Source organism: Miniopterus schreibersii (genome assembly GCF_964146895.1).
Source record: "Miniopterus schreibersii genome assembly, chromosome: 4".
Taxonomy (NCBI): domain Eukaryota; kingdom Metazoa; phylum Chordata; class Mammalia; order Chiroptera; family Miniopteridae; genus Miniopterus; species Miniopterus schreibersii.
Genome location: NC_138105.1, coordinates 1,093,708 through 1,162,950, shown reverse-complemented (window position 1 = coordinate 1,162,950; position 69,243 = coordinate 1,093,708).

The window sequence follows — 69,243 nt, the reverse complement described above, 5'->3', positions numbered from 1 at the left end:
GGCTAGGGTTAGAGAGACGGTTAGGGTAAGGATTGGACCTAAAGTTAAGGTTTTGTTGAGGGCTAGGGTTAGAGAGACGGTTAGGGCTAGGATTGGACCTAGGGTTAGGGTTCGGTTGAGGGCTAGGGTTAGACAGACGGTTAGGGTGAAGATTGGACCTAGGGTTAGGGTTATGTTGAGGGCTAGGGTTAGCGAGACGGTTAGGGTTAGGATTGGAATTAGGGTTAGGGTTATGTTGAGGGCTACGGTCAAAGAGACGGTTAGGGTTAGGATTGGACCTAGGGTTAGGGTTATGTTGAGGGCTAGGGTTAGAGAGACGGTTAGGATTAGGATTGGACCTAGGGTTATGGTTATGTTGAGGGCTAGGGTTAGAGAGACGGTTAGGATTAGGATTGGACCTAGGGTTAGAGTTCTGTTGAGGGCTAGGGTTAGAGAGACGGTTAGGATTAGGATTGGACCTAGGGTTAGGGTTATGTTGAGGGCTAGGGTTAGAGAGACGGTTAGGGTTAGGATTGGACCTAGGGTTAGGGTTATGTTGAGGGCTAGGGTTAAAGAGACGGTTAGGGTTAGGATTGGACCTAAGGTTAAGGTTATGTTCAGGGCTAGGGTTAGAGAGACGGTTAGGGTTAGGATTGGACCTAGGGTTAGGGTTATGTTGAGGGCTAGGGTTAGAGAGACGGTTAGGTTTAGGATTGGACCTAGGGTTAGGGTTATGTTGAGCGCTAGGGTTAGAGAGGCGGTTAGGGTTAGGATTGGACCTAGGGTTAGGGTTATGTTGAGGGGTAGGGTTAGAGAGACGGTTAGGGTTAGGATTGGACCTAGGGTTAGGGTTATGTTGAGGGCTAGGGTTAGAGAGACGGTTAGGGTTAGGATTGGACCTAAGGTTAAGGTTATGCTGAGGGCTAGGGTTAGAGAGACGGTTAGGGTTAGGATTGGACCTAGGGTTAGGGTTATGTTGAGGGCTAGGGTTAGACAGACGGTTAGGGTGAAGATTGGACCTATGGTTAGGGTTATGTTGAGGGCTAGGGTTAGAGAGGCGGTTAGGGTTAGGATTGGACCTATGGTTAGGGTTATGTTGAGGGCTAGGGTTAGCGAGACGGTTAGGGTTAGGATTGGAATTAGGGTTAGGGTTATGTTGAGGGCTACGGTCACAGAGACGGTTAGGGTTAGGATTGGACCTAGGGTTAGGGTTAGGTTGAGGGCTAGGGTTAGAGAGACGGTTAGGGTTAGGATTGGACCTAGGGTTAGGGTTATGTTGAGGCCTAGGGTTAGAGAGACGGTTAGGGTTAGTATTGGACCTAAGGTTAAGGCTATGTTGAGGGCTAGGGTTAGAGAGACGGTTAGGGTTAATATTGGACCTAGGGTTAGGGTTATGTTGAGGGCTAGGGTTAGAGAGACGGTTAGGGTTAGGATTGGACCTAGGGTTAGGGTTATGTTGAGGGCTAAGGTTAGAGAGGCGGTTAGGGTTAGGATTGGACCTAGGGTTAGGGTTATGTTGAGGGCTAGGGTTAGAGAGACGGTTAGGGTTAGGATTGGACCTAGGGTTAGGGTTATGTTGAGGGCTAGGGTTAGAGAGGCGGTTAGGGTTAGGATTGGACCTAGGGTTAGGGTTATGTTGAGGGCTAGGGTTAGAGAGGCGGTTAGGGTTAGGATTGGACCTAGGGTTAGGGTTATGTTGAGGGCTAGGGTTAGAGAGACGGTTAGGGTTAGGTTTGGAGCTAGGGTTAGGGTTATGTTGAGGGCTAGGGTTAGAGAGACGGTTAGGGTTAGGATTGGACCTAAGGTTAAGGTTATGTTGAGGGCTAGGGTTAGAGAGGCGGTTAGGGTGAGGATTGTACCTAGGGTTAGGGTTATGTTGAGGGCTAGGGTTAGAGAGACGGTTAGGGTTAGGATTGGACCTAGGGTTAGGGTTATGTTGAGGGCTAGGGTTAGAGAGACGGTTAGGGTTAGGATTGGACCTAAGGTTAAGGTTATGTTGAGGGCTAGGGTTAGAGAGACGTTTAGTGTTAGGATTGGACCTAGGGTTAGGGTTATGTTGAGGTCTAGGGTTAGAGAGACGGTTAGGGTGAGGTTTGGACCTAGGGTTAGGGTTATGTTGAGGGCTAGGGTTAGAGAGACGGTTAGGGTTAGGATTGGACCTAGGGTTAGGGTTATGTTGAGGGCTAGGGTCAGAGAGACGGTTAGGATTAGAATTGGACCTAGGGTTATTGTTATGTTGAGGGCTAGGGTGAGAGAGACGGTTAGGGTGAGGATTGGACCTACGGTTAGGGTTATATTGAGGACTAGGTTTAGAGAGACGGTTAGGGTTAGGATTGGACCTAGGGTTAGGGTTATGTTGAGGGCTAGGGTTAGAGAGACGGTTAGGGTAAGGATTGGACCTAAAGTTAAGGTTATGTTGAGGGCTAGGGTTAGACAGACGGTTAGGGTGAAGATTGGACCTAGGGTTAGGGTTATGTTGAGGGCTAGGGTTAGCGAGACGGTTAGGGTTAGGATTGGAATTAGGGTTAGGGTTATGTTGAGGGCTACGGTCACAGAGACGGTTAGGGTTAGGATTGGACCTAGGGTTAGGGTTATGTTGAGGGCTAGGGTTAGAGAGACGGTTAGGATTAGGATTGGACCTAGGGTTATGGTTATGTTGAGGGCTAGGGTTAGAGAGACGGTTAGGATTAGGATTGGACCTAGGGTTAGTGTTATGTTGAGGGCTAGGGTTAGAGAGACGGTTAGGATTAGGATTGGACCTAGGGTTAGGGTTATGTTGAGGGCTAGGGTTAGAGAGACGGTTAGGGTTAGGATTGGACCTAGGGTTAGGGTTATGTTCAGGGCTAGGGTTAGAGAGACGGTTAGGGTTAGGATTGGACCTAGGGTTAGGATTATGTTGAGGGCTAGGGTTAGAGAGACGGTTAGGGTTAGGATTGGACCTAGGGTTAGGGTTATGTTGAGGGCTAGGTTTAGAGAGACGGTAAGGGTGAGGATTGGACCTAGGGTTAGGGTTACGTTGAGGGCTAGGGTTAGAGAGACGGTTAGGGTTAGGATTGGACCTAGGGTTAGGGTTATGTTGAGAGCTACGGTTAGAGAGACGGTTAGGGTGAGGATTGGACCTAGGGTTAGCGTTATGTTGAGGGCTAGGCTTAGAGAGACCGTTAGGGTTAGGATTGAACCTAGGGTTAAGGTTATGTTAAGGGCTAGGGTTAGAGAGACGGTTAGGGCTAGGTTTGGACCTAGGGTTAGGGTTAGGTTGAGGGCTAGGGTTAGACAGACGGTTAGGGTGAAGATTGCACCTAGGGTTAGGGTTATGTTGAGGGCTAGGGTTAGCGAGACGGTTAGGGTTAGGATTGGAATTAGGGTTAGGGTTATGTTGAGGGCTACGGTCACAGAGACGGTTAGGGTTAGGATTGGACCTAGGGTTAGGGTTATGTTGAGGGCTAGGGTTAGAGAGACGGTTAGGATTAGGATTGGACCTAGGGTTATGGTTATGTTGAGGGCTAGGGTTAGAGAGACGGTTAGGATTAGGATTGGACCTAGGGTTAGGGTTATGTTGAGGGCTAGGGTTAGAGAGACGGTTAGGATTAGGATTGGACCTAGGGTTAGGGTTATGTTGAGGGCTAGGGTTAGAGAGACGGTTAGGGTTAGGATTGGACCTAGGGTTAGGGTTATGTTGAGGGCTAGGGTTAAAGAGACGGTTAGGGTTAGGATTGGACCTAAGGTTAAGGTTATGTTCAGGGCTAGGGTTAGAGAGACGGTTAGGGTTAGGATTGGACCTAGGGTTAGGGTTATGTTGAGGGCTAGGGTTAGAGAGGCGGTTAGGGTTAGGATTGGACCTAGGGTTAGGGTTATGTTGAGGGCTAGGGTTAGAGAGACGGTTAGGGTTAGGTTTGGACATAGGGTTAGGGTTATGTTGAGGGCTAGGGTTAGAGAGACGGTTAGGGTTAGGATTGGACCTAAGGTTAAGGTTATGTTGAGGGCTAGGGTTAGAGAGGCTGTTAGGGTGAGGATTGTACCTAGGGTTAGGGTTATGTTGAGGGCTAGGGTTACAGAGACGGTTAGGGTTAGGATTGGACCTAGGGTTAGGGTTATGTTGAGGGCTAGGGTTAGAGAGACGTTTAGTGTTAGGATTGGACCTAGGGTTAGGGTTATGTTGAGGGCTAGGGTTAGAGAGACGGTTAGGGTAAGGATTGGACCTAAAGTTAAGGTTTTGTTGAGGGCTAGGGTTAGAGAGACGGTTAGGGCTAGGATTGGACCTAGGGTTAGGGTTCGGTTGAGGGCTAGGGTTAGACAGACGGTTAGGGTGAAGATTGGACCTAGGGTTAGGGTTATGTTGAGGGCTAGGGTTAGCGAGACGGTTAGGGTTAGGATTGGAATTAGGGTTAGGGTTATGTTGAGGGCTAGGGTTAGAGAGACGGTTAGGATTAGGATTGGACCTAGGGTTATGGTTATGTTGAGGGCTAGGGTTAGAGAGACGGTTAGGATTAGGATTGGACCTAGGGTTAGAGTTCTGTTGAGGGCTAGGGTTAGAGAGACGGTTAGGATTAGGATTGGACCTAGGGTTAGGGTTATGTTGAGGGCTAGGGTTAGAGAGACGGTTAGGGTTAGGATTGGACCTAGGGTTAGGGTTATGTTGAGGGCTAGGGTTAAAGAGACGGTTAGGGTTAGGATTGGACCTAAGGTTAAGGTTATGTTCAGGGCTAGGGTTAGAGAGACGGTTAGGGTTAGGATTGGACCTAGGGTTAGGGTTATGTTGAGGGCTAGGGTTAGAGAGACGGTTAGGTTTAGGATTGGACCTAGGGTTAGGGTTATGTTGAGCGCTAGGGTTAGAGAGGCGGTTAGGGTTAGGATTGGACCTAGGGTTAGGGTTATGTTGAGGGGTAGGGTTAGAGAGACGGTTAGGGTTAGGATTGGACCTAGGGTTAGGGTTATGTTGAGGGCTAGGGTTAGAGAGACGGTTAGGGTTAGGATTGGACCTAAGGTTAAGGTTATGCTGAGGTCTAGGGTTAGAGAGACGGTTAGGGTTAGGATTGGACCTAGGGTTAGGGTTATGTTGAGGGCTAGGGTTAGACAGACGGTTAGGGTGAAGATTGGACCTATGGTTAGGGTTATGTTGAGGGCTAGGGTTAGAGAGGCGGTTAGGGTTAGGATTGGACCTATGGTTAGGGTTATGTTGAGGGCTAGGGTTAGCGAGACGGTTAGGGTTGGGATTGGAATTAGGGTTAGGGTTATGTTGAGGGCTACGGTCACAGAGACGGTTAGGGTTAGGATTGGACCTAGGGTTAGGGTTAGGTTGAGGGCTAGGGTTAGAGAGACGGTTAGGGTTAGGATTGGACCTAGGGTTAGGGTTATGATGAGGCCTAGGGTTAGAGAGACGGTTAGGGTTAGTATTGGACCTAAGGTTAAGGTTATGTTGAGGGCTAGGGTTAGAGAGACGGTTAGGGTTAATATTGGACCTAGGGTTAGGGTTATGTTGAGGGCTAGGGTTAGAGAGACGGTTAGGGTTAGGATTGGACCTAGGGTTAGGGTTATGTTGAGGGCTAAGGTTAGAGAGGCGGTTAGGGTTAGGATTGGACCTAGGGTTAGGGTTATGTTGAGGGCTAGGGTTAGAGAGACGGTTAGGGTTAGGATTGGACCTAGGGTTAGGGTTATGTTGAGGGCTAGGGTTAGAGAGGCGGTTAGGGTTAGGATTGGACCTAGGGTTAGGGTTATGTTGAGGGCTAGGGTTAGAGAGGCGGTTAGGGTTAGGATTGGACCTAGGGTTAGGGTTATGTTGAGGGCTAGGGTTAGAGAGACGGTTAGGGTTAGGTTTGGACCTAGGGTTAGGGTTATGTTGAGGGCTAGGGTTAGAGAGGCGGTTAGGGTTAGGATTGGACCTAGGGTTAGGGTTATGTTGAGGGCTAGGGTTAGAGAGGCGGTTAGGGTTAGGATTGGACCTAGGGTTAGGGTTATGTTGAGGGCTAGGGTTAGAGAGGCGGTTAGGGTTAGGATTGGACCTAGGGTTAGGGTTATGTTGAGGGCTAGGGTTAGAGAGACGGTTAGGGTTAGGTTTGGAGCTAGGGTTAGGGTTATGTTGAGGGCTAGGGTTAGAGAGACGGTTAGGGTTAGGATTGGACCTAGGGTTAGGGTTATGTTGAGGTCTAGGGTTAGAGAGACGGTTAGGGTGAGGTTTGGACCTAGGGTTAGGGTTATGTTGAGGGCTAGGGTTAGAGAGACGGTTAGGGTTAGGATTGGACCTAGGGTTAGGGTTATGTTGAGGGCTAGGGTCAGAGAGACGGTTAGGATTAGAATTGGACCTAGGGTTAGGGTTATGTTGAGGGCTAGGGTGAGAGAGACGGTTAGGGTGAGGATTGGACCTACGGTTAGGGTTATATTGAGGACTAGGTTTAGAGAGACGGTTAGGGTTAGGATTGGACCTAGGGTTAGGGTTATGTTGAGGGCTAGGGTTAGAGAGACGGTTAGGGTAAGGATTGGACCTAAAGTTAAGGTTATGTTGAGGGCTAGGGTTAGAGAGACGGTTAGGGCTAGGATTGGACCTAGGGTTAGGGTTAGGTTGAGGGCTAGGGTTAGACAGACGGTTAGGGTGAAGATTGGACCTAGGGTTAGGGTTATGTTGAGGGCTAGGGTTAGCGAGACGGTTAGGGTTAGGATTGGAATTAGGGTTAGGGTTATGTTGAGGGCTACGGTCACAGAGACGGTTAGGGTTAGGATTGGACCTAGGGTTAGGGTTATGTTGAGGGCTAGGGTTAGAGAGACGGTTAGGATTAGGATTGGACCTAGGGTTATGGTTATGTTGAGGGCTAGGGTTAGAGAGACGGTTAGGGTTAGGTTTGGAGCTAGGGTTAGGGTTATGTTGAGGGCTAGGGTTAGAGAGACGGTTAGGGTTAGGATTGGACCTAGGGTTAGGGTTATGTTGAGGTCTAGGGTTAGAGAGACGGTTAGGGTGAGGTTTGGACCTAGGGTTAGGGTTATGTTGAGGGCTAGGGTTAGAGAGACGGTTAGGGTTAGGATTGGACCTAGGGTTAGGGTTATGTTGAGGGCTAGGGTCAGAGAGACGGTTAGGATTAGAATTGGACCTAGGGTTAGGGTTATGTTGAGGGCTAGGGTGAGAGAGACGGTTAGGGTGAGGATTGGACCTACGGTTAGGGTTATATTGAGGACTAGGTTTAGAGAGACGGTTAGGGTTAGGATTGGACCTAGGGTTAGGGTTATGTTGAGGGCTAGGGTTAGAGAGACGGTTAGGGTAAGGATTGGACCTAAAGTTAAGGTTATGTTGAGGGCTAGGGATAGAGAGACGGTTAGGGCTAGGATTGGACCTAGGGTTAGGGTTAGGTTGAGGGCTAGGGTTAGACAGACGGTTAGGGTGAAGATTGGACCTAGGGTTAGGGTTATGTTGAGGGCTAGGGTTAGCGAGACGGTTAGGGTTAGGATTGGAATTAGGGTTAGGGTTATGTTGAGGGCTACGGTCACAGAGACGGTTAGGGTTAGGATTGGACCTAGGGTTAGGGTTATGTTGAGGGCTAGGGTTAGAGAGACGGTTAGGATTAGGATTGGACCTAGGGTTATGGTTATGTTGAGGGCTAGGGTTAGAGAGACGGTTAGGATTAGGATTGGACCTAGGGTTAGTGTTATGTTGAGGGCTAGGGTTAGAGAGACGGTTAGGATTAGGATTGGACCTAGGGTTAGGGTTATGTTGAGGGCTAGGGTTAGAGAGACGGTTAGGGTTAGGATTGGACCTAGGGTTAGGGTTATGTTCAGGGCTAGGGTTAGAGAGACGGTTAGGGTTAGGATTGGACCTAGGGTTAGGGTTATGTTCAGGGCTAGGGTTAGAGAGACGGTTAGGGTTAGGATTGGACCTAGGGTTAGGGTTATGTTGAGGGCTAGGGTTAGAGAGGCGGTTAGGGTTAGGATTGGACCTAGGGTTAGGGTTATGTTGAGGGCTAGGGTTAGAGAGACGGTTAGGGTTAGAATTGGACCTAGGGTTAGGGTTATGTTGAGGGCTAGGGTTAGAGAGGCGGTTAGGGTTAGGATTGGACCTAGGGTTAGGGTTATGTTGAGGGCTAGGGTTAGAGAGACGGTTAGGGTTAGGTTTGGACATAGGGTTAGGGTTATGTTGAGGGCTAGGGTTAGAGAGACGGTTAGGGTTAGGATTGGACCTAAGGTTAAGGTTATGTTGAGGGCTAGGGTTAGAGAGGCTGTTAGGGTGAGGATTGTACCTAGGGTTAGGGTTATGTTAAGGGCTAGGGTTACAGAGACGGTTAGGGTTAGGATTGGACCTAGGGTTAGGGTTATGTTGAGGGCTAGGGTTAGAGAGACGGTTAGGGTTAGGATTGGACCTAAGGTTAAGGTTATGTTGAGGGCTAGCGTTAGAGAGACGTTTAGTGTTAGGATTGGACCTAGGGTTAGGGTTATGTTGAGGTCTAGGGTTAGAGAGACGGTTAGGGTGAGGTTTGGACCTAGGGTTAGGGTTATGTTGAGGGCTAGGGTTAGAGAGACGGTTACGGTTAGGATTGGACCTAGGGTTAGGGTTATGTTGAGGGCTAGGGTCAGAGATTCGGTTAGGATTAGAATTGGACCTAGGGTTAGGGTTATGTTGAGGGCTAGGGTGAGAGAGACGGTTAGGGTGAGGATTGGACCTACGGTTAGGGTTATATTGAGGACTAGGTTTAGAGAGACGGTTAGGGTTAGGATTGGACCTAGGGTTAGGGTTATGTTGAGGGCTAGGGTTAGAGAGACGGTTAGGGTAAGGATTGGACCTAAAGTTAAGGTTTTGTTGAGGGCTAGGGTTAGAGAGACGGTTAGGGCTAGGATTGGACCTAGGGTTAGGGTTAGGTTGAGGGCTAGGGTTAGACAGACGGTTAGGGTGAAGATTGCACCTAGGGTTAGGGTTATGTTGAGGGCTAGGGTTAGCGAGACGGTTAGGGTTAGGATTGGAATTAGGGTTAGGGTTATGTTGAGGGCTACGGTCACAGAGACGGTTAGGGTTAGGATTGGACCTAGGGTTAGGGTTATGTTGAGGGCTAGGGTTAGAGAGACGGTTAGGATTAGGATTGGACCTAGGGTTATGGTTATGTTGAGGGCTAGGGTTAGAGAGACGGTTAGGATTAGGATTGGACCTAGGGTTAGGGTTATGTTGAGGGCTAGGGTTAGAGAGACGGTTAGGATTAGGATTGGACCTAGGGTTAGGGTTATGTTGAGGGCTAGGGTTAGAGAGACGGTTAGGGTTAGGATTGGACCTAGGGTTAGGGTTATGTTGAGGGCTAGGGTTAAAGAGACGGTTAGGGTTAGGATTGGACCTAAGGTTAAGGTTATGTTCAGGGCTAGGGTTAGAGAGACGGTTAGGGTTAGGATTGGACCTAGGGTTAGGGTTATGTTGAGGGCTAGGGTTAGAGAGACGGTTAGGTTTAGGATTGGACCTAGGGTTAGGGTTATGTTGAGCGCTAGGGTTAGAGAGGCGGTTAGGGTTAGGATTGGACCTAGGGTTAGGGTTATGTTGAGGGGTAGGGTTAGAGAGACGGTTAGGGTTAGGATTGGACCTAGGGTTAGGGTTATGTTGAGGGCTAGGGTTAGAGAGACGGTTAGGGTTAGGATTGGACCTAAGGTTAAGGTTATGTTGAGGGCTAGGGTTAGAGAGGCTGTTAGGGTGAGGATTGTACCTAGGGTTAGGGTTATGTTGAGGGCTAGGGTTACAGAGACTGTTAGGGTTAGGATTGGACCTAGGGTTAGGGTTATGTTGAGGGCTAGGGTTAGAGAGACGTTTAGTGTTAGGATTGGACCTAGGGTTAGGGTTATGTTGAGGGCTAGGGTTAGAGAGACGGTTAGGGTAAGGATTGGACCTAAAGTTAAGGTTTTGTTGAGGGCTAGGGTTAGAGAGACGGTTAGGGCTAGGATTGGACCTAGGGTTAGGGTTCGGTTGAGGGCTAGGGTTAGACAGACGGTTAGGGTGAAGATTGGACCTAGGGTTAGGGTTATGTTGTGGGCTAGGGTTAGCGAGACGGTTAGGGTTAGGATTGGAATTAGGGTTAGGGTTATGTTGAGGGCTACGGTCAAAGAGACGGTTAGGGTTAGGATTGGACCTAGGGTTAGGGTTATGTTGAGGGCTAGGGTTAGAGAGACGGTTAGGATTAGGATTGGACCTAGGGTTATGGTTATGTTGAGGGCTAGGGTTAGAGAGACGGTTAGGATTAGGATTGGACCTAGGGTTAGAGTTCTGTTGAGGGCTAGGGTTAGAGAGACGGTTAGGATTAGGATTGGACCTAGGGTTAGGGTTATGTTGAGGGCTAGGGTTAGAGAGACGGTTAGGGTTAGGATTGGACCTAGGGTTAGGGTTATGTTGAGGGCTAGGGTTAAAGAGACGGTTAGGGTTAGGATTGGACCTAAGGTTAAGGTTATGTTCAGGGCTAGGGTTAGAGAGACGGTTAGGGTTAGGATTGGACCTAGGGTTAGGGTTATGTTGAGGGCTAGGGTTAGAGAGACGGTTAGGTTTAGGATTGGACCTAGGGTTAGGGTTATGTTGAGCGCTAGGGTTAGAGAGGCGGTTAGGGTTAGGATTGGACCTAGGGTTAGGGTTATGTTGAGGGGTAGGGTTAGAGAGACGGTTAGGGTTAGGATTGGACCTAGGGTTAGGGTTATGTTGAGGGCTAGGGTTAGAGAGACGGTTAGGGTTAGGATTGGACCTAAGGTTAAGGTTATGCTGAGGGCTAGGGTTAGAGAGACGGTTAGGGTTAGGATTGGACCTAGGGTTAGGGTTATGTTGAGGGCTAGGGTTAGAGAGACGGTTAGGGTGAAGATTGGACCTAGGGTTAGGGTTATGTTGAGGGCTAGGGTTAGAGAGGCGGTTAGGGTTAGGATTGGACCTATGGTTAGGGTTATGTTGAGGGCTAGGGTTAGCGAGACGGTTAGGGTTAGGATTGGAATTAGGGTTAGGGTTATGTTGAGGGCTACGGTCACAGAGACGGTTAGGGTTAGGATTGGACCTAGGGTTAGGGTTATGTTGAGGGCTAGGGTTAGAGAGACGGTTAGGATTAGGATTGGACCTAGGGTTATGGTTATGTTGAGGGCTAGGGTTAGAGAGACGGTTAGGATTAGGATTGGACCTAGGGTTAGGGTTCTGTTGAGGGCTAGGGTTAGAGAGACGGTTAGGATTAGGATTGGACCTAGGGTTAGGGTTATGTTGAGGGCTAGGGTTAGAGAGACGGTTAGGGTTAGGATTGGACCTAGGGTTAGGGTTATGTTGAGGGCTAGGGTTAAAGAGACGGTTAGGGTTAGGATTGGACCTAAGGTTAAGGTTATGTTCAGGGCTAGGGTTAGAGAGACGGTTAGGGTTAGGATTGGACCTAGGGTTAGGGTTATGTTGAGGGCTAGGGTTAGAGAGACGGTTAGGATTAGGATTGGACCTAGGGTTAGAGTTCTGTTGAGGGCTAGGGTTAGAGAGACGGTTAGGATTAGGATTGGACCTAGGGTTAGGGTTATGTTGAGGGCTAGGGTTAGAGAGACGGTTAGGGTTAGGATTGGACCTAGGGTTAGGGTTATGTTGAGGGCTAGGGTTAAAGAGACGGTTAGGGTTAGGATTGGACCTAAGGTTAAGGTTATGTTCAGGGCTAGGGTTAGAGAGACGGTTAGGGTTAGGATTGGACCTAGGGTTAGGGTTATGTTGAGGGCTAGGGTTAGAGAGACGGTTAGGTTTAGGATTGGACCTAGGGTTAGGGTTATGTTGAGCGCTAGGGTTAGAGAGGCGGTTAGGGTTAGGATTGGACCTAGGGTTAGGGTTATGTTGAGGGGTAGGGTTAGAGAGACGGTTAGGGTTAGGATTGGACCTAGGGTTAGGGTTATGTTGAGGGCTAGGGTTAGAGAGACGGTTAGGGTTAGGATTGGACCTAAGGTTAAGGATATGCTGAGGGCTAGGGTTAGAGAGACGGTTAGGGTTAGGATTGGACCTAGGGTTAGGGTTATGTTGAGGGCTAGGGTTAGAGAGACGGTTAGGGTGAAGATTGGACCTAGGGTTAGGGTTATGTTGAGGGCTAGGGTTAGAGAGGCGGTTAGGGTTAGGATTGGACCTATGGTTAGGGTTATGTTGAGGGCTAGGGTTAGCGAGACGGTTAGGGTTAGGATTGGAATTAGGGTTAGGGTTATGTTGAGGGCTACGGTCACAGAGACGGTTAGGGTTAGGATTGGACCTAGGGTTAGGGTTATGTTGAGGGCTAGGGTTAGAGAGACGGTTAGGATTAGGATTGGACCTAGGGTTATGGTTATGTTGAGGGCTAGGGTTAGAGAGACGGTTAGGATTAGGATTGGACCTAGGGTTAGGGTTCTGTTGAGGGCTAGGGTTAGAGAGACGGTTAGGATTAGGATTGGACCTAGGGTTAGGGTTATGTTGAGGGCTAGGGTTAGAGAGACGGTTAGGGTTAGGATTGGACCTAGGGTTAGGGTTATGTTGAGGGCTAGGGTTAAAGAGACGGTTAGGGTTAGGATTGGACCTAAGGTTAAGGTTATGTTCAGGGCTAGGGTTAGAGAGACGGTTAGGGTTAGGATTGGACCTAGGGTTAGGGTTATGTTGAGGGCTAGGGTTAGAGAGACGGTTAGGTTTAGGATTGGACCTAGGGTTAGGGTTATGTTGAGCGCTAGGGTTAGAGAGGCGGTTAGGGTTAGGATTGGACCTAGGGTTAGGGTTATGTTGAGGGGTAGGGTTAGAGAGACGTTTAGTGTTAGGATTGGACCTAGGGTTAGGGTTATGTTGAGGGCTAGGGTTAGAGAGACGGTTAGGGTAAGGATTGGACCTAAAGTTAAGGTTTTGCTGAGGGCTAGGGTTAGAGAGACGGTTAGGGCTAGGATTGGACCTAGGGTTAGGGTTCGGTTGAGGGCTAGGGTTAGACAGACGGTTAGGGTGAAGATTGGACCTAGGGTTAGGGTTATGTTGAGGGCTAGGGTTAGAGAGGCGGTTAGGGTTAGGATTGGACCTATGGTTAGGGTTATGTTGAGGGCTAGGGTTAGAGAGACGGTCAGGGTTAGGATTGGACCTAGGGTTAGGGTTATGTTGAGGGCTAGGGTTAGAGAGGCGGTTAGGGTTAGGATTGGACCTAGGGTTAGGGTTATGTTGAGGGCTAGGGTTAGAGCAACGGTTAGGGTGAGGTTTGGACCTAGGGTTAGGGTTATGTTGAGGGCTAGGGTTAGAGAGACGGTTAGGGTTAGGATTGGACCTAAGGTTAAGGTTATGTTGAGGGCTAGTGTTAGAGAGGCGGTTAGGGTGAGGATTGGACCTAGGGTTAGGGTTATGTTGAGGGCTAGGGTTAGAGAGACGGTTAGGGTTAGGATTGGACCTAGGGTTAGGGTTATGTTGAGGGCTAGGATTAGAGAGACGGTTAGGGTTAGGATTGGACCTAAGGTTAAGGTTATGTTGAGGGCTAGGGTTAGAGAGACGTTTAGTGTTAGGATTGGACCTAGGGTTAGGGTTATTTTGAGGGCTAGGGTTAGGGAGACGGTTAGGGTTAGGATTGGACCTAGGGTTAGGGTTATGTTGAGGGCTAGGGTTAGAGAGGCGGTTAGGGTTAGGATTGGACCTAGGGTTAGGGTTATGTTGAGGGCTAGGGTTAGAGAGACGGTTAGGGTTAGTATTGGACCTAGGGTTAGGGTTATGTTGAGGGCTAGGTTTAGAGAGACGGTAAAGGTGAGGATTGGACCTAGGGTGAGGGTTATGTTGAGGGCTAGGGTTAGAGAGACGGTTAGGGTTAGGATTGGGCCTAGGGTTAGGGTTATGTTGAGGGGTAGGGTTAGAGAGACGGTTAGGGTTAGGATTGGACCTAGGGTTAGGGTTATGTTGAGGGCTAGGGTTAGAGAGACGGTTAGGGTGAGGATTGGACCTAGGGTTATGGTTATGTTGAGGGCTAGGGTTAGAGAGACGGTTAGGTTTGGATTGGACCTAGGGTTAAGGTTATGTTAAGGGCTAGGGTTAGAGAGACGGTTAGGGCTAGGTTTGGACCTAGGGTTAGGGTTAGGTTGAGGGCTAGGGTTAGACAGACGGTTAGGGTGAAGATTGCACCTAGGGTTAGGGTTATGTTGAGGGCTAGGGTTAGAGAGACGGTTAGGGTTAGGATTGGACCTAGGGTTAGGGTTATGTTGAGGGCTAGGGTTAGAGAGACGGTTAGGGTTAGGATTGGACCTAGGGTTAAGGTTATGTTAAGGGCTAGGGTTAGAGAGACGGTTAGGGCTAGGTTTGGACCTAGGGTTAGGGTTAGGTTGAGGGCTAGGGTTAGACAGACGGTTAGGGTGAAGATTGCACCTAGGGTTAGGGTTATGTTGAGGGCTAGGGTTAGAGAGACGGTTAGGGTTAGGATTGGACCTAGGGTTAGGGTTATGTTGAGGGCTAGGGTTAGAGAGATGGTTAGGGTTAGGTTGGACCTAGGATTAGGGTTATGTTGAGGGCTAGGGTTAGAGAGACGGTTAGGGTTAGGATTGGACCTAGGGTTAGGGTTACGTTGAGGGCTAGGGTTAGAGAGACGGTTATGGTTAGGATTGGAGCTAGGGTTAAGGTTATGTTGAGGGCTAGGGTTAGAGAGACGGTTAGGGTTAGGTTGGACCTAGGATTAGGGTTATGTTGAGGATTAGGGTTAGAGAGACGGTTAGGGTGAGGTTTGGACCTAGGGTTAGGGTTATGTTGAGGGCTAGGGTTAGAGAGACGGTTAGGGCTAGGTTTGGACCTAGGGTTAGGGTTAGGTTGAGGGCTAGGGTTAGACAGACGGTTAGGGTGAAGATTGCACCTAGGGTTAGGGTTATGTTGAGGGCTAGGTTTAGAGAGACGGTTAGGGTTAGGATTGGACCTAGGGTTAGGGTTATGTTGAGGGCTAGGCTTAGAGAGACGGTTAGGGTTAGGATTGGACCTAGGGTTAAGGTTATGTTAAGGGCTAGGGTTAGAGAGACAGTTAGGGGTAGGTTTGGACCTAGGGTTAGGGTTAGGTTGAGGGCTAGGGTTGGACAGACGGTTAGGGTGAAGATTGCACATAGGGTTAGAGTTATGTTGAGGGCTACGGTTAGAGAGACGGTTAGGGTTAGGATTGGACCTAGGGTTAGGGTTATGTTGAGGGCTAGGGTTAGAGAGACGGTTAGGGTTAGGATTGGACCTAGGGTTAGGGTTATGTTGAGGGCTAGGGTTAGAGAGACGGTTAGGGGTAGGATGGGACCTAGGGTTAGGGTTATGTTGAGGGCTAGGGTTAGAGAGACGGTTAGGGTTAGGATTGGACCTAGGGTTAAGGTTATGTTGAGGGCTAGGGTTAGAGAGACGGTTAGGGTTAGGTTGGACCTAGGATTAGTGTTCTGTTGAGTGCTAGGGTTAGAGAGACGGTTAGGGTGAGGATTGGACCTAGGGTTAGGGTTATGTTGAGGGCCACGGTTAGAGAGACGGTTAGGGTTTGGATTGGACCTAGGGTTAGGGTTATGTTGAGGGCTAGGGTTAGAGAGACGGTTAGGGTTAGGATTGGACCTAGGGTTAGGGTTATGTTGAGGGCTAGGGTTAGAGAGACGGTTAGGGTGAGGATTGGACCTAGGGTTAGGGTTATGTTGAGGGCTAGGTTTAGAGAGACGGTAAAGGTGAGGATTGGACCTAGGGTGAGGGTTATGTTGAGGGCTAGGGTTAGAGAGACGGTTAGGGTTAGGATTGGACCTAGGGTTAGGGTTATGTTGAGGGGTAGGGTTAGAGAGACGGTTAGGGTTAGGATTGGACCTAGGGTTAGGGTTATGTTGAGGGCTAGGGTTAGAGAGACAGTTAGGGGTAGGTTTGGACCTAGGGTTAGGGTTAGGTTGAGGGCTAGGGTTGGACAGACGGTTAGGGTGAAGATTGCACATAGGGTTAGAGTTATGTTGAGGGCTACGGTTAGAGAGACGGTTAGGGTTAGGATTGGACCTAGGGTTAGGGTTATGTTGAGGGCTAGGGTTAGAGAGACGGTTAGGGTTAGGATTGGACCTAGGGTTAGGGTTATGTTGAGGGCTAGGGTTAGAGAGACGGTTAGGGGTAGGATGGGACCTAGGGTTAGGGTTATGTTGAGGGCTAGGGTTAGAGAGACGGTTAGGGTTAGGATTGGACCTAGGGTTAAGGTTATGTTGAGGGCTAGGGTTAGAGAGACGGTTAGGGTTAGGTTGGACCTAGGATTAGTGTTCTGTTGAGTGCTAGGGTTAGAGAGACGGTTAGGGTGAGGTTTGGAACTAGGTTTAGGGTTATGTTGAGGGCTAAGGTTAGAGAGACGGTTAGGGTTAGGATTGGACCTAGGGTTAGGGTTATGTTGAGGGCTAGGGTCAGAGAGACGGTTAGGATTAGGATTGGACCTAGGGTTAGGGTTATGTTGAGGGCTAGGGTTAGAGAGACGGTTAGGGTTAGGATTGGACCTAGGGTTAGGGTTATGTTGAGGGCTAGGGTTAGAGAGACCGTTAGGGTGAGGATTGGACCTAGGGTTAGGGTTATGTTGAGGGCCACGGTTAGAGAGACGGTTAGGGTTTGGATTGGACCTAGGGTTAGGGTTATGTTGAGGGCTAGGGTTAGAGAGACGGTTAGGGTTAGGATTGGACCTAGGGTTAGGGTTATGTTGAGGGCTAGGGTTAGAGAGACGGTTAGGGTGAGGATTGGACCTAGGGTTAGGGTTATGTTGAGAGCTAGGTTTAGAGAGACGGTAAAGGTGAGGATTGGACCTAGGGTGAGGGTTATGTTGAGGGCTAGGGTTAGAGAGACGGTTAGGGTTAGGATTGGACCTAGGGTTAGGGTTATGTTGAGGGGTAGGGTTAGAGAGACGGTTAGGGTTAGGATTGGACCTAGGGTTAGGGTTATGTTGAGGGCTAGTGTTAGAGAGACGGTTAGGGTGAGGATTGGACCTAGGGTTATGGTTATGTTGAGGGCTAGGGTTAGAGAGACGGTTAGGGTTAGGATTGGACCTAGGGTTAGGGTTATGTTGAGGGCTAGGGTTAGAGAGACGGTTAGGGTTAGGATTGGACCTAGGGTTAAGGTTATGTTAAGGGCTAGGGTTAGAGAGACGGTTAGGGCTAGGTTTGGACCTAGGGTTAGGGTTAGGTTGAGGGCTAGGGTTAGACAGACGGTTAGGGTGAAGATTGCACCTAGGGTTAGGGTTATGTTGAGGGCTAGGGTTAGAGAGACGGTTAGGGTTAGTATTGGACCTAGGGTTAGGGTTATGTTGAGGGCTAGGTTTAGAGAGACGGTAAAGGTGAGGATTGGACCTAGGGTGAGGGTTATGTTGAGGGCTAGGGTTAGAGAGACGGTTAGGGTTAGGATTGGGCCTAGGGTTAGGGTTATGTTGAGGGGTAGGGTTAGAGAGACGGTTAGGGCTAGGATTGGACATAGGGTTAGGGTTATGTTGAGGGCTAGGGTTAGAGAGACGGTTAGGGTGAGGATTGGACCTAGGGTTATGGTTATGTTGAGGGCTAGGGTTAGAGAGACGGTTAGTGTGAGGATTGGACCTAGGGTTAGGGTTATGTTGAGGGCTAGGCTTAGAGAGACGGTTAGGGTTAGGATTGGACCTAGGCTTAAGGTTATGTTAAGGGCTAGGGTTAGAGAGACGGTTAGGGCTAGGTTTGGACCTAGGGTTAGGGTTAGGTGGAGGGCTAGGGTTAGACAGACGGTTAGGGTGAAGATTGCACCTAGGGTTAGGGTTATGTTGAGGGCTAGGTTTACAGAGACGGTTAGTGTTAGGATTGGACCTAGGGTTAGGGTTATGTTGAGGGCTAGGGTTAGAGAGACGGTTAGGGTTAGGATTGGACCTAGGGTTAAGGTTATGTTAAGGGCTAGGGTTAGAGAGACGGTTAGGGCTAGGTTTGGACCTAGGGTTAGGGTTAGGTTGAGGGCTAGGGTTAGACAGACGGTTAGGGTGAAGATTGCACCTAGGGTTAGGGTTATGTTGAGGGCTAGGATTAGAGAGACGGTTAGGGTTAGGATTGGACCTAGGGTTAGGGTTATGTTGAGGGCTAGGGTTAGAGAGACGGTTAGGGTTAGGTTGGACCTAGGATTAGGGTTATGTTGAGGGCTAGGGTTAGATAGACGATTAGGGTTAGGATTGGACCTAGGGTTAGGGTTATGTTGAGGGCTAGGGTTAGAGAGACGGTTAGGGTTAGGATTGGAGCTAGGGTTAAGGTTATGTTGAGGGTAGGGTTAGAGAGACGTTTAGGGTTAAGTTGGACCTAGGATTAGGGTTATGTTGAGGATTAGGGTTAGAGAGACGGTTAGGGTTAGGATTGGACCTAGGGTTAGGGTTATGTTGAGGGCTAGGGTTAGAGAGACGGTTAGGGTAAGGATTGGACCTAGGTTTAGGGTTATGTTGAGGGCTAGGGTTAGAGAGACCGTTAGGGTTAGGATTGGACCTAGGGTTAAGGTTATGTTAAGGGCTAGGGTTAGAGAGACGGTTAGGGCTAGGTTTGGACCTAGGGTTAGGGTTAGGTTGAGGGCTAGGGTTAGACAGACGGTTAGGGTGAAGATTGCACCTAGGGTTAGGGTTATGTTGAGGGCTAGGTTTAGAGAGACGGTTAGGGTTAGGATTGGACCTAGGGTTAGGGTTATGTTGAGGGGTAGGCTTAGAGAGACGGTTAGGGTTAGGATTGGACCTAGGGTTAAGGTTATGTTAAGGGCTAGGGTTAAAGAGACGGTTAGGGGTAGGTTTGGACCTAGGGTTAGGGTTAGGTTGAGGGCTAGGGTTAGACAGACGGTTAGGGTGAAGATTGCACATAGGGTTAGAGTTATGTTGAGGGCTACTGTTAGAGAGACGGTTAGGGTTAGGATTGGACCTAGGGTTAGGGTTATGTTGAGGGCTAGGGTTAGAGAGACGGTTAGGGTTAGGATTGGACCTAGGGTTAGGGTTATGTTGAGGGCTAGGGTTAGAGAGACGGTTAGGGGTAGGATGGGACCTAGGGTTAGGGTTATGTTGAGGGCTAGGGTTAGAGAGACGGTTAGGGTTAGGATTGGACCTAGGGTTAAGGTTATGTTGAGGGCTAGGGTTAGAGAGACGGTTAGGGTTAGGTTGGACCTAGGATTAGTGTTCTGTTGAGGGCTAGGGTTAGAGAGACGGTTAGGGTGAGGTTTGGACCTAGGGTTAGGGTTATGTTGAGGGCTAAGGTTAGAGAAACGGTTAGGGTTAGGATTGGACCTAGGGTTAGGGTTATGTTGAGGGCTAGGGTCAGAGAGACGGTTAGGATTAGGATTGGACCTAGGGTTAGGGTTATGTTGAGGGCTAGGGTTAGAGAGACGGTTAGGGTTAGGATTGGACCTAGGGTTAGGGTTATGTTGAGGGCTAGGGTTAGAGAGACGGTAAAGGTGAGGATTGGACCTAGGGTGAGGGTTATGTTGAGGGCTAGGGTTAGAGAGACGGTTAGGGTTAGGATTGGGCCTAGGGTTAGGGTTATGTTGAGGGGTAGGGTTAGAGAGACGGTTAGGGTTAGGATTGGACCTAGGGTTAGGGTTATGTTGAGTGCTAGGGTTAGAGAGACGGTTAGGGTGAGGATTGGACCTAGGGTTATGGTTATGTTGAGGGCTAGGGTTAGAGAGACGGTTAGTGTGAGGATTGGACCTAGGGTTAGGGTTATGTTGAGGGCTAGGCTTAGAGGGACGGTTAGGGTTAGGATTGGACCTAGGGTTAAGGTTATGTTAAGGGCTAGGGTTAGAGAGACGGTTAGGGCTAGGTTTGGACCTAGGGTTAGGGTTAGGTTGAGGGCTAGGGTTAGACAGACGGTTAGGGTGAAGATTGCACCTAGGGTTAGGGTTATGTTGAGGGCTAGGGTTACAGAGACGGTTAGTGTTAGGATTGGACCTAGGGTTAGGGTTATGTTGAGGGCTAGGGTTAGAGAGACGGTTAGGGTTAGGATTGGACCTAGGGTTAAGGTTATGTTAAGGGCTAGGGTTAGAGAGACGGTTAGGGCTAGGTTTGGACCTAGGGTTAGGGTTAGGTTGAGGGCTAGGGTTAGACAGACGGTTAGGGTGAAGATTGCACCTAGGGTTAGGGTTATGTTGAGGGCTAGGGTTAGAGAGACGGTTAGGGTTAGGTTGGACCTAGGATTAGGGTTATTTTGAGGGCTAGGGTTAGATAGATGGTTAGGGTTAGGATTGGACCTAGGGTTAGGGTTATGTTGAGGGCTAGGCTTAGAGAGACGGTTAGGGTTAGGATTGGAGCTAGGGTTAAGGTTATGTTGAGGGCTAGGGTTAGAGAGACGGTTAGGGTTAGGATTGGACCTAGGGTTAGGGTTATGTTGAGGGCTAGGGTTAGAGAGACGGTTAGGGTTAGGATTGGACCTAGGGTTAGGTTTATGTTGAGGGCTAGGGTTAGAGAGACCGTTAGGGTTAGGATTGGACCTAGGGTTAAGGTTATGTTAAGGGCTAGGGTTAGAGAGACGGTTAGGGCTAGGTTTGGACCTAGGGTTAGGGTTAGGTTGAGGGCTAGGGTTATACAGACGGTTAGGGTGAAGATTGCTCCTAGGGTTAGGGTTATGTTGAGGGGTAGGGTTAGAGAGACGGTTAGGGTTAGGTTGGACCTAGGATTAGGGTTATTTTGAGGGCTAGGGTTAGATAGACGGTTAGGGTTAGGATTGGACCTAGGGTTAGGGTTATGTTGAGGGCTAGGCTTAGAGAGACGGTTAGGGTTAGGATTGGAGCTAGGGTTAAGGTTATGTTGAGGGCTAGGGTTAGAGAGACGGTTAGGGTTAGGATTGGACCTAGGGTTAGGGTTATGTTGAGGGCTAGGGTTAGAGAGACGGTTAGGGTTAGGATTGGACCTAGGGTTAGGTTTATGTTGAGGGCTAGGGTTAGAGAGACCGTTAGGGTTAGGATTGGACCTAGGGTTAAGGTTATGTTAAGGGCTAGGGTTAGAGAGACGGTTAGGGCTAGGTTTGGACCTAGGGTTAGGGTTAGGTTGAGGGCTAGGGTTATACAGACGGTTAGGGTGAAGATTGCTCCTAGGGTTAGGGTTATGTTGAGGGCTAGGTTTAGAGAGACGGTTAGGGTTAGGATTGGACCTAGGGTTAGGGTTATGTTGAGGGGTAGGCTTAGAGAGACGGTTAGGGTTAGGATTGGACCTAGGGTTAAGGTTATGTTAAGGGCTAGGGTTAGAGAGACGGTTAGGGGTAGGTTTGGACCTAGGGTTAGGGTTAGGTTGAGGGCTAGGGTTAGACAGACGGTTAGGGTGAAGATTGCACATAGGGTTAGAGTTATGTTGAGGGCTACTGTTAGAGAGACGGTTAGGGTTAGGATTGGACCTAGGGTTAGGGTTATGTTGAGGGCTAGGGTTAGAGAGACGGTTAGGGTTAGGATTGGACCTAGGGTTAGGGTTATGTTGAGGGCTAGGGTTAGAGAGACGGTTAGGGGTAGGATGGGACCTAGGGTTAGGGTTATGTTGAGGGCTAGGGTTAGAGAGACGGTTAGGGTTAGGATTGGACCTAGGGTTAAGGTTATGTTGAGGGCTAGGGTTAGAGAGACGGTTAGGGTTAGGTTGGACCTAGGATTAGTGTTCTGTTGAGGGCTAGGGTTAGAGAGACGGTTAGGGTGAGGTTTGGACCTAGGGTTAGGGTTATGTTGAGGGCTAAGGTTAGAGAGACGGTTAGGGTTAGGATTGGACCTAGGGTTAGGGTTATGTTGAGGGCTAGGGTCAGAGAGACGGTTAGGATTAGGATTGGACCTAGGGTTAGGGTTATGTTGAGGGCTAGGGTTAGAGAGACGGTTAGGGTTAGGATTGGACCTAGGGTTAGGGTTATGTTGAGGGCTAGGGTTAGAGAGACCGTTAGGGTGAGGATTGGACCTACGGTTAGGGTTATGTTGAGGGCCAGGGTTAGAGAGACGGTTAGGGTTTGGATTGGACCTAGGGTTAGGGTTATGTTGAGGGCGAGGGTTAGAGAGACGGTTAGGGTTAGGATTGGACCTAGGGTTAGGGTTATGTTGAGGGCTAGGGTTAGAGAGGCGGTTAGGGTTAGGATTGGATCTAGGGTTAGGGTTATGTTGAGGGCTAGGGTTAGAGAGACGGTTAGGGTTAGGATTGGACCTAGGGTTAGGGTTATGTTGAGGGCTAGGGTTAGAGAGACGGTTAGGGTTAGGATTGGACCTAGGGTTAGGGTTATGTTGAGGGCTAGGGTTAGATAGACGGTTAAGGTTACTATTGGTCCTAAGGTTAGGGTTATGTTGAGGGCTAGGCTTAGAGAGACGGTTAGGGTTAGTATTGGACCTAGGGTTAGTGTTATGTTGAGGGCTAGGTTTAGAGAGAAGGTAAGGGTGAGGATTGGACCTAGGGTTAGGGTTATGTTGAGGGCTAGGGTTAGAGAGACGGTTAGGGTTAGGATTGGACCTAGAGTAAGGGTTATGTTGAGGGCTAGGGTTAGAGAGACGGTTAGGGTTAGGATTGGACCTAGGGTCACGGTTATGTTGAGGGCTAGGGTTAGAGAGACGGTTAGGGTGAGGATTGGACCTAGGGTTAGGGTTATTTTGAGGGCTAGGGTTAGAGAGACGGTTAGGGTGAGGATTGGACCTAGGGTTAGGGTTATGTTGATGGCTAGGCTTAGAGAGACGGTTAGGGTTAGGATTGGACCTTGGGTTAAGGTTATGTTAAGGGCTAGGGTTAGAGAGACGGTTAGGGCTAGGTTTGGACCTAGGGTTAGGGCTATGTTGAGGGCTAGGGTTAGAGAGACGGTTAGGGTTAGGATTGGACCTAGGGTTAGGGTTATGTTGAGGGCTAGGGTTAGAGAGACGCTTAGGGTTAGGATTGGACCTAGGGTTAAGGTTATGTTGAGGGCTAGGGTTACAGAGACGGTTAGAGTTAGGTTGGACCTAGGATTAGGGTTATGTTGAGGACTAGGGTTAGAGAGACGGTTAGGGTGAGGTTTGGACCTAGGGTTAGGGTTATGTTGAGGGCTAGGGTTAGAGAGACGGTTAGGGTTAGTATTGGACCTAGGGTTAGGGTTATGTTTAGGGCTAGGGTTAGAGAGACGGTTAGGATTAGGATTGGACCTAGTGTTAGGGTTATGTTGAGGGCTAGGGATAGAGAGACGGTTAGGGTGAGGATTGGACCTAGGGTTAGGGTTATGTTCAGGGCTACGGTTAGAGAGACGGTTAGGGCTAGGATTGGACCTAGGGTTAGGGTTAGGTTGAGGGCTAGGGTTAGACAGACGGTTAGGGTGAAGATTGCACCTAGGGTTAGGGTTATGTTGAGGGCTAGGGTTAGAGAGACGGTTAGGGTTAGGATTGGACCTGGGGTTAGGGTTATGTTGAGGGATAGGGTTAGAGAGACGGTTAGGGATAGGATTGGACCTAGGGTTAGGGTTATGTTGAGGGCTACAGTTAGAGAGACGGTTAGGGTTAGGATTGGACCTAGGGTTAGGGTTATGTTGAGGGCTAGGCTTAGAGAGACGGTTAGGGTTAGGATTGGACCTTGGGTTAAGGTTATGTTAAGGGCTAGGGTTAGAGAGACGGTTAGGGCTAGGTTTGGACCTAGGGTTAGGGCTATGTTGAGGGCTAGGGTTAGAGAGACGGTTAGGGTTAGGATTGGACCTAGGGTTAGGGTTATGTTGAGGGCTAGGGTTAGAGAGACGCTTAGGGTTAGGATTGGACCTAGGGTTAAGGTTATGTTGAGGGCTAGGGTTACAGAGACGGTTAGAGTTAGGTTGGACCTAGGATTAGGGTTATGTTGAGGACTAGGGTTAGAGAGACGGTTAGGGTGAGGTTTGGACCTAGGGTTAGGGTTATGTTGAGGGCTAGGGTTAGAGAGACGGTTAGGGTTAGTATTGGACCTAGGGTTAGGGTTATGTTTAGGGCTAGGGTTAGAGAGACGGTTAGGATTAGGATTGGACCTAGTGTTAGGGTTATGTTGAGGGCTAGGGATAGAGAGACGGTTAGGGTGAGGATTGGACCTAGGGTTAGGGTTATGTTGAGGGCTAGGGTTAGAGAGACGGTTAGAGTTAGGATTGGACCTAGGGTTAGGGTTATGTTGAGGGCTAGGTTTAGAGAGACGTTTAGGGTTAGGATTGGACCTAAGGTTAAGGTTATGTTGAGGGCTAGGGTTAGAGAGACGGTTAGGGTTAGGATTGGACCTAGGGTTAGGGTTATGTTGAGGGCTAGGGTTAGAGAGGCGGTTAGGGCTAGGATTGGACCTAGGGTTAGGGTTATGTTGAGGGCTAGGGTTAGAGAGACGGTTAGGGTTAGGATTGGACCTAGGGTTAGGGTTATGTTGAGGGCTAGGGTTAGAGAGACGGTTAGGGTTAGGATTGGACCTAGGGTTAGGGTTATGTTGAGGGCTAGGGTTAGAGAGAAGGTTAGGGTTAGGATTGGACCTAGGGTTAGGGTTATGTTGAGGGCTAGGGTTAGATAGACGGTTAGGGTTAGGATTGGTCCTAAGGTTAGGGTTATGTTGAGGGCTAGGGTTAGAGAGACGGTTTGGTTTAGGATTGGACCTAGGGTTAGTGTTATGTTTAGGGCTAGGGTTAGAGAGACGGTTAGGGTTAGGATTGGACCTAGGGTTAGGGTTACGTTGAGGGCTAGGGTTAGAGAGACGGTTAGGGTTAGGATTGGACCTAAGGTTAAGGTTATGTTGAGGGCTAGGGTTAGAGAGACGGTTAGAGCTAGGATTGGACCTAGGGTTAGGGTTAGGTTGAGGGCTATGGTTAGACAGACGGTTAGGGTGAAGATTGGACATAGGGTTAGGGTTATGTTGAGGGCTAGGGTTAGAGAGACGGTTAGAGTTAGGATTGGACCTAGGGTTAGGGTTATGTTGAGGGCTAGGTTTAGAGAGACGGTTAGGGTTAGGATTGGACCTAAGGTTAAGGTTATGTTGAGGGCTAGGGTTAGAGAGACGGTTAGGGTTAGGATTGGACCTAGGGTTAGGGTTATGTTGAGGGCTAGGGTTAGAGAGGCGGTTAGGGCTAGGATTGGACCTAGGGTTAGGGTTATGTTGAGGGCTAGGGTTAGAGAGACGGTTAGGGTTAGGATTGGACCTAGTGTTAGGGTTATGTTGAGGGCTAGGGTTAGAGAGACGGTTAGGGTTAAGATTGGACCTAGGGTTAGGGTTATGTTGAGGGCTAGGGTTAGAGAAAAGGTTAGGGTTAGGATTGGACCTAGGGTTAGGGTTATGTTGAGGGCTAGGGTTAGATAGACGGTTAGGGTTAGGATTGGTCCTAAGGTTAGGGTTATGTTGAGGGCTAGGGTTAGAGAGACGGTTTGGTTTAGGATTGGACCTAGGGTTAGGGTTATGTTTAGGGCTAGGGTTAGAGAGACGGTTAGGGTTAGGATTGGACCTAAGGTTAAGGTTATGTTGAGGGCTAGGGTTAGAGAGACGGTTAGAGCTAGGATTGGACCTAGGGTTAGGGTTAGGTTGAGGGCTATGGTTAGACAGACGGTTAGGGTGAAGATTGGACATAGGGTTAGGGTTATGTTGAGGGCTAGGGTTAGAGAGACGGTTTGGTTTAGGATTGGACCTAGGGTTAGGGTTATGTTTAGGGCTAGGGTTAGAGAGACGGTTAGGGTTAGGATTGGACCTAGGGTTAGGGTTACGTTGAGGGCTAGGGTTAGAGAGACGGTTAGGGTTAGGATTGGACCTAAGGTTAAGGTTATGTTGAGGGCTAGGGTTAGAGAGACGGTTAGAGCTAGGATTGGACCTAGGGTTAGGGTTATGTTGAGGGCTAGGCTTAGAGAGACGGTTAGGGTTAGGATTGGACCTAGGGTTAGGGTTATGTTGAGGGCTAGGCTTAGAGAGACGGTTAGGGTTAGGATTGGACCTAGGGTTAGGGTTATGTTGAGGGCTAGGGTCACAGAGACCGTTAGGGTTAGGATTGGACCTAGGGTTAGGGTTATGTTGAGGGCTAGGGTTAGAGAGACGGTTAGGGTTAGGATTGGACCTAGGGTTAGGGTTATGTTGACGGCTAGGCTTAGAGAGACGGTTAGGGTTAGGATTGGACCTAGGGTTTGTTTTATCTTGAGGGCTAGGGTCACAGAGACGGTTAGGGTTAGGATTGGACCTAGGGTTAGGGTTATGTTGAGGGCTAGGGTTAGAGAGACGGTTAGGGTTAGGATTGGACCTAGGGTTAGGGTTACGTTGAGGGCTAGGGTTAGAGAGACGGTTAGGGTTAGGATTGGACCTAGGATTAGGGTTATGTTGAGGGCTAGGGATAGAGAGGCGGTGAGGGTTAGGGTTGGACCTAGGGTTAGGGTTATGTTGAGGGCTAGGGTTAGAGAGACGGTTAGGGTTTGTATTGGACCTAGGGTTAGGGTTATGTTGAGGGCTAGGTTTAGACAGACGGTAAGGGTGAGGATTGGACCTAGGGTTAGGGTTATGTTGAGGGCTTGGTTTAGAGAGACGGTTTGGTTTAGGATTGGACCTAGGGTTAGGGTTATGTTGAGGGCTAGGGTTAGATAGACGGTTAGGGTTAGGATTGGTCCTAAGGTTAGGGTTATGTTGAGGGCTAGGGTAGTGAGACAGTTAGGGTGAGGATTGGACCTAGGGTAAGGGTTATGTTGAGGGCTAGGGTTAGAGAGACCGTTTGGTTTAGGATTGGACCTAGGGTTAGGGTTATGTTTAGGGCTAGGGTTAGAGAGACGGTTAGGGTTAGGATTGGACCTAGGGTTAGGGTTATGTTGAGGGCTAGGGTTAGATAGACGGTTAGGGTTAGGATTGGTCCTAAGCTTAGGGTTATGTTCAGGGCTACGGTTAGAGAGACGGTTAGGGCTAGGATTGGACCTAGGGTTAGGGTTAGGTTGAGGGCTAGGGTTAGACAGACGGTTAGGGTGAAGATTGCACCTAGGGTTAGGGTTATGTTGAGGGCTAGGGTTAGAGAGACGGTTAGGGTTAGGATTGGACCTGGGGTTAGGGTTATGTTGAGGGATAGGGTTAGAGAGACGGTTAGGGATAGGATTGGACCTAGGGTTAGGGTTATGTTGAGGGCTACAGTTAGAGAGACGGTTAGGGTTAGGATTGGACCTAGGGTTAGGGTTATGTTGAGGGCTAGGGTCAGAGAGACGGTTAGGGTTAGGATTGGACCTAGGGTTAAGGTTATGTTGAGGGCTACGGTTATAGATACGGTTAGGGTGAAGATTACACCTAGGGTTAGGGTTATGTTGAGGGCTAGGGTTAGAGAGACGGTTAGGGTTAGGATTGGACCTAGGGTTAGGGTTATGTTGAGGGCTAGGTTTAGAGAGACGGTTAGGGTTAGGATTGGACCTAGGGTTAGGGTTATGTTGAGGGCTAGGGTTAGAGAGGCGGTTAGGGTTAGGATTGGACCTAGGTTTAGGGTCAGGTTGAGGGCTAGGGTTAGAGAGATGGTTAGGGTTAGGATTGGACCTAGGGTTAGTGTTAGGTTGAGGGCTAGGGTTAGACAGACGGTTAGGGTGAAGATTGGACCTAGGGTTAGGGTTTTGTTGAGTGCTAGGGTTAGAGAGACGGTTAGGGTTAGGATTGGACCTAGGGTTAGGGTTATGTTGAGGGCTAGGCTCACAGAGACGGTTAGGGTTAGGATGGACCTAGGGTTAGGGTTATGTTGAGGGCTAGGGTTAGAGAGACAGTTTGGGTTAGGATTGGAACTAGGGTTAGGGTTATGTTAAGGGCTAGGGATAGAGAGACGGTTTGGGTTAGGATTGGACCTAGGGTTAGGGTTATGTTGAGGGCTAGGGTTAGAGAGACGGTTAGGGTTAGGATTGGACCTAGGGTTAAGGTTATGTTGAGGGCTAGGGTTAGAGAGACGGTTAGGGCTAGTATTGGACCTAAGGTTAGGGTTAGGTTGAGGGCTAGGGTTAGACAGATGGTTAGGGTGAAGATTGGACCTAGGGTTAGGGTTATGTTGAGGGTTAGGGTTAGAGAGACGGTCAGGGTTAGGATTGGACCTAGGGTTAGGGTTATGTTGAGGGCTAGGGTCCCAGAGACGGTTAGGGTTAGGATTGGACCTAGGATTAGGGTTATGTTGAGGGCTAGGGCTAGAGAGACGGATAGGGTTAGGATTGGACCTAGGGTTAGGGTTATGTTTAGGGCTAGGGTTAGAGTGACGGTTAGGGTTATGGTTGGACTTAGGGTTAGGGTTATGTTGAGGGCTAGGGTTAGAGAGACGGTTAAGGTTAGGATTGGACCTAGGGTTAGGGTTATGTTGAGGGCTAGGGTTAGAGAGACGGTTAGGGTTAGGATTGGACCTAGGGTTAGGGTTATGTTGAGGGCTGGTTAGAGTGACGGTTAGGGTTAGGATTGGACCTAGTGTTAGGGTTATGTTGAGGGCTAGGGTTAGAGAGTCGGTTAGGGTTAGGATTGGACCTAGGGTTAAGGTTATGTTGAGGGCTAGGGTTAGAGATACGGTTAGGGTGAAGATTACACCTAGGGTTAGTGTTATGTTGAGGGCTAGGGTTAGAGAGACGGTTAGGGTTAGGATTGGACCCAGGGTTAGGGTTATGTTGAGGGCTAGGTTTCGAGAGACCGTAAGGGTGAGGATTGGAACTAGGGTTAGGGTTATGTTGAGGGCTAGGGTTAGAGAGACGGTTAGGGTTAGGATTGGGCCTAGGGTTAGGGTTATGTTGAGGGCTAGGGTTAGAGAGACGGTTAGGGTGAGGATTGGACCTAGGGTAAGGGTTATGTTGAGGGCTAGGGTTAGAGAGACGGTTTGGTTTAGGATTGCACCTAGGTTAGGGTTATGTTGAGGGCTAGGGTTAGAGAGACGGTTAGGGTTAGGATTGGACCTAGGGTTAGGGTTATGTTGAGGGGTAGGGTTAGAGAGACGGTTAGGGTTAGGATTGGACCTAGGGTTAGGGTTATGTTGAGGGCTAGGGTTAGAGAGACGGTTAGGGTTAGTATTGGACCTAAGGTTAAGGTTATGTTGAGGGCTAGGGTTAGAGAGACGGTTAGGGTTAGGATTGGACCTAGGGTTAGGGTTATGTTGAGGGCTAGGGTTAGAGAGACGGTTAGGTTTAGGATTGGACCTAGGGTTAGGGTTATGTTGAGGGCTAGGGTTAGAGAGGCGGTTAGGGTTAGGATTGGACCTAGGGTTAGGGCTATGTTGAGGGCTAGGGTTAGAGAGACGGTTAGGGTTAGGATTGGACCTAGGGTTAGGGTTATGTTGAGGGCTAGGGTTAGAGAGGCGGTTAGGGTTAGGATTGGACCTAAGGTTAAGGTTATGTTGAGGGCTAGGGTTAGAGAGACGGTTAGGGTGAAGATTGCACCTAGGGTTAGGGTTATGTTGAGGGCTAGGTTTAGAGAGACGGTTAGGGTTAGGATTGGACCTAGGGTTAGGGTTATGTTGAGGGGTAGGCTTAGAGAGACGGTTAGGGTTAGGATTGGACCTAGGGTTAAGGTTATGTTAAGGGCTAGGGTTAAAGAGACGGTTAGGGGTAGGTTTGGACCTAGGGTTAGGGTTAGGTTGAGGGCTAGGGTTAGACAGACGGTTAGGGTGAAGATTGCACATAAGGTTAGAGTTATGTTGAGGGCTACTGTTAGAGAGACGTTTAGGGTTAGGATTGGACCTAGGGTTAGGGTTATGTTGAGGGCTAGGGTTAGAGAGACGGTTAGGGTTAGGATTGGACCTAGGGTTAGGGTTATGTTGAGGGCTAGGGTTAGAGAGACGGTTAGGGGTAGGATGGGACCTAGGGTTAGGGTTATGTTGAGGGCTAGGGTTAGAGAGACGGTTAGGGTTAGGATTGGACCTAGGGTTAAGGTTATGTTGAGGGCTAGGGTTAGAGAGACGGTTAGGGTTAGGTTGGACCTAGGATTAGTGTTCTGTTGAGGGCTAGGGTTAGAGAGACGGTTAGGGTGAGGTTTGGACCTAGGGTTAGGGTTATGTTGAGGGCTAAGGTTAGAGAGACGGTTAGGGTTAGGATTGGACCTAGGGTTAGGGTTATGTTGAGGGCTAGGGTCAGAGAGACGGTTAGGATTAGGATTGGACCTAGGGTTAGGGTTATGTTGAGGGCTAGGGTTAGAGAGACGGTTAGGGTTAGGATTGGACCTAGGGTTAGGGTTATGTTGAGGGCTAGGGTTAGAGAGACCGTTAGGGTGAATATTGGACCTACGGTTAGGGTTATGTTGAGGGCCAGGGTTAGAGAGACGGTTAGGGTTTGGATTGGACCTAGGGTTAGGGTTATGTTGAGGGCGAGGGTTAGAGAGACGGTTAGGGTTAGGATTGGACCTAGGGTTAGGGTTATGTTGAGGGCTAGGGTTAGAGAGGCGGTTAGGGTTAGGATTGGACCTAGGGTTAGGGTTATGTTGAGGGCTAGGGTTAGAGAGACGGGTAGGGTTAGGATTAAACCTAGGGTTAGGGTTATGTTGAGGGCTAGGTTTAGAAAGACGGTAAAGGTGAGGATTGGACCTAGGGTGAGGGTTATGTTGAGGGCTAGGGTTAGAGAGACGGTAAAGGTGAGGATTGGACCTAGGGAGAGGGTTATGTTGAGGGCTAGGGTTAGAGAGACGGTTAGGGTTAGGATTGGGCCTAGGGTTAGGGTTATGTTGAGGGGTAGGGTTAGAGAGACGGTTAGGGTTAGGATTGGACCTAGGGTTAGGGTTATGTTGAGGGCTAGGGTTAGAGAGACGGTTAGGGTGAGGATTGGACCTAGGGTTATGGTTATGTTGAGGGCTAGGGTTAGAGAGACGGTTAGTGTGAGGATTGGACCTAGGGTTAGGGTTATGTTTAGGGCTAGGCTTAGAGGGACGGTTAGGGTTAGGATTGGACCTAGGGTTAAGGTTATGTTAAGGGCTAGGGTTAGAGAGACGGTTAGGGCTAGGTTTGGACCTAGGGTTAGTGTTAGGTTGAGGGCTAGGGTTAGACAGACGGTTAGGGTGAAGATTGCACCTAGGGTTAGGGTTATGTTGAGGGCTAGGGTTACAGAGACGGTTAGTGTTAGGATTGGACCTAGGGTTAGGGTTATGTTGAGGGCTAGGGTTAGAGAGACGGTTAGGGTTAGGATTGGACCTAGGTTTAAGGTTATGTTAAGGGCTAGGGTTAGAGAGACGGTTAGGGCTAGGTTTGGACCTAGGGTTAGGGTTAGGTTGAGGGCTAGGGTTAGACAGACGGTTAGGGTGAAGATTGCACCTAGGGTTAGGGTTATGATGAGGGCTAGGGTTAGAGAGACGGTTAGGGTTAGGATTGGACCTAGGGTTAGGGTTATGTTGAGGGGTAGGGTTAGAGAGACGGTTAGGGTTAGGTTGGACCTAGGATTAGGGTTATGTTGAGGGCTAGGGTTAGATAGACGGTTAGGGTTAGGATTGGACCTAGGGTTAGGGTTATGTTGAGGGCTAGGGTTAGAGAGACGGTTAGGGTTAGGATTGGAGCTAGGGTTAAGGTTTTGTTGAGGGCTAGGGTTAGAGAGACGTTTAGGGTTAAGTTGGACCTAGGATTAGGGTTATGTTGAGGATTGGGTTAGAGAGACGGTTAGGGTTAGGATTGGACCTAGGGTTATGGTTATGTTGAGGGCTAGGGTTAGAGAGACGGTTACGGTTAGGATTGGACCTAGGGTTAGGGTTATGTTGAGGGCTAGGGTTAGAGAGACCGTTAGGGTTAGGATTGGACCTAGGGTTAAGGTTATGTTAAGGGCTAGGGTTAGAGAGACGGTTAGGGCTAGGTTTGGACCTAGGGTTAGGGTTAGGTTGAGGGCTAGGGTTAGACAGACGGTTAGGGTGAAGATTGCTCCTAGGGTTAGGGTTATGTTGAGGGCTAGGTTTAGAGAGACGGTTAGGGTTAGGATTGGACCTAGGGTTAGGGTTATGTTGAGGGGTAGGCTTAGAGAGACGGTTAGGGTTAGGATTGGACCTAGGGTTAAGGTTATGTTAAGGGCTAGGGTTAGAGAGACGGTTAGGGGTAGGTTTGGACCTAGGGTTAGGGTTAGGTTGAGGGCTAGGGTTAGACAGACGGTTAGGGTGAAGATTGCACATAGGGTTAGAGTTATGTTGAGGGCTACTGTTAGAGAGACGGTTAGGGTTAGGATTGGACCTAGGGTTAGGGTTATGTTGAGGGCTAGGGTTAGAGAGACGGTTAGGGTTAGGATTGGACCTAGGGTTAGGGTTATGTTGAGGGCTAGGGTTAGAGAGACGGTTAGGGGTAGGATGGGACCTAGGGTTAGGGTTATGTTGAGGGCTAGGGTTAGAGAGACGGTTAGGGTTAGGATTGGACCTAGGGTTAAGGTTAGGTTGAGGGCTAGGGTTAGAGAGACGGTTAGGGTTAGGTTGGACCTAGGATTAGTGTTCTGTTGAGGGCTAGGGTTAGAGAGACGGTTAGGGTGAGGTTTGGACCTAGGGTTAGGGTTATGTTGAGGGCTAAGGTTAGAGAGACGGTTAGGGTTAGGATTGGACCTAGGGTTAGGGTTATGTTGAGGGCTAGGGTCAGAGAGACGGTTAGGATTAGGATTGGACCTAGGGTTAGGGTTATGTTGAGGGCTAGGGTTAGAGAGACGGTTAGGGTTAGGATTGGACCTAGGGTTAGGGTTATGTTGAGGGCTAGGGTTAGAGAGACCGTTAGGGTGAGGATTGGACCTACGGTTAGGGTTATGTTGAGGGCCAGGGTTAGAGAGACGGTTAGGGTTTGGATTGGACCTAGGGTTAGGGTTATGTTGAGGGCGAGGGTTAGAGAGACGGTTAGGGTTAGGATTGGACCTAGGGTTAGGGTTATGTTGAGGGCTAGGGTTAGAGAGGCGGTTAGGGTTAGGATTGGACCTAGGGTTAGGGTTATGTTGAGGGCTAGGGTTAGAGAGACGGTTAGGGTTAGGATTGGACCTAGGGTTAAGGTTATGTTAAGGGCTAGGGTTAGAGAGACGGTTAGGGCTAGGTTTGGACCTAGGGTTAGGGTTAGGTTGAGGGCTAGGGTTAGACAGACGGTTAGGGTGAAGATTGCACCTAGGGTTAGGGTTATGTTGAGGGCTAGGGTTACAGAGATGGTTAGTGTTAGGATTGGACCTAGGGTTAGGGTTATGTTGAGGGCTAGGTTTAGAGAGACGGTTAGGGTTAGGATTGGACCTAGGGTTAAGGTTATGTTAAGGGCTAGGGTTAGAGAGACGGTTAGGGCTAGGTTTGGACCTAGGGTTAGGGTTAGGTTGAGGGCTAGGGTTAGACAGACGGTTAGGGTGAAGATTGCACCTAGGGTTAGGGTTATGATGAGGGCTAGGGTTAGAGAGACGGTTAGGGTTAGGATTGGACCTAGGGTTAGGGTTATGTTGAGGGGTAGGGTTAGAGAGACGGTTAGGGTTAGGTTGGACCTAGGATTAGGGTTATGTTGAGGGCTAGGGTTAGATAGACGGTTAGGGTTAGGATTGGACCTAGGGTTAGGGTTATGTTGAGGGCTAGGGTTAGAGAGACGGTTAGGGTTAGGATTGGAGCTAGGGTTAAGGTTATGTTGAGGGCTAGGGTTAGAGAGACGTTTAGGGTTAAGTTGGACCTAGGATTAGGGTTATGTTGAGGATTAGGGTTAGAGAGACGGTTAGGGTTAGGATTGGACCTAGGGTTAGGGTTATGTTGAGGGCTAGGGTTAGAGAGACGGTTACGGTTAGGATTGGACCTAGGGTTAGGGTTATGTTGAGGGCTAGGGTTAGAGAGACCGTTAGGGTTAGGATTGGACCTAGGGTTAAGGTTATGTTAAGGGCTAGGTTTAGAGAGACGGTTAGGGCTAGGTTTGGACCTAGGGTTAGGGTTAGGTTGAGGGCTAGGGTTAGACAGACGCTTAGGGTGAAGATTGCTCCTAGGGTTAGGGTTATGTTGAGGGCTAGGTTTAGAGAGACGGTTAGGGTTAGGATTGGACCTAGGGTTAGGGTTATGTTGAGGGGTAGGCTTAGAGAGACGGTTAGGGTTAGGATTGGACCTAGGGTTAAGGTTATGTTAAGGGCTAGGGTTAGAGAGACGGTTAGGGGTAGGTTTGGACCTAGGGTTAGGGTTAGGTTGAGGGCTAGGGTTAGACAGACGGTTAGGGTGAAGATTGCACATAGGGTTAGAGTTATGTTGAGGGCTACTGTTAGAGAGACGGTTAGGGTTAGGATTGGACCTAGGGTTAGGGTTATGTTGAGGGCTAGGGTTAGAGAGACGGTTAGGGTTAGGATTGGACCTAGGGTTAGGGTTATGTTGAGGGCTAGGGTTAGAGAGACGGTTAGGGGTAGGATGGGACCTAGGGTTAGGGTTATGTTGAGGGCTAGGGTTAGAGAGACGGTTAGGGTTAGGATTGGACCTAGGGTTAAGGTTATGTTGAGGGCTAGGGTTAGAGAGACGGTTAGGGTTAGGTTGGACCTAGGATTAGTGTTCTGTTGAGGGCTAGGGTTAGAGAGACGGTTAGGGTGAGGTTTGGACCTAGGGTTAGGGTTATGTTGAGGGCTAAGGTTAGAGAGACGGTTAGGGTTAGGATTGGACCTAGGGTTAGGGTTATGTTGAGGGCTAGGGTCAGAGAGACGGTTAGGATTAGGATTGGACCTAGGGTTAGGGTTATGTTGAGGGCTAGGGTTAGAGAGACGGTTAGGGTTAGGATTGGACCTAGTGTTAGGGTTATGTTGAGGGCTAGGGTTAGAGAGACCGTTAGGGTGAGGATTGGACCTACGGTTAGGGTTATGTTGAGGGCCAGGGTTAGAGAGACGGTTAGGGTTTGGATTGGACCTAGGGTTAGGGTTATGTTGAGGGCGAGGGTTAGAGAGACGGTTAGGGTTAGGATTGGACCTAGGGTTAGGGTTATGTTGAGGGCTAGGGTTAGAGAGGCGGTTAGGGTTAGGATTGGACCTAAAGTTAGGGTTATGTTGAGGGCTAGGGTTAGAGAGACGGTTAGGGTTAGGATTGGACCTAGGGTTAGGGTTATGTTGAGGGCTAGGGTTAGAGAGACGGTTAGGGTTAGGATTGGACCTAGGGTTAGGGTTATGTTGAGGGCTAGGGTTAGATAGACGGTTAAGGTTAGGATTGGTCCTAAGGTTAGGGTTATGTTGAGGGCTAGGGTTAGAGAGGCGGTTAGGGTTAGGTTTGGACCCAGGGTTAGGGTTATGTTGAGGGCTAGGCTTAGAGAGACGGTTAGGGTTAGTATTGGACCTAGGGTTAGTGTTATGTTGAGGGCTAGGTTTAGAGAGACGGTAAGGGTGAGGATTGGACCTAGGGTTAGGGTTATGTTGAGGGCTAGGGTTAGAGAGATGGTTAGGGTTAGGATTGGACCTAGAGTAAGGGTTATGTTGAGGGCTAGGGTTAGAGAGACGGTTAGGGTTAGGATTGGACCTAGGGTCAGGGTTATGTTGAGGGCTAGGGTTAGAGAGACGGTTAGGGTGAGGATTGGACCTAGGGTTAGGGTTATTTTGAGGGCTAGGGTTAGAGAGACGGTTAGGGTGAGGATTGGACCTAGGGTTAGGGTTATGTTGATGGCTAGGCTTAGAGAGACGGTTAGGGTTAGGATTGGACCTTGGGTTAAGGTTATGTTAAGGGCTAGGGTTAGAGAGACGGTTAGGGCTAGGTTTGGACCTAGGGTTAGGGCTATGTTGAGGGCTAGGGTTAGAGAGACGGTTAGGGTTAGGATTGGACCTAGGGTTAGGGTTATGTTGAGGGCTAGGGTTAGAGATACGGTTAGGGTGAGGATTGGACCTAGGGTTAGGGTTATGTTGAGGGCTAGGGTTAGAAAGATGGTTAGGGTGAAGATTGGACCTAGGGTTAGGGTTATGTTGAGGGCTAGGTTTAGAGAGACGATTAGGGTTAGGATTCGAACTACGGTTAGGGTTATCTTGAGGGCTAGGGTTAGAGAGACGGTTAGGGTTAGTATTGGACCTAGGGTTAGGGTTAGGTTCAGGGCTAGGGTTAGACAGATGGTTAGGGTGAAGATTGGACCTAGGGTTAGGGTTATGTTGAGGGTTAGGGTTAGAGAGACGGTTAGGGTTAGGATTGGACCTAGGGTTAGGTTTATGTTGAGGGCTAGGGTCACAGAGACGGTTAGGGTTAGGATTGGACCTAGGGTTAGGGTTATGTTTAGGGCTAGGGTTAGAGTGACGTTTAGGGTTATGGTTGGACTTAGGGTTAAGGTTATGTTGAGGGCTAGGGTTAGAGAGACGGTTAGGGTTAGGATTGGACCTAGGGTTAGGGTTATGTTTTGGGCTAGGGTTAGAGAGACGGTTAGGGTTAGGATTGGACCTAGGGTTAGGGTTATGTTGAGGGCTGGGTTAGAGTGACGGTTAGGGTTAGGATTGGACCTAGGGTTAGGGTTATGTTGAGGGCTAGGGTTAGAGAGACGGTTAGGGTTAGGATTGGACCTAGGGTTAAGGTTATGTTGAGGGCTAAGGTTGAGAGACGGTTAGGGTTAGGTTGGACCTAGGATTAGGGTTATGTTGAGGACTAGGGTTAGAGAGACGGTTAGGGTTAGGATTGGACCTAGGGTTAAGGTTATGTTGAGGGCTAGGGTTAGAGAGACGGTTAGGGCTAGCATTGGACCTAGGGTTAGGGTTAGGTTGAGGGCTAGGGTTAGACAGATGGTTAGGGTGAATATTGGACCTATGGTTAGGGTTATGTTGAGGGCTAGGGTTAGAGAGACGGTTAGGGTTAGGATTGGACCTAGCGTTAGGGTTATGTTGAGGGCTGGGTTAGAGTGACGGTTAGGGTTAGGATTGGACCTAGGGTTAGGGTTATGTTGAGGGCTAGGGTTAGAGAGTCGGTTAGGGTTAGGATTGGACCTAGGGTTAAGGTTATGTTGAGGGCTAGGGTAGAGAGACGGTTAGGGTGAAGATTGCACCTAGGGTTAGGATTATGTTGAGGGCTAGGGTTAGAGAGATGGTTAGGTTGGGATTGGACCTAGGGTTAGGTTTATGTTGAGGGCTAGGGTTAGAGAGGCGGTTAGGGTTAGGATTGGACCTAGGTTTAGGGTCAGGTTGAGGACTAGGGTTAGAGAGATGGTTAGGGTTAGGATTGGTCCTAAGGTTAGGGTTATGTTGAGGGCTACGGTTAGAGAGACGGTTAGGGCTAGGTTTGGACCTAGGGTTAGGGTTAGGTTGATGGCTAGGGTTAGACAGACGGTTAGGGTGAAGATTGCACCTAGGGTTAGGGTTATGTTGAGGGCTAGGTTTAGAGAGACGGTTAGGGTTAGGATTGGACCTGGGGTTAGTTTTATATTGAGGGCTAGGGTTAGAGAGACGGTTAGGGTTAGGATTGGACCTAGGGTTAGGGTTATGTTGAGGGCTAGAGTTAGAGAGACGGTTAGGGTTAGGATTGGACCTAGGGTTAGGGTTATGTTGAGGGCTAGGGTTAGAGAGACGGTTAGGGTTAGGATTGGACCTAGGGTTAAGGTTATGTTGAGGGCTAGGGTTGAGAGACGGTTAGGGTTAGCTTGGACCTAGGATTAGGGTTATGTTGAGGACCAGGGTTAGAGAGACGGTTAGGGTGAGGTTTGGACCTAGGGTTAGGGTTATGTTGAGGGCTAGTGTTAGAGAGACGGTTAGGGTTAGTATTGGACCTAGGGTTAGGTTTATGTTGAATACTAGGGTTAGAGAGACGGTTAGGATTAGGATTGGACCTAGGGTTAGCGTTTTGTTGAGGGCTAGGGTTAGAGAGACGGTTAGGGTTAGGATTGGACCTAGGGTTAGGGTTATGTTGAGGGCTAGGGTTAGAGAGACGGTTAGGGTTAGGATTGGACCTAGGGTTAAGGTTATGTTGAGGGCTAGGGTTAGAGAGACGGTTAGGGCTAGCATTGGACCTAGGGTTAGGGTTAGGTTGAGGGCTAGGGTTAGACAGATGGTTAGGGTGAATATTGGACCTATGGTTAGGGTTATGTTGAGGGTTAGGGTTAGAGAGACGGTTAGTGTTCGGATTGGACCTAGGGTTAGGTTTATGTTGAGGGCTAGGTTTACAGAGACGGTTAGGGTTAGGATTGGACCTAGGGTTAGGGTTATGTTGAGGGCTAGGGCTAGAGAGACGGTTAGGGTTAGGTTGGACCTAGGGTTAGGGTTATGTTGAGGGCTAGGGTCACAGAGACGGTTAGGGTTAGGATGGACCTAGGGTTAGGGTTATGTTGAGGGCTAGGGTTAGAGAGACAGTTTGGGTTAGGATTGGAACTAGGGTTAGGGTTATGGTAAGGGCTAGGATAGAGAGACGGTTTGGGTTAGGATTGGACCTAGGGTTAGGGTTATGTTTAGGGCTAGGGTAAGAGTGACGGTTAGGGTTATGGTTGGACTTAGGGTTAGGGTTATGTTGAGGGCTAGGGTTAGAGAGACGGTTAAGGTTAGGATTGGACCTAGAGTTAGGGTTATGTTGAGGGCTAGGGTTAGAGAGACGGTTAGGGTTAGGATTGGACCTAGGGTTAGGGTTATGTTGAGGGCTGGGTTAGAGTGACGGTTAGGGTTAGGATTGGACCTAGGGTTAGGGTTATGTTGAGGGCTAGGGTTAGAGAGTCGGTTAGGGTTAGGATTGGACCTAGGGTTAAGGTTATGTTGAGGGCTAGGGTTAGAGATACGGTTAGGGTGAAGATTACACCTAGGGTTAGGGTTATGTTGAGGGCTAGGGTTAGAGAGACGGTTAGGGTTAGGATTGGACCTAGGGTTAGGGTTATGTTGAGGGCTAGGGTTAGAGAGACGGTTAGGGTTAGGATTGGACCCAGGGTTAGGGTTATGTTGAGGGCTAGGTTTAGAGAGACGGTAAGGGTGAGGATTGGAACTAGGGTTAGGGTTATGTTGAGGGCTAGGGTTAGAGAGACGGTTAGGGTTAGGATTGGACCTAGGGTTAGGGTTATGTTGAGGGCTAGGGTTAGAGAGACGGTTAGGGTGAGTATTGGACCTAGGGTAAGGGTTATGTTGAGGGCTAGGGTTAGAGAGACGGTTTGGTTTAGGATTGGACCTAGGGTTAGGGTTATGTTTAGGGCTAGGGTTAGAGAGAGGGTTAGGGTTAGGATTGGACCTAGGGTTAGGGTTATGTTGAGGGCTAGGGTTAGATAGACGGTTAGGGTTAGGATTGGTCCTAAGGTTAGGGTTATGTTGAGGGCTAGGTTTAGAGAGACGGTTAGGGCTAGCATTGGACCTAGGGTTAGGGTTAGGTTGAGGGCTAGGGTTAGACAGATGGTTAGGGTGAATATTGGACCTATGGTTAGGGTTATGTTGAGGGTTAGGGTTAGAGAGACGCTTAGGGTTAGGATTGGACCTAGGGTTAGGGTTATGTTGAGGGCTAGGGTTACAGAGACGGTTAGGGTTAGGATTGGACCTAGGGTTAGGGTTAATTTGAAGGCTAGGGTTAGAGAGACGGTTAGGGTTAGGATTGGACCTAGGGTTAGGGTTATGTTGAGGGCTGGGTTAGAGTGATGGTTAGGGTTAGGATTGGACCTAGGGTTAGGGTTATGTTGAGGGCTAGGGTTAGAGAGACGGTTAGGGTGAAGATTGCACCTAGGGTTAGAGTTATGTTGAGGGCTATGGTTAGAGAGATGGTTAGGTTTGGGATTGGACCTAGGGTTAGGGTTATGTTGAGGGCTAGGGTTAGAGAGGCGGTTAGGGTTAGGATTGGACCTAGGTTTAGGGTCAGGTTGAGGGCTAGGGTTAGAGAGATGGTTAGGGTTAGGATTGGACCTAGGGTTAGTGTTAGGTTGAGGGCTAGGGTTAGACAGACGGTTAGGGTGAAGATTGGACCTAGGGTTAGGGTTTTGTTGAGTGCTAGGGTTAGAGAGACGGTTAGGGTTAGGATTGGACCTAGGGTTAGGGTTATGTTGAGGCTTAGGGTCACAGAGACGGTTAGGGTTAGGATGGACCTAGGGTTAGGGTTATGTTGAGGGCTAGGGTTAGAGAGACAGTTTGGGTTAGGATTGGAACTAGGGTTAGGGTTATGTTAAGGGCTAGGGATAGAGAGACGGTTTGGGTTAGGATTGGACCTAGGGTTAGGGTTATGTTGAGGGCTAGAGTTAGAGAGACGGTTAGGGTAAGGATTGGACCTAGGGTTAAGGTTATGTTGAGGGCTAGGGTTAGAGAGACGGTTAGGGCTAGTATTGGACCTAGGGTTAGGGTTAGGTTGAGGGCTAGGGTTAGACAGATGGTTAGGGTGAAGATTGGACCTAGGGTTAGGGTTATGTTGAGGGTTAGTGTTAGAGAGACGGTCAGGGTTAGGATTGGACCTAGGGTTAGGGTTATGTTGAGGGCTAGGGTCACAGAGACGGTTAGGGTTAGGATTGGACCTAGGATTAGGGTTATGTTGAGGGCTAGGGCTAGAGAGACGGATAGGGTTAGGATTGGACCTAGGGTTAGGGTTATGTTTAGGGCTAGGGTTAGAGTGACGGTTAGGGTTATGGTTGGACTTAGGGTTAGGGTTATGTTGAGGGCTAGGGTTAGAGAGACGGTTAAGGTTAGGATTGGACCTAGGGTTAGGGTTATGTTGAGGGCTAGGCTTAGAGAGACGGTTAGGGTTAGGATTGGACCTAGGGTTAGGGTTATGTTGAGGGCTAGGGTAGAGAGACGGTTAGGGTTAGGATTGGACCTAGGGTTAGGGTTATGTTGAGGGCTAGGGTTAGAGAGACGGTTAGGGTTAGGATTGGACCTAGGGTTAGGGTTATGTTGAGGGCTAGGGTTAGAGAGACGGTTAGGGTTAGGATTGGACCTAGGGTTAGGGTTATGTTGAGGGCTAGGGATAGAGAGGCGGTGAGGGTTAGGATTGGACTTAGGGTTAGGGTTATGTTGAGGGCTAGGGTTAGAGAGACGGTTAGGGTTTGTATTGGACCTAGGATTAGGGTTATGTTGAGGGCTAGGTTTAGAGAGACGGTAAGGGTGAGGATTGGACCTAGGGTTAGGATTATGTTGAGGGCTTGGGTTAGAGAGACGGTTTGGTTTAGGATTGGACCTAGGGTTAGGGTTATGTTGAGGGCTAGGGTTAGATAGACGGTAGGGTTAGGATTGGTCCTAAGGTTAGGGTTATGTTGAGGGCTAGGGTAGTGAGACGGTTAGGGTGAGGATTGGACCTAGGGTAAGGGTTATGTTGAGGGCTAGGGTTAGAGAGACGGTTTGGTTTAGGATTGGACCTAGGGTTAGGGTTATGTTTAGGGCTAGGTTTAGAGAGACGGTTAGGGTTAGGATTGGACCTAGGGTTAGGGTTATGTTGAGGGCTAGGGTTAGATAGACGGTTAGGGTTAGGATTGGTCCTAAGGTTGGGGTTATGTTGAGGACTACGGTTAGAGAGACGGTTAGGGCTAGGTTTGGACCTAGGGTTAGGGTTAGGTTGAGGGCTAGGGTTAGACAGACGGTTAGGGTGAAGATTGCACCTAGGGTTAGGGTTATGTTGAGGGCTAGGGTTAGAGAGACGGTTAGGGTTAGGATTGGACCTGGGGTTAGGGTTATGTTGAGGGCTAGGGTTAGAGAGACGGTTAGGGTTAGGATTGGACCTAGGGTTAGGGTTATGTTGAGGGCTAGGGCTAGAGAGACGGTTAGGGTTAGGATTGGACCTAGGGTTAGGGTTAATTTGAGGGCTAGGGTTAGACAGACGGTTAGGGTTAGGATTGGACCTAGGGTTAGGGTTATGTTGAGGGCTGGGTTAGAGTGATGGTTAGGGTTAGGATTGGACCTAGGGTTAGGGTTATGTTGAGGGCTAGGGTTAGAGAGACGGTTAGGGTTAGGATTGGACCTAGGGTTAAGGTTATGTTGAGGGCTAGGTTTAGAGAGACGGTTAGGGTGAAGATTGCACCTAGGGTTAGAGTTATGTTGAGGGCTAGGGTTAGAGGGATGGTTAGGTTTGGGATTGGACCTAGGGTTAGGGTTATGTTGAGGGCTAGGGTTAGAGAGGCGGTTAGGGTTAGGATTGGACCTACGTTTAGGGTCAGGTTGAGGACTAGGGTTAGAGAGATGGTTAGGGTTAGGATTGGATCTAGGGTTAGTGTTAGGTTGAGGGCTAGGGTTAGACAGACGGTTAGGGTGAAGATTGGACCTAGGGTTAGGGTTTTGTTGAGTGCTAGGGTTAGAGAGAGGGTTAGGGTTAGGATTGGACCTAGGGTTAGGGTTATGTTGAGGGCTAGGGTCACAGAGACGGTTAGGGTTAGGATGGACCTAGGGTTTGGGTTATGTTGAGGGCTAGGGATAGAGAGACAGTTTGGGTTAGGATTGGAACTAGGGTTAGGGTTATGTTAAGGGCTAGGGATAGAGAGACGGTTTGGGTTAGGATTGGACCTAGGGTTAGGGTTATGTTGAGGGCTAGGGTTAGAGAGACGGTTAGGGTGAGGATTGGACCTAGGATAAGGGTTATGTTGAGGGCTAGGGTTAGAGAGACGGTTTGGTTTAGGATTGGACCTAGGGTTAGGGTTATGTTTAGGGCTAGGGTTAGAGAGAGGGTTAGGGTTAGGATTGGACCTAGGGTTAGGGTTATGTTGAGGGCTAGGGTTAGATAGACGGTTAGGGTTAGGATTCGTCCTAAGGTTAGGGTTATGTTGAGGGCTAGGTTTAGAGAGACGGTTAGGGCTAGGTTTGGACCTAGGGTTAGGGTTAGGTTGAGGGCTAGGGTTAGACAGACGGATAGGGTGAAGATTGCACCTAGGGTTAGGGTTATGTTGAGGGCTAGGGTTAGAGAGACGGTTAGGGTTGGGATTGGACCTGGGGTTAGGGTTATGTTGAGGGCTAGGGTTAGAGAGACGGTTAGGGTTAGGATTGGACCTAGGGTTAGGATTATATTGAGGGGTAGAGTTAGAGAGTCGGTTAGGGTTAGGATTGGACCTAGGGTTAGGGTTATGTTGAGGGCTAGGGTTAGAGAGACGGTTAGGGTTAGGATTGGACCTAGGGTTAAGGTTATGTTGATGGCTAGGGTTGAGAGACGGTTAGGGTTAGGTTGGACCTAGGATTAGGGTTATGTTGAGGACTAGGGTTAGAGAGACGGTTAGAGTGAGGTTTGGACCTAGGGTTAAGGTTATGTTGAGGGCTAGGGTTAGAGAGACGGTTAGGGTTAGTATTGGACCTAGGGTTAGGGTTATGTTGAGGACTAGGGTTAGAGAGACGGTTAGGATTAGGATTGGACCTAGGGTTAGCGTTATGTTGAGGGCTAGGGTTAGAGAGACGGTTAGGGTTAGTATTGGACCTAGGGTTAGGGTTATATTGAGGACTAGGGTTAGAGAGACGGTTAGGGTTAGAATTGGACCTAGGGTTAGGGTTATGTTGAGGGCTAGGTTTAGAAAGATGGTTAGGGTGAAGATTGGACCTAGGGTTAGGGTTATGTTGAGGGCTAGGGTTAGAGAGACGGTTAGGGTTAGGATTGGACCTAGGGTTAGGGTTATGTTGAGGGCTAGGGTTAGAGAGACGGTTAGGGTTAGGATTGGACCTAGGGTTAGGGTTATGTTGAGGGCTAGGGTTAGAGAGACGGTTAGGGTTAGTATTGGACCTAGGGTTAGGGTTAGGTTGAGGGCTAGGGTTAGAGAGACGGTTAGGGTTAGCATTGGACCTAGGGTTAGGGTTAGGTTGAGGGCTAGGGTTAGACAGATGGTTAGGGTGAAGATTGGACCTAGGGTTAGGGTTATGTTGAGGGTTAGGGTTAGAGAGACGGTTAGAGTTAGGATTGGACCTAGGGTTAGGGTTATGTTGAGGGCTAGGGTCACAGAGACGGTTAGGGTTAGGATTGGACCTAGGGTTAGGGTTATGTTTAGGGCTAGGGTTAGAGTGACGGTTAGGGTTATGGTTGTACTTAGGGTTAGGGTTATGTTGAGGGCTAGGGTTAGAGAGACGGTTAGGGTTAGGATTGGACCTAGGGTTAGGGTTATGTTGAGGGCTAGGGTTAGAGAGACGGTTAGGGTTTGGATTGGACCTAGGGTTAGGGTTATGTTGAGGGCTAGGGTCACAGAGACGGTTAGGGTTAGTATTGGACCCAGGGTTAGGGTTAGGTTGAGGGCTAGGGTTAGACAGATGGTTAGGGTGAAGATTGGACCTAGGGTTAGGGTTATGTTGAGGGCTAGGGTTAGAGAGACGGTTAGGGTTAGAATTGGACCTAGGGTTAGGGTTATGTTGAGGGCTAGGGTCACAGAGACGGTTAGGGTTAGGATTGGACCTAGGGTAAGGGTTATGTTTAGGGCTAGGGTTAGAGTGACGGTTAGGGTTATGGTTGGACTTAGGGTTAGGGTTATGTTGAGGGCTAGGGTTAGAGAGACGGTTAGGGTTAGGATTGGACCTAGGGTTAGGGTTATGTTGAGGGCTAGGGTTAGAGAGACGGTTAGGGTTAGGATTGGACCTAGGGTTAGGGTTATGTTGAGGGCTAAGGTTAGAGAGATGGTTAGGGTTGGGATTGGAACTAGGGTTAGGTTTATGTTGAGGGCTAGGGTTAGAGAGGCGGTTAGGGTTAGGATTGGACCTAGGTTTAGGGTCAGGTTGAGGACTAGGTTTAGAGAGATGGTTAGGGTTAGGATTGGTCCTAAGGTTAGGGTTATGTTGAGGGCTACGGTTAGAGAGACGGTTAGGGCTAGGTTTGGACCTAGGGTTAGGGTTAGGTTGATGGCTCGGGTTAGAGAGACGTTTATGGTTAGATTGCACCTAGGGTTAGGGTTATGTTGAGGGCTAGGGTTAGAGAGACTGTTAGGGTTAGGATTGGATCTGGGGTTAGGGTTATGTTGAGGGCTAGGGTTAGAGAGACGGTTAGGGTTAGGATTGGACCTAGGGTTAGGGTTATGTTGAGGGCTAGAGTTAGAGAGACGGTTAGGGTTAGGATTGGACCTAGGGTTAGGGTTATGTTGAGGGCTAGGGTTAGAGAGACGGTTAGGGTTAGGATTGGACCTAGGGTTAAGGTTATGTTGAGGGCTAGGGTTGAGAGACGGTTAGGGTGAGGTTTGGACCTAGGGTTAGGGTTATGTTGAGGGCTAGTGTTAGAGAGACGGTTAGGGCTAGCATTGGACCTAGGGTTAGGGTTAGGTTGAGGGCTAGGGTTAGACAGATGGTTAGGGTGAATATTGGACCTATGGTTAGGGTTATGTTGAGGGTTAGGGTTAGAGAGACGGTTAGGGTTAGGATTGGACCTAGGGTTAGGGTTATGTTGAGGGCTAGGGTTACAGAGACGGTTAGGGTTAGGATTGGACCTAGGGTTAGGGTTATGTTGAGGGCTAGGGCTAGAGAGACGGTTAGGGTCAGGATTGGACCTAGGGTTAGGGTTAATTTGAGGGCTAGGGTTAGAGAGACGGTTAGGGTTAGGATTGGAACTAGGGTTAGGGTTATGTTGAGGGCTGGGTTAGAGTGATGGTTAGGGTTAGTATTGGACCTAGGGTTAGGGTTATGTTGAGGGCTAGGGTTAGAGAGACGGTTAGGATTAGGATTGGACCTAGGGTTAAGGTTATGTTGAGGGCTAGGGTTAGAGAGACGGTTAGGGTGAAGATTGCACCTAGGGTTAGAGTTATGTTGAGGGCTAGGGTTAGAGAGATGGTTAGGTTTGGGATTGGACCTAGGGTTAGGGTTATGTTGAGGGCTAGGGTTAGAGAGGCGGTTAGGGTTAGGATTGGACCTAGGTTTAGGGTCAGGTTGAGGACTAGGGTTAGAGAGATGGTTAGGGTTAGGATTGGACCTAGGGTTAGTGTTAGGTTGAGGGCTAGGGTTAGACAGACGGTTAGGGTGAAGATTGGACCTAGGGTTAGGGTTATGTTGAGGGCTAGGGTTAGAGAGACGGTTAGGGTTAAGATTGGACCTAGGGTTAGGGTTATGCTGAGGGCTAGGGTTAGAGAGACGGTTAGGGTTAGGATTGGACCTAAGGTTAAGGTTATGTTGAGGGCTAGGGTTAGAGAGACGGTTAGGGTTAGGATTGGAACTAGGGTTAGGGTTATGTTTAGGGCTAGGTTTAGAGAGACGGTTAGGGTTAGGATTGGACCTAGGGTTAGGGTTATGTTGAGGGCTAGGGTTAGATAGACGGTTAGGGTTAGGATTGGTCCTAAGGTTAGGGTTATGTTGAGGACTACGGTTAGAGAGACGGTTAGGGCTAGGTTTGGACCTAGGGTTAGGGTTAGGTTGAGGGCTAGGGTTAGACAGACGGTTAGGGTGAAGATTGCACCTAGGGTTAGGGTTATGTTGAGGGCTAGGGTTAGAGAGACGGTTAGGGTTAGGATTGGACCTGGGGTTAGGGTTATGTTGAGGGCTAGGGTTAGAGAGACGGTTAGGGTTAGGATTGGACCTAGGGTTAGGGTTATGTTGAGGGCTAGGGCTAGAGAGACGGTTAGGGTTAGGATTGGACCTAGGGTTAGGGTTAATTTGAGGGCTAGGGTTAGACAGACGGTTAGGGTTAGGATTGGACCTAGGGTTAGGGTTATGTTGAGGGCTGGGTTAGAGTGATGGTTAGGGTTAGGATTGGACCTAGGGTTAGGGTTATGTTGAGGGCTAGGGTTAGAGAGACGGTTAGGGTTAGGATTGGACCTAGGGTTAAGGTTATGTTGAGGGCTAGGGTTAGAGAGACGGTTAGGGTGAAGATTGCACCTAGGGTTAGAGTTATGTTGAGGGCTAGGGTTAGAGGGATGCTTAGGTTTGGGATTGGACCTAGGGTTAGGGTTATGTTGAGGGCTAGGGTTAGAGAGGCGGTTAGGGTTAGGATTGGACCTACGTTTAGGGTCAGGTTGAGGACTAGGGTTAGACAGATGGTTAGGGTGAAGATTGGACCTAGGGTTAGGGTTATGTTGAGGGCTACGGTTAGAGAGACGGTTAGGGCTAGGTTTGGACCTAGGGTTAGGGTTAGGTTGATGGCTCGGGTTAGAGAGACGTTTATGGTTAGATTGCACCTAGGGTTAGGGTTATGTTGAGGGCTTGGGTTAGAGAGACTGTTAGGGTTAGGATTGGACCTGGGGTTAGGGTTATGTTGAGGGCTAGGGTTAGAGAGACGGTTAGGGTTAGGATTGGACCTAGGGTTAGGGTTATGTTGAGGGCTAGAGTTAGAGAGACGGTTAGGGTTAGGATTGGACCTAGGGTTAGGGTTATGTTGAGGGCTAGGGTTGAGAGACGGTTAGGGTGAGGTTTGGACCTAGGGTTAGGGTTATGTTGAGGGCTAGTGTTAGAGAGACGGTTAGGGCTAGCATTGGACCTAGGGTTAGGGTTAGGTTGAGGGCTAGGGTTAGACAGATGGTTAGGGTGAATATTGGACCTATGGTTAGGGTTATGTTGAGGGTTAGGGTTAGAGAGACGGTTAGGGTTAGGATTGGACCTAGGGTTAGGGTTATGTTGAGGGCTAGGGTTACAGAGACGGTTAGGGTTAGGATTGGACCTAGGGTTAGGGTTATGTTGAGGGCTAGGGCTAGAGAGAGGGTTAGGGTCAGGATTGGACCTAGGGTTAGGGTTAATTTGAGGGCTAGGGTTAGAGAGACGGTTAGGGTTAGGATTGGACCTAGGGTTAGGGTTATGTTGAGGGCTGGGTTAGAGTGATGGTTAGGGTTAGTATTGGACCTAGGGTTAGGGTTATGTTGAGGGCTAGGGTTAGAGAGACGGTTAGGATTAGGATTGGACCTAGGGTTAAGGTTATGTTGAGGGCTAGGGTTAGAGAGACGGTTAGGGTGAAGATTGCACCTAGGGTTAGAGTTATGTTGAGGGCTAGGGTTAGAGAGATGGTTAGGTTTGGGATTGGACCTAGGGTTAGGGTTATGTTGAGGGCTAGGGTTAGAGAGGCGGTTAGGGTTAGGATTGGACCTAGGTTTAGGGTCAGGTTGAGGACTAGGGTTAGAGAGATGGTTAGGGTTAGGATTGGACCTAGGGTTAGTGTTAGGTTGAGGGCTAGGGTTAGACAGACGGTTAGGGTGAAGATTGGACCTAGGGTTAGGGTTATGTTGAGGGCTAGGGTTAGAGAGACGGTTAGGGTTAAGATTGGACCTAGGGTTAGGGTTATGCTGAGGGCTAGGGTTAGAGAGACGGTTAGTGTTAGTATTGGACCTAAGGTTAAGGTTATGTTGAGGGCTAGGATTAGAGAGACGGTTAGGGTTAGGATTGGAACTAGGGTTAGGGTTATGTTAAGGGCTAGGGATAGAGAGACGGTTTGGGTTAGGATTGGACCTAGGGTTAAGGTTATGTTGAGGGCTAGGGTTAGAGAGACGGTTAGGGCTAGTATTGGACCTAGGGTTAGGGTTAGGTTGAGGGCTAGGGTTAGACAGATGGTTAGGGTGAAGATTGGACCTAGGGTTAGGGTTATGTTGAGGGTTAGGGTTAGAGAGACGGTCAGGGTTAGGATTGGACCTAGGGTTAGGGTTATGTTGAGGGCTAGGGTCACAGAGACGGTTAGGGTTAGGATTGGACCGAGGATTAGGGTTATGTTGAGGGCTAGGGCTAGAGAGACGGATAGGGTTAGGATTGGACCTAGGGTTAGGGTTATGTTTAAGGCTTGGGTTAGAGTGACGGTTAGGGTTATGGTTGGACTTAGGGTTAGGGTTATGTTGAGGGCTAGAGTTAGAGAGACGGTTAAGGTTAGGATTGGACCTAGGGTTAGGGTTATGTTGAGGGCTAGGGTTAGAGAGACGGTTAGGTTTAGGATTGGACCTAGGGTTAGGGTTATGTTGAGGGCTGGGTTAGAGTGACGGTTAGGGTTAGGATTGGACCTAGGGTTAGGGTTATGTTGAGGGCTAGGGTTAGAGAGTCGGTTAAGGTTAGGATTGGACCTAGGGTTAAGGTTATGTTGAGGGCTAGGGTTAGAGATACGGTTAGGGTGAAGATTACACTTAGGGTTAGGGTTATGTTGAGGGCAAGGGTTAGAGAGACGGTTAGGGTTAGGATTGGTCCTAGGGTTAGGCTTATGTTGAGGGCTAGGGTTAGAGAGACGGTTAGGGTTAGGATTGGACCCAGGGTTAGGGTTATGTTGAGGGCTAGGTTTAGAGAGACGGTAAGGGTGAGGATTGGAACTAGGGTTAGGGTTATGTTTAGGGCTAGGGTTAGAGAGACGGTTAGGGTTAGGATTGGACCTAGGGTTAGGGTTATGTTGAGGGCTAGGGTTAGAGAGACGGTTAGGGTGAGGATTGGACCTAGGGTAAGGGTTATGTTGAGGGCTAGGGTTAGAGAGACGGTTTGGTTTAGGATTGGACCTAGGGTTAGGGTTATGTTTAGGGCTAGGGTTAGAGAGAGGGTTAGGGTTAGGATTGGACCTAGGGTTAGGGTTATGTTGAGGGCTAGGGTTAGATAGACGGTTAGGGTTAGGATTCGTCCTAAGGTTAGGGTTATGTTGAGGGCTAGGTTTAGAGAGACGGTTAGGGCTAGGTTTGGACCTAGGGTTCGTGTTAGGTTGAGGGCTAGGGTTAGACAGACGGTTAGGGTGAAGATTGCACCTAGCGTTAGGGTTATGTTGAGGGCTAGGGTTAGAGAGACGGTTAGGGTTGGGATTGGACCTGGGGTTCGGGTTATGTTGAGGGCTAGGTTTAGAGAGACGGTTAGGGTTAGGATTGGACCTAGGGTTAGGGTTATGTTGAGGGCTAGAGTTAGAGAGACGGTTAGGGTTAGGATTGGACCTAGGGTTAATGTTATGTTGAGGGCTAGGGTTGAGAGACGGTTAGGGTTAGGTTGGACCTAGGATTAGGGTTATGTTGAGGACTAGGGTTAGGGAGACGGTTAGGGTGAGGTTTGGACCTAGGGTTAGGGTTATGTTGAGTGCTAGGGTTAGAGAGACGGTTAGGATTAGGATTGGTCCTAGGGTTAGCGCTATGTTGAAGGCTAGGGTTAGAGAGACGGTTAGGGTGAGGATTGGACCTAGGGTTAGGGTGATATTGAGGACTAGGGTTAGAGAGACGGTTAGGGTTAGGATTGGACCTAGGGTTAGGGTTATGTTGAGGGCTAGGGTTAGAAAGATGGTTAGGGTGAAGATTGGACCTAGGGTTAGGGTTATGTTATGGGCTAGGGTTAGAGAGACGGTTAGGGTTAAGATTGGAACTAAGGTTAGGGTTATGTTGAGGGCTAGGGTCACAGAGACGGTTAGGGTTAGGATTGGACCTAGGGTTAGGGTTATGTTGAGGGCTAGGGTTAGAGAGACGGTTAGGGTTAGGATTGGACCTAGGGGTAGGGTTATGTTGAGGGCTAGGGTTAGAAAGATGGTTAGGGTGAAGATTGGACCTAGGGTTAGGGTTATGTTGAGGGCTAGGGTTAGAGAGACGGTTAGGGTTAGGATTGGAACTAGGGTTAGGGTTATGTTGAGGGCTAGGGTCACAGAGACGTTTAGGGTTAGGATTGGACCTAGGGTTAGGGTTATGTTGAGGGCTAGGGTTAGAGAGACGGTTAGGGTTAGGATTGGACCTAGGGTTAGGGTTATGTTGAGGGCTAGGGTTAGAGAGACGGTTAGGGCTAGTATTGGACCTAGGGTTAGGGTTAGGTTGAGGGCTAGGGTTAGAGAGACTGTTAGGGTTAGTATTGGAGCTAGGGTTAGGGTTAGGTTGAGGGCTAGGGTTAGACAGATGGTTAGGGTGAAGATTGGACCTAGGGTTAGGGTTATGTTGAGGGTTAGGGTTAGAGAGACGGTTAGGGTTAGGATTGGACCTAGGGTTAGGGTTATGTTGAGGGCTAGGGTCACAGAGACGGTTAGGGTTAGGATTGGACCTAGGGTTAGGGTTATTTTGAGGGCTAGGGCTAGAGAGACGGTTAGGGTTAGGATTGGACCTAGGGTTAGGGTTATGTTTAGGGCTAGGGTAAGAGTGACGGTTAGGGTTATGGTTGGACTTAGGGTTAGGGTTATGTTGAGGCCTAGGGTTAGAGAGACGGTTAGGGTTAGGATTGGACCTAGGGTTAGGGTTATGTTGAGGGCTAGGGTTAGAGAGACGGTTAGGGTTAGGATTGGACCTAGGGTTAGGGTTATGTTGAGTGCTGGGTTAGAGTGACGGTTAGGCTTAGTATTGGACCTAGTGTTAGGGTTATGTTGAGGGCTAGGGTTAGAGAGACGGTTAGGGTGAAGATTACACCTAGGGTTAGGGTTATGTTGAGAGCTAGGGTTAGAGAGGCGGTTAGGGTTAGGTTTGGACCTAGGGTTAGGGTTATGTTGAGGGCTAGGGTTAGAGAGACGGTTAGGGTTAGTATTGGACCTAGGGTTAGGGTTATGTTGAGGGCTAGGTTTAGAGAGATGGTAAGGGTGAGGATTGGACCTAGGGTTAGGGTTATGTTGAGGGCTAGGGTTAGAGAGACGGTTAGGGTTAGGATTGGACCTAGGGTTAGGGTTATGTTGAGGGCTAGCGTTAGAGAGACGGCTAGGGTTAGGATTGGACCTAGGGTTAGGGTTATGTTGAGGGCTAGGGTTAGAGAGACGGTTAGGGTGAGGATTGGACCTAGGCTTAGGGTTATGTTGAGGGCTAGGGTTAGAGTGACGGTTAGGGTGAGGATTGGACCTAGGGTTAGGGTTATGTTGAGGGCTAGGCTTAGAGAGACGGTTAGGGTTAGGATTGGACCTAGGGTTAAGGTTATGCTAAGGGCTAGGGTTAGAGAGACGGTTAGGGCTAGGTTTGGACCTAGGGTTAGGGTTAGGTTGAGGGCTAGGGTTAGACAGACGGTTAGGGTGAAGATTGGACCTAGGGTTAGGGTTATGTTGAGGGCTAGGGTTAGAGAGACGGTTAGGGTTAGGATTGGACCTAGGGTTAGTGTTATGTTGAGGGCTAGGGTTAGAGAGACGGTTAGGGTTAGGATTGGACCTAGGGTTAGGGTTAAGTTGAGGTCAAGGGTTAGAGAGACGGTTAGGGTTAGGATTGGACCTAGGGTTAGGGTTATGTTGAGGGCTAGGGTTAGAGAGACGGTTAGGGTTAGGATTGGACCTAGGGTTAAGGTTATGTTGAGGGCTAGGGTTAGAGAGACGGTTAGGGTTACGTTGGACCTAGGATTAGGGTTATGTTGAGGACTACGGTTAGAGAGACGGTTAGGGTGAGGTTTGGACCTAGGGTTAGGGTTATGTTGAGGGCTAGGGTTAGAGAGACGGTTAGGGTTAGGATTGGACCTAGGGTTAGGGTTATGTTGAGGGCTAGGGTCAGAGAGACGGTTAGGATTAGGATTGGACCTAGGGTTAGGGTTATGTTGAGGGCTAGGGTTAGAGAGACGGTTAGGGTTAGGATTGGAACTAGGGTTAGGGTTATGTTGAGGGCTAGGGTCACAGAGACGGTTAGGGTTAGGATTGGACCTAGGGTTAGGGTTATGTTGAAGGCTAGGGTTAGAGAGAGGGTCAGGGTTAGGATTGGACCTAGGGTTAGGGTTATGTTGAGGGCTAGGGTTAGAGAGACGGTTAGGGTTAGGATTGGACCTAGGGTTAGTGTTATGTTGAGGGCTAGGGTTAGAGAGACGGTTAGGGCTAGGATTGGACCTAGGGTTAGGGTTAGGTTGAGGGCCAGGGTTAGACAGACGGTTAGGGTGAAGATTGGACCTAGGGTTAGTGTTATGTTGAGGGCTAGGGTTAGAGATACGGTTAGGTTTAGGATTGGACCTAGGGTTAGGGTTATGTTGAGGGCTATTGTCACAGAGACGGTTAGGGTTAGGATTGGACCTAGGGTTAGGGTTATGTTGAGGGCTAGGGTTAGAGAGACGGTTAGGGTTAGGATTGGACCTAGGGTTAGGGTTATGTTGAGGGCTAGGGTTAGAGAGACGATTAGGGTTAGGATTGAACCTAGGGTTAGGGTTATGTTGAGGGCTAGGGTTAGAGAAACGGTTAGGGTGAGGATTGGACCTAGGGTTAGGGTTATGTTGAGGGCTAGGCTTAGAGAGACGGTTAGGGTTAGGATTGGACCTAGGGTTAAGGTTATGTTAAGGGCTAGGGTTAGAGAGACGGTTAGGGCTAGGTTTGGACCTAGGCTTAGGGTTAGGTTGAGGGCTAGGTTTAGACAGACGGTTAGGGTGAAGATTGCACCTAGGGTTAGGGTTATGTTGAGGGCTAGGGTTAGAGAGACGGTTAGGGTTAGGATTGGACCTAGGGTTAGGGTTATGTTGAGGGCTGGGGTTAGAGAGACGGTTAGGGTTAAGATTGGACCTAGGGTTAGTGTTATGTTTAGGGCTAGGGTTAGAGAGACGCTTAGGGTTAGGATTGGACCTAGGGTTAGGGTTATGTTGAGGGCTAGGGTTATAGAGACGGTTAGGGTTAGGATTGGACCTAGGGTTAAGGTTATGTTGAGGGCTAGGGTTAGAGAGACGGTTAGGGTTAGGTTGGACCTAGGATTAGGTTTATGTTGAGGACTAGGGTTAGAGAGACGGTTAGGGTGAGGTTTGGACCTAGGGTTAGGGTTATGTAGAGGGCTAGGGTTAGAGAGACGGTTAGGGTGAGGATTGGACCTAGGGTTAGGGTTATGTTGAGGGCTAGGCTTAGAGAGACGGTTAGGGTTAGGATTGGACCTAGGGTTAAGGTTATGCTAAGGGCTAGGGTTAGAGAGACGGTTAGGGCTAGGTTTGGACCTAGGGTTAGGGTTAGGTTGAGGGCTAGGGTTAGACAGACGGTTAGGGTGAAGATTGGACCTAGGGTTAGGGTTATGTTGAGGGCTAGGGTTAGAGAGACGGTTAGGGTTAGGATTGGACCTAGGGTTAGTGTTATGTTGAGGGCTAGGGTTAGAGAGACGGTTAGGGTTAGGATTGGACCTAGGGTTAGGGTTAAGTTGAGGGCAAGGGTTAGAGAGACGGTTAGTGTTAGGATTGGAACTAGGGTTAGGGTTATGTTGAGGGCTAGGGTTAGAGAGACGGTTAGGGTTAGGATTGGACCTAGGGTTAAGGTTATGTTGAGGGCTAGGGTTAGAGAGACGGTTAGGGCTAGGATTGGACCTAGGGTTAGGGTTAGGTTGAGGGCTAGGGTTAGACAGATGGTTAGGGTGAAGATTGTACCTAGGGTTAGGGTTATGTTGAGGGCTAGGGTTAGAGAGACGATTAGGGTTAGGATTGGAACTAGGGTTAGGGTTATGTTGAGGGCTAGGGTCACAGAGACGGTTAGGGTTAGGATTGAACCTAGGGTTAGGGTTATGTTGAAGGCTAGGGTTAGAGAGACGGTTAGGGTTAGGATTGGACCTAGGGTTAGGGTTATTTTGAGGGCTAGGGTTAGAGAGACGGTTAGGGTTAGGATTGGACCTAGGGTTAGTGTTATGTTGAGGGCTAGGGTTAGAGAGACGGTTAGGGCTAGGATTGGACCTAGGGTTAGGGTTAGGTTGAGGGCTAGGGTTAGACAGACGGTTAGGGTGAAGATTGGACCTAGGGTTAGTGTTATGTTGAGGGCTAGGGTTAGAAATACGGTTAGGTTTAGGATTGGACCTAGGGTTAGGGTTATGTTGAGGGCTATTGTCACAGAGACGGTTAGGGTTAGGATTGGACCTAGGGTTAGGGTTATGTTGAGGGCTAGGGTTAGAGAGACGGTTAGGGTTAGGATTGGACCTAGGGTTAGGGTTATGTTGAGGGCTAGGGTTAGAGAAACGGTTAGGGTGAGGATTGGACCTAGGGTTCGGGTTATGTTGAGGGCTAGGCTTAGAGAGACGGTTAGGGTTAGGATTGGACCTAGTGTTAAGGTTATGTTAAGGGCTAGGGTTAGAGAGACGGTTAGGGCTAGGTTTGGACCTAGGCTTAGGGTTAGGTTGAGGGCTAGGTTTAGACAGACGGTTAGGGTGAAGATTGCACCTAGGGTTAGGGTTATGTTGAGGGCTAGGGTTAGAGAGACGGTTAGGGTTAGGATTGGACCTAGGGTTAGGGTTATGTTGAGGGCTACGGTTAGACAGACGGTTAGGGTTAGGATTGGACCTAGGGTTAGGGTTATGTTGAGGGCTAGGGTTAGAGAGACGGTTAGGGTTAGGATTGGATCTAGGGTTAGGGTTATGTTGAGGGCTAGGGTTAGAGAGACGGTTAGGGTTAGGATTGGACCTAGGGTTAAGGTTATGTTGAGGGCTAGGGTTAGAGAGACGGTTAGGGTTAGGTTGGACGTAGGATTAGGGTTATGTTGAGGACTAGGGATAGAGAGACGGTTAGGGTGAGGTTTGGACCTAGGGTTAGGGTTATGTTGAGGGCTAGGGTTAGAGAGACGGTTAGGGTTAGGATTGGACCTAGGGTTAGGGTTATGTTGAGGGCTAGGGTCAGAGAGACGGTTAGGATTAGGATTGGACCTAGGGTTAGGGTTATGTTGAGGGCTAGGGTTAGAGAGACGGTTAGGGTTAGGATTGGACCTAGGGTTAGGGTTATGTTGAGGGCTAGGTTTAGAGAGACGGTTAGGGTTAGGATTGGACCTAGGATTAGGGTTATGTTGAGGGCTAGGGTTAGAGAGACTGTTAGGGTTAGTATTGGACCTAAGGTTAAGGTTATGTTGAGGGCTAGGGTTAGAGAGACGGTTAGGTGTAGGATTGGACCTAGGGTTAGGGTTATGTTGAGGGCTAGGGTTAGAGAGACGGTTAGGGTTAGGATTGGACCTAGGGTTAGGGTTATGTTGAGGGCTAGGGATAGAGAGGCGGTTAGGGTTAGGATTGGACCTAGGGTTAGGGTTATGTTGAGGGCTAGGATTAGAGAGACGGTTAGGGTTAGGATTGGACCTAGGGTTAGGGTTATGTTGAGGGCTAGGGTTAGAGAGGCGGTTAGGGTTAGGATTGGACCTAGGGTTAGGGTTATGTTGAGGGCTAGGGTTAGAGAGACGGTTAGGGTTAGGTTTGGGCCTAGGATTAGGGTTATGTTGAGGGCTACGATTAGAGAGACGGTTAGGGTTAGGATTGGACCTAAGGTTAAGGTTATGTTGAGGGCTAGGGTTAGAGAGACGGTTAGGGTGAGGATTGGACCTAGGGTTAGGGTTATGTTGAGGGCTAGGGTTAGAGAGACAGTTAGGGTTAGGATTGGACCTAGGGTTAGCGTTATTTTGACGGCTAGGGTTACAGAGACGGTTAGGGTTAGGATTGGACCTAAGGTTAAGGTTATGTTGAGGGCTAGGGTTAGAGATCCGTTTAGTGTTAGGATTGGACCTAGGGTTAGGGTTATGTTGAGGGCTAGGGTTAGAGAGACGGTTAGGGTTAGGATTGGACCTAGGGTTAGGGTTATGTTGAGGGCTAGGGTTAGAGAGGTGGGTAGGGTTAGGATTGGACCTAGGGTTAGGGTTATGTTGAGGGCTAGGGTTAGAGAGACGGTTAGGGTTAGTATTGGACCTAGGGTTAGGGTTATGTTGAGGGCTAGGTTTAGAGAGACGGTAAGGGTGAGGATTGGACCTAGGGTTAGGGTTATGTTGAGGGCTAGGGTTAGAGAGACGGTTAGGGTTAGGATTGGACCTAGGGTTAGGGTTATGTTAAGGGCTAGGGTTAGAGAGACGGTTAGGGTTAGGATTGGACCTAAGGTTAAGGTTATGTTGAGGGCTAGGGTTAGAGAGACGGTTAGGGCTAGGATTGGACCTAGGGTTAGGGTTATGTTGAGGGCTAGGGTTAGAGAGACGGTTAGGGTTAGTATTGGACCTAGGGTTAGGGTTATGTTGAGGGCTAGGTTTAGAGAGACGGTAAGGGTGAGGATTGGACCAAGGGTTAGGGTTATGTTGAGGGCTAGGGTTAGAGAGACGGTTAGGGTTAGGATTGGACCTAGGGTTAGGGTTATGTTGAGGGCTAGGGTTAGAGAGACGGTTAGGGTCAGGATTGGACCTAAGGTTAAGGTTATGTTGAGGGCTAGGGTTAGAGAGACGGTTAGGGGTAGGATTGGACCTAGGGTTAGGGTTAGGTTGAGGGCTAGGGTTAGACAGATGGTTAGGGTGAAGATTGTACCTAGGGTTAGGGTTATGTTGAGGGCTAGGGTTAGAGAGACGGTTAGGGTTAGGATTGGAACTAGGGTTAGGGTTATGTTGAGGGCTAGGGTCACAGAGACGGTTAGGGTTAGGATTGGACCTAGGGTTAGGGTTATGTTGAAGGCTAGGGTTAGAGAGACGGTTAGGGTTAGGATTGGACCTAGGGTTAGGGTTATGTTGAGGGCTAGGGTTAGAGAGACGGTTAGGGTTAGGATTGGACCTAGGGTTAGTGTTATGTTGAGGGCTAGGGTTAGAGAGACGGTTAGGGCTAGGATTGGACCTAGGGTTAGGGTTAGGTTGAGGGCTAGGGTTAGACAGACGGTTAGGGTGAAGATTGGACCTAGGGTTAGTGTTATGTTGAGGGCTAGAGTTAGAGATACGGTTAGGTTTAGGATTGGACCTAGGGTTAGGGTTATGTTGAGGGCTATTGTCACAGAGACGATTAGGGTTAGGATTGGACCTAGGGTTAGGGTTATGTTGAGGGCTAGGGTTAGAGAGACGGTTAGGGTTAGGATTGGACCTAGGGTTAGGGTTATGTTGAGGGCTAGGGTTAGAGAGACGATTAGGGTTAGGATTGAACCTAGGGTTAGGGTTATGTTGAGGGCTAGGGTTAGAGAAACGGTTAGGGTGAGGATTGGACCTAGGGTTAGGGTTATGTTGAGGGCTAGGCTTAGAGAGACGGTTAGGGTTAGGATTGGACCTAGGGTTAAGGTTATGTTAAGGGCTAGGGTTAGAGAGACGTTTAGGGCTAGGTTTGGACCTAGGCTTAGGGTTAGGTTGAGGGCTAGGTTTAGACAGACGGTTAGGGTGAAGATTGCACCTAGGGTTAGGGTTATGTTGAGGGCTAGGGTTAGAGAGACGGTTAGGGTTAGGATTGGACCTAGGGTTAGGGTTATGTTGAGGGCTACGGTTAGAGAGACGGTTAGGGTTAGGATTGGACCTAGGGTTAGGGTTATGTTGAGGGCTAGGGTTAGAGAGACGGTTAGGGTTAGGATTGGACCTAGGGTTAAGGTTATGTTGAGGGCTAGGGTTAGAGAGACGGTTAGGGTTAGGTTGGACCTAGGATTAGGGTTATGTTGAGGACTAGGGTTAGAGAGACGGTTAGGGTGAGGTTTGGACCTAGGGTTAGGGTTATGTTGAGGGCTAGGGTTAGAGAGACTGTTAGGGTTAGTATTGGACCTAAGGTTAAGGTTATGTTGAGGGCTAGGGTTAGAGAGACGGTTAGGTTTAGGATTGGACCTAGGGTTAGGGTTATGTTGAGGGCTAGGGTTAGAGAGGCGGTTAGGGTTAGGATTGGACCTAGGGTTAGGGTTATGTTGAGGGCTAGGATTAGAGAGACGGTTAGGGTTAGGATTGGACCTAGGGTTAGGGTTATGTTGAGGGCTAGGATTAGAGAGGCGGTTAGGGTTAGGATTGGACCTAGGGTTAGGGTTATGTTGAGGGCTAGGGTTAGAGAGACGGTTAGGGTTAGGTTTGGACCTAGGGTTAGGGTTATGTTGAGGGCTAGGGTTAGAGAGACGGTTAGGGTTAGGTTTGGACCTAGGGTTAGGGTTATGTTGAGGGCTACGAATAGAGAGACGGTTAGGGTTAGGATTGGACCTAAGGTTAAGGTTATGTTGAGGGCTACGGTTAGAGAGGCGGTTAGGGTTAGGATTGGACCTAGGGTTAAGGTTATGTTGAGGACTAGGGTTAGAGAGACGGTTAGGGCTAGTATTGGACCTAGGGTTAGGGTTAGGTTGAGGGCTAGGGTTAGACAGATGGTTAGGGTGAAGATTGGACCTAGGGTTAGGGTTATGTTGAGGGTTAGGGTTAGAGAGACGGGTAGGGTTAGGATTGGACCTAGGGTTAGGGTTATGTTGAGGGCTGGGTTAGAGTGACGGTTAGGGTTAGGATTGGACCTAGGGTTAGGGTTATGTTGAGGGCTACGGTTAGAGAGTCGGTTAGGGTTAGGATTGGACCTAGGGTTAAGGTTATGTTGAGGTCTAGGGTTAGAGAGACGGTTAGGGTGAAGATTACACCTAGGGTTAGGGTTATGTTGAGGGCTAGGGTTAGAGAGACGGTTAGGGTTAGGATTGCACCTAGGGTTAGGGTTATGTTGAGGGCTAGGGTTAGAGAGACGGTTAGGGTTACGACTGGACCTAGGGTTAGGGTTATGTTGAGGGTTAGGTTTAGAGAGACGGTCAGGGTTAGGATTGGACCTAGGGTTAGGGTTATGTGGAGGGCTAGGGTTAGAGAGGCGGTTAGGGTTAGGTTTGGACCTAGGGTTAGGATTATGTTGAGGGCTAGGGTTAGAGAGACGGTTAGGGTTAGTATTGGACCTAGGGTTAGGGTTATGTTGAGGGCTAGTTTTAGAGAGAAGTTAAGGGTGAGGATTGGACCTAGGGTTAGGGTTATGTTGAGGGCTAGGGTTAGAGAGACGGTTAGGGTTAGGATTGGACCTAGGGTTAGGGTTATGTTGAGGGCTAGGGTTAGACAGACGGTTAGGGTTAGGATTGGACCTAGGGTTAGGGTTATGTTGAGGGCTAGCGTTAGAGAGACGGTTATGGTTAGGATTGGACCTAGGGTTAGGGTTATTTGGAGGGCTAGGGTTAGAGAGACGGTTAGGGTAAGGATTGGACCTAGGGTTAGGGTTATGTTGAGGGCTAGGCTTAGAGAGACGGTTAGGGTTAGGATTGGACCTAGGGTTAAGGTTATGTTAAGGGCTAGGGTTAGAGAGACGGTTAGGGCTAGGTTTGGACCTAGGGTTAGGGTTAGGTTGAGGGCTAGGGTTAGACAGACGGTTAGGGTGAAGATTGGACCTAGGGTTAGGGTTATGTTGAGGGCTAGGGTTAGAGAGACGGTTAGGGTTAGGATTGGACCTAGGGTTAGGGTTATGTTGAGGGCTAGGGTTAGAGAGACGGTTAGGGTTAGTATTGGACCTAGGGTTAGGGTTATGTTGAGGGCTAGGTTTAGAGAGACGGTTAGGGTTAGGATTGGACCTAGGGTTAGGGTTATGTTGAGGGCTAGGGTTAGAGAGACGGTTAGGGTTAGGATTGGACCTAGGGTTAGGGTTATGTTGAGGGCTAGGGTTAGAGAGACGGTTAGGGTTAGGATTGGACTTAGGGTTAGGGTTATGTTGAGGGCTAGGGTTAGACAGACGATTAGGGTGAATATTGTACCTAGGGTTAGGGTTATTTTGAGGGCTAGGGATAGAGAGACGGTTAGGGTTAGGATTGGACCTAGGGTTAGGGTTAGGTTGAGGGCTAGGGTTAGACAGACGATTTGGGTGAATATTGGACCTAGGGTTAGGGTTATGTTGAGGGCTAGGGTTAGAGAGACGGTTAGGGTTAGGATTGGACCTAGGGTTAGGGTTATGTTGAGGGCTAGGGTCACAGAGACGGTTAGGGTTAGGATTGGACCAAAGGTTAGGGTTATGTTGAGGGCTAGGGTCACAGAGACGGTTAGGGTAGGGATTGGACCTAGGGTTAGGGTTATGTTGATGGCTAGGGTCACAGAGACGGTTAGGGTTAGGATTGGACCTAGGGTTAGGGTTATGTTGATGGCTAGGGTCACAGAGACGGTTAGGGTTAGGATTGGACCTAGGGTTAGGGTTATGTTGAGGGCTGGGTTAGAGTGACGGTTAGGGTTAGGATTGGACCTAGGGTTAGGGTTATGTTGAGGGCTAGGGTTAGAGAGTCGGTTAGGGTTAGGATTGGACCTAGGGTTAAGGTTATGTTGAGGGCTAGGGTTAGAGAGTCGGTTAGGGTGAAGATTACACCTAGGGTTAGGGTTATGTTGAGGGCTAGGGTTAGAGAGACGGTTAGGGTTAGGATTGGACCTAGGGTTAGGGTTATGTTGAGGGCTAGGGTTAGAGAGACGGTTAGGGTTACGATTGGACCTAGGGTAAGGGTTATGTTGAGGGTTAGGTTTAGAGAGACGGTCAGGGTTAGGATTGGACCTAGGGTTAGGGTTATGTTGAGGGCTAGGGTTAGAGAGGCGGTTAGGGTTAGGTTTGGACCTAGGGTTAGGATTATGTTGAGGGCTAGGGTTAGAGAGACGGTTAGGGTTAGGATTGGACTTAGGGTTAGGGTTATGTTGAGGGCTAGGGTTAGACAGACGATTAGGGTGAATATTGTACCTAGGGTTAGGGTTATGTTGAGGGCTAGGGATAGAGAGACGGTTAGGGTTAGGATTGGACCTAGGATTAGGGTTAGGTTGAGGGCTAGGGTTAGACAGACGATTTGGGTGAATATTGGACCTAGGGTTAGGGTTATGTTGAGAGCTAGGGTTAGAGAGACGGTTAGGGTTAGGATTGGCCCTAGGGTTAGGGTTATGTTGAGGGCTAGGCTTAGAGAGACGGTTAGGGTTAGGATTGGACCTAGGGTTAGGGTTATGTTGAGGGCTAGGCTTAGAGAGACGGTTAGGGTTAGGATTGGACCTAGGGTTAAGGTTATGTTAAGGGCTAGGGTTAGAGAGACGGTTAGGGCTAGGTTTGGACCTAGGGTTAGGGTTAGGTTGAGGGCTAGGGTTAGACAGACGGTTAGGGTGAAGATTGGACCTAGGGTTAGGGTTATGTTGAGGGCTAGGGTTAGAGAGACGGTTAGGGTTAGGATTGGACCTAGGGTTAGGGTTATGTTGAGGGCTAGGGTTAGAGAGACGGTTAGGGTTAGTATTGGACCTAGGGTTAGGGTTATGTTGAGGGCTAGGTTTAGAGAGACGGTTAGGGTTAGGATTGGACCTAGGGTTAGGGTTATGTTGAGGGCTAGGGTTAGAGAGACGGTTAGGGTTAGGATTGGACCTAGGGTTAGGGTTATGTTGAGGGCTAGGGTTAGAGAGACGGTTAGGGTTAGGATTGGACTTAGGGTTAGGGTTATGTTGAGGGCTAGGGTTAGACAGACGATTAGGGTGAATATTGTACCTAGGGTTAGGGTTATTTTGAGGGCTAGGGATAGAGAGACGGTTAGGGTTAGGATTGGACCTAGGGTTAGGGTTAGGTTGAGGGATAGGGTTAGACAGACGATTTGGGTGAATATTGGACCTAGGGTTAGGGTTATGTTGAGGGCTAGGGTTAGAGAGACGGTTAGGGTTAGGATTGGACCTAGGGTTAGGGTTATGTTGAGGGCTAGGGTCACAGAGACGGTTAGGGTTAGGATTGGACCAAAGGTTAGGGTTATGTTGAGGGCTAGGGTCACAGAGACGGTTAGGGTAGGGATTGGACCTAGGGTTAGGGTTATGTTGATGGCTAGGGTCACAGAGACGGTTAGGGTTAGGATTGGACCTAGGGTTAGGGTTATGTTGATGGCTAGGGTCACAGAGACGGTTAGGGTTAGGATTGGACCTAGGGTTAGGGTTATGTTGAGGGCTGGGTTAGAGTGACGGTTAGGGTTAGGATTGGACCTAGGGTTAGGGTTATGTTGAGGGCTAGGGTTAGAGAGTCGGTTAGGGTTAGGATTGGACCTAGGGTTAAGGTTATGTTGAGGGCTAGGGTTAGAGAGTCGGTTAGGGTGAAGATTACACCTAGGGTTAGGGTTATGTTGAGGGCTAGGGTTAGAGAGACGGTTAGGGTTAGGATTGGACCTAGGGTTAGGGTTATGTTGAGGGCTAGGGTTAGAGAGACGGTTAGGGTTACGATTGGACCTAGGGTAAGGGTTATGTTGAGGGTTAGGTTTAGAGAGACGGTCAGGGTTAGGATTGGACCTAGGGTTAGGGTTATGTTGAGGGCTAGGGTTAGAGAGGCGGTTAGGGTTAGGTTTGGACCTAGGGTTAGGATTATGTTGAGGGCTAGGGTTAGAGAGACGGTTAGGGTTAGGATTGGACTTAGGGTTAGGGTTATGTTGAGGGCTAGGGTTAGACAGACGATTAGGGTGAATATTGTACCTAGGGTTAGGGTTATGTTGAGGGCTAGGGATAGAGAGACGGTTAGGGTTAGGATTGGACCTAGGATTAGGGTTAGGTTGAGGGCTAGGGTTAGACAGACGATTTGGGTGAATATTGGACCTAGGGTTAGGGTTATGTTGAGAGCTAGGATTAGAGAGACGGTTAGGGTTAGGATTGGCCCTAGGGTTAGGGTTATGTTGAGGGCTAGGGTCACAGAGACGGTTAGGGTTAGGATTGGACCAAGGGTTAGGGTTATGTTGAGGGCTAGGGTTAGAGAGACGATTAGGGTTAGGATTGGACCTAGGGTTAGGGTTATGTTGAGGTCTAGGGTCACAGAGACGGTTAGGGTTAGGATTGGACCTAGGGTTAGGGTTATGTTGATGGCTAGGGTCACAGAGACGGTTAGGGTTAGGATTGGACCTAGGGTTAGGGTTATATTGAGGGCTGGGTTAGAGTGACGGTTAGGGTTAGGATTGGACCTAGGGTTAGGGTTATGTTGAGGGCTAGGGTTAGAGAGTCGGTTAGGGTTAGGATTGGACCTAGGGTTAAGGTTATGTTGAGGGCTAGGGTTAGAGAGTCGGTTAGGGTGAAGATTACACCTAGGGTTAGGGTTATGTTGAGGGCTAGGGTTAGAGAGACGGTTAGGGTTAGGATTGGACCTAGGGTTAGGGTTATGTTGAGGGCTAGGGTTAGAGAGACGGTTAGGGTTACGATGGACCTAGGGTTAGGGTTATGTTGAGGGTTAGGTTTAGAGAGACGGTCAGGGTTAGGATTGGACCTAGGGTTAGGGTTATGTTGAGGGCTAGGGTTAGAGAGGCGGTTAGGGTTAGGTTTGGACCTAGGGTTAGGATTATGTTGAGGGCTAGGGTTAGAAGGACGGTTAGGGTTAGGATTGGACTTAGGGTTAGGGTTATGTTGAGGGCTAGGGTTAGACAGACGATTAGGGTGAATATTGTACCTAGGGTTAGGGTTATGTTGAGGGCTAGGGATAGAGAGACGGTTAGGGTTAGGATTGGACCTAGGGTTAGGGTTAGGTTGAGGGCTAGGTTTAGACAGACGATTTGGGTGAATATTGGACCTAGGGTTAGGGTTATGTTGAGAGCTAGGGTTAGAGAGACGGTTAGGGTTAGGATTGGCCCTAGGGATAGGGTTATGTTGAGGGCTAGGGTCACAGAGACGGTTAGGGTTAGGATTGGACCAAGGGTTAGGGTTATGTTGAGGGCTAGGGTTAGAGAGACGGTTAGGGTTAGGATTGGACCTAGGGTTAAGGTTATGTTGAGGTCTAGGGTTAGAGAGACGGTTAGGGTGAAGATTACACCTAGGGTTAGGGTTATGTTGAGGGCTAGGGTTAGAGAGACGGTTAGGGTTAGGATTGGACCTAGGGTTAGGGTTATGTTGAGGGCTAGGGTTAGAGAGACGGTTAGGGTTACGACTGGACCTAGGGTTAGGGTTATGTTGAGGGTTAGGTTTAGAGAGACGGTCAGGGTTAGGATTGGACCTAGGGTTAGGGTTATGTGGAGGGCTAGGGTTAGAGAGGCGGTTAGGGTTAGGTTTGGACCTAGGGTTAGGATTATGTTGAGGGCTAGAGTTAGAGAGACGGTTAGGGTTAGTATTGGACCTAGGGTTAGGGTTATGTTGAGGGCTAGTTTTAGAGAGAAGTTATGGGTGAGGATTGGACCTAGGGTTAGGGTTATGTTGAGGGCTAGGGTTAGAGAGACGGTTAGGGTTAGGATTGGACCTAGGGTTAGGGTTATGTTGAGGGCTAGGGTTAGACAGACGGTTAGGGTTAGGATTGGACCTAGGGTTAGGGTTATGTTGAGGGCTAGCGTTAGAGAGACGGTTATGGTTAGGATTGGACCTAGGGTTAGGGTTATTTGGAGGGCTAGGGTTAGAGAGACGGTTAGGGTAAGGATTGGACCTAGGGTTAGGGTTATGTTGAGGGCTAGGCTTAGAGAGACGGTTAGGGTTAGGATTGGACCTAGGGTTAAGGTTATGTTAAGGGCTAGGGTTAGAGAGACGGTTAGGGCTAGGTTTGGACCTAGGGTTAGGGTTAGGTTGAGGGCTAGGGTTAGACAGACGGTTAGGGTGAAGATTGGACCTAGGGTTAGGGTTATGTTGAGGGCTAGGGTTAGAGAGACGGTTAGGGTTAGGATTGGACCTAGGGTTAGGGTTATGTTGAGGGCTAGGGTTAGAGAGACGGTTAGGGTTAGTATTGGACCTAGGGTTAGGGTTATGTTGAGGGCTAGGTTTAGAGAGACGGTTAGGGTTAGGATTGGACCTAGGGTTAGGGTTATGTTGAGGGCTAGGGTTAGAGAGACGGTTAGGGTTAGGATTGGACCTAGGGTTAGGGTTATGTTGAGGGCTAGGGTTAGAGAGACGGTTAGGGTTAGGATTGGACTTAGGGTTAGGGTTATGTTGAGGGCTAGGGTTAGACAGACGATTAGGGTGAATATTGTACCTAGGGTTAGGGTTATTTTGAGGGCTAGGGATAGAGAGACGGTTAGGGTTAGGATTGGACCTAGGGTTAGGGTTAGGTTGAGGGCTAGGGTTAGACAGACGATTTGGGTGAATATTGGACCTAGGGTTAGGGTTATGTTGAGGGCTAGGGTTAGAGAGACGGTTAGGGTTAGGATTGGACCTAGGGTTAGGGTTATGTTGAGGGCTAGGGTCACAGAGACGGTTAGGGTTAGGATTGGACCAAAGGTTAGGGTTATGTTGAGGGCTAGGGTCACAGAGACGGTTAGGGTAGGGATTGGACCTAGGGTTAGGGTTATGTTGATGGCTAGGGTCACAGAGACGGTTAGGGTTAGGATTGGACCTAGGGTTAGGGTTATGTTGATGGCTAGGGTCACACAGACGGTTAGGGTTAGGATTGGACCTAGGGTTAGGGTTATGTTGAGGGCTGGGTTAGAGTGACGGTTAGGGTTAGGATTGGACCTAGGGTTAGGGTTATGTTGAGGGCTAGGGTTAGAGAGTCGGTTAGGGTTAGGATTGGACCTAGGGTTAAGGTTATGTTGAGGGCTAGGGTTAGAGAGTCGGTTAGGGTGAAGATTACACCTAGGGTTAGGGTTATGTTGAGGGCTAGGGTTAGAGAGACGGTTAGGTTTAGGATTGGACCTAGGGTTAGGGTTATGTTGAGGGCTAGGGTTAGAGAGACGGTTAGGGTTACGATTGGACCTAGGGTTAGGGTTATGTTGAGGGTTAGGTTTAGAGAGACGGTCAGGGTTAGGATTGGACCTAGGGTTAGGGTTATGTTGAGGGCTAGGGTTAGAGAGGCGGTTAGGGTTAGGTTTGGACCTAGGGTTAGGATTATGTTGAGGGCTAGGGTTAGAGAGACGGTTAGGGTTAGGATTGGACTTAGGGTTAGGGTTATGTTGAGGGCTAGGGTTAGACAGACGATTAGGGTGAATATTGTACCTAGGGTTAGGGTTATGTTGAGGGCTAGGGATAGAGAGACGGTTAGGGTTAGGATTGGACCTAGGATTAGGGTTAGGTTGAGGGCTAGGGTTAGACAGACGATTTGGGTGAATATTGGACCTAGGGTTAGGGTTATGTTGAGAGCTAGGGTTAGAGAGACGGTTAGGGTTAGGATTGGCCCTAGGGTTAGGGTTATGTTGAGGGCTAGGGTCACAGAGACGGTTAGGGTTAGGATTGGACCAAGGGTTAGGGTTATGTTGAGGGCTAGGGTTAGAGAGACGGTTAGGGTTAGGATTGGACCTAGGGTTATGGTTATGTTGAGGTCTAGGGTCACAGAGACGGTTAGGGTTAGGATTGGACCTAGGGTTAGGGTTATGTTGATGGCTAGGGTCACAGAGACGGTTAGGGTTAGGATTGGACCTAGGGTTAGGGTTATATTGAGGGCTGGGTTAGAGTGACGGTTAGGGTTAGGATTGGACCTAGGGTTAGGGTTATGTTGAGGGCTAGGGTTAGAGAGTCGGTTAGGGTTAGGATTGGACCTAGGGTTAAGGTTATGTTGAGGGCTAGGGTTAGAGAGACGGTTAGGGTTACGATGGACCTAGGGTTAGGGTTATGTTGAGGGTTAGGTTTAGAGAGACGGTCAGGGTTAGGATTGGACCTAGGGTTAGGGTTATGTTGAGGGCTAGGGTTAGAGAGGCGGTTAGGGTTAGGTTTGGACCTAGGGTTAGGATTATGTTGAGGGCTAGGGTTAGAGAGACGGTTAGGGTTAGGATTGGACTTAGGGTTAGGGTTATGTTGAGGGCTAGGGTTAGAGAGTCGGTTAGGGTGAAGATTACACCTAGGGTTAGGGTTATGTTGAGGGCTAGGGTTAGAGAGACGGTTAGGGTTAGGATTGGACCTAGGGTTAGGGTTATGTTGAGGGCTAGGGTTAGAGAGACGGTTAGGGTTACGATGGACCTAGGGTTAGGGTTATGTTGAGGGTTAGGTTTAGAGAGACGGTCAGGGTTAGGATTGGACCTAGGGTTAGGGTTATGTTGAGGGCTAGGGTTAGAGAGGCGGTTAGGGTTAGGTTTGGACCTAGGGTTAGGATTATGTTGAGGGCTAGGGTTAGAGAGACGGTTAGGGTTAGGATTGGACTTAGGGTTAGGGTTATGTTGAGGGCTAGGGTTAGACAGACGATTAGGGTGAATATTGTACCTAGGGTTAGGGTTATGTTGAGGGCTAGGGATAGAGAGACGGTTAGGGTTAGGATTGGACCTAGGGTTAGGGTTAGGTTGAGGGCTAGGGTTAGACAGACGATTTGGGTGAATATTGGACCTAGGGTTAGGGTTATGTTGAGAGCTAGGGTTAGAGAGACGGTTAGGGTTAGGATTGGCCCTAGGGTTAGGGTTATGTTGAGGGCTAGGGTCACAGAGACGGTTAGGGTTAGGATTGGACCAAGGGTTAGGGTTATGTTGAGGGCTAGGGTTAGAGAGACGGTTAGGGTTAGGATTGGACCTAGGGTTAGGGTTATGTTGAGGGCTAGGGTCACAGAGACGGTTAGGGTTAGGATTGGACCTAGGGTTAGGGTTATGTTGATGGCTAGGGTCACAGAGACGGTTAGGGTTAGGATTGGACCTAGGGTTAGGGTTATGTTGAGGGCTGGGTTAGAGTGACGGTTAGGGTTAGGATTGGACCTAGGGTTAGGGTTATGTTGAGGGCTAGGGTTAGAGAGTCGGTTAGGGTGAAGATTACACCTAGGGTTAGGGTTATGTTGATGGCTAGGGTTAGAGAGACGGTTAGGGTTAGGATTGGACCTAGGGTTAGGGTTATGTTGAGGGCTAGGGTTAGAGAGACGGTTAGGGTTACGATTGGACCTAGGGTTAGGGTTATGTTGAGGGTTAGGTTTAGAGAGACGGTCAGGGTTAGGATTGGACCTAGGGTTAGGGTTATGTTGAGGGCTAGGGTTAGAGAGGCGGTTAGGGTTAGGTTTGGACCTAGGGTTAGGATTATGTTGAGGGCTAGGGTTAGAGAGACGGTTAGGGTTATAATTGGACCTATGGTTAGGGTTATGTTGAGGGCTAGGTTTAGAGAGACGGTAAGGGTGAGGATTGGACCTAGGGTTAGTGTTATGTTGAGGGCTAGGGTTAGAGAGACGGTTAGGGTTAGGATTGGACCTAGGGTTAGGGTTATGTTGAGGGCTAGGGTTAGAGAGACGGTTAGGGTTAGGATTGGACCTAGGGTTAGGGTTATGTTGAGGGCTAGGGTTAGAGAGACGGTTAGGGTGAGGATTGGACCTAGGGTTAGGGTTATGTTGAGGGCTAGGGTTAGAGAGAAGGTTAGGGTGAGGATTGGACCTAGGGTAAGGCTTATGTTGAGGGCTAGGCTTAGAGAGACGGTTACGGTTAGGATTGGACCTAGGGTTAAGGTTATGTTAAGGGCTAGGGTTAGAGAGACGGTTAGGGCTAGGTTTGGACCTAGGGTTAGGGTTAGGTTGAGGGCTAGGGTTAGACAGACGGGTAGGGTGAAGATTGGACCTAGGGTTAGGGTTATGTTGAGGGCTAGAGTTAGAGAGACGGTTAGGGTTAGGATTGGACCTAGGGTTAGGGTTATGTTGAGGGCTAGGGTTAGAGAGACGGTTAGGGTTAGGATTGGACCTAGGGTTAGGGTTATGTTGAGGGCTAGTGTTAGAGAGACGGTTAGGGTTTTGATTGGACCTAGGGTTATGGTTAGCTTGAGGGCTAGGGTTAGAGAGACAATTAGGGTTAGGATTGGACCTAGGTTTAGGGTTAGGTTGAGGACTAGGGTTAGAGAGATGATTAGGGTTAGGATTGGACCTAGGGTTAGGGTTAGGTTGAGGGCTATGGTTAGACAGACGGTTAGGGTGAAGATTGGACCTTGGGTTAGGGTTTTGTTGAGGGCTAGGTTTAGAGAGACGGTTAGGGTAGGATTGAACCTAGGGTTAGGTTTATGTTGAGGGCTAGGGTTAGAGAGACGATTAGGGTTAGGATTGGACCTAGGGTTAGGGTTATGTTTAGGGCTAGGGTTAGAGAGACGGTTAGGGTTAGTATTGGACCTAAGGTTAGGGTTATGTTGAGGGTTAGGGTCACAGAGACGGTTGGGGTTAGGATTGGACCTAGGGTTAGGGTTATGTTGAGGGCTGTGGTTAGAGAGTCGGTTAGGGTTAGGATTGGACCTAGGGTTAAGGTTATGTTGAGGGCTAGGTTTAGAGTGACGGTTAGGGCTAGGATTGGACCTAGGGTTAGGGTTAGGTTGAGGGCTAGGGTTAGACAGACGGTTAGGGTGAAGATTGGACCTAGGGTTAGGGTTATGTTTAGGGCTAGGGTTAGAGAGACGGTTAGGGTTAGGATTGGACCTAAGGTTAGGGTTATGTTGAGGGTTAGGGTCACAGAGACGGTTGCGGTTAGGATTGGACCTAGGGTTAGGGTTATGTTGAGGGCTAGGGTTAGAGAGACGGTTAGGGTGAGGATTTGATCTAGGGTTAGGGTTATATTGAAGGCTAGGGTTAGAGAGA